The following is a 72,089-nucleotide window of genomic DNA, read 5'->3' as shown; positions in this document are numbered from 1 at the left end:
TCAAACATTCAAACAGTCTATTTATTTCTCTTCACCTGACATGAAAACCACATTAAGACTTCCTGAGTCTCTGCCAGTTTTTTAGTCAGAGAGAAAACACTGGCAAAAAAGAATATTTAGCTGATCATAGGCACTCACTTCCTGGATATGTTCCACAAGATTTATCTGGAAACTGGCTGGAAGCTCAAGAATGATGTCATCTGTGTTTCACGTATCTTAGTCTATTGCACGGGAAGACCTTTATATTTTTGATGCCAAATCTTGCAAATGTTCAGTCACGCATTTCACTTCAGCATGAAGCAACTAAAAACATCAGATGAAAGTGTCTATTCATCAGAACTGAAATATTCACACCTCAATAAGAAGCCAAGATCTGGTATTGGAGCAACATACGAAGGAACTGCACATTATGTCAAATATTCACCAACAGTTTGATCATTTCTTACTGTCTTTTGGCATGTAACTTTGTGAATGGAACAAGAAATATCCATTATGGAACTGTCTCCAGCTAGTTTTAGATTTACCATTCCTAAGCAATTCCATAAACTAGGCCTGGCTGACATGTCCCAGCCACATCTCTGAAAAGTCACAGAGTCACAGAATATTCTGAATTGGAGGGACCCAAAAGGGATCATCAAGTCTATCTCTTAAGTAAACAGCCCAAATGGGGATCAAACACACAACCTTGGCATTATTAGCACAGTGTTCAAGTCATTCTATTAAATCACAACCATGTATGTGGCATCTCTGGAATTTATACATTCTGTGATACTTGCTTTTGGAAATAAACCCTTTTGATCAATATAATCATGATGCAAATACCCAGTGCATGCCTTCTGTTGTATTATTGAATATTTTTGTTAAATATTTTGCATGGAAAACGTGACCATGTTAGAATATTTTTACTTACTCTTATTCCTTCTTTTTATCATGTTCTACTTCATTATTTCTGGATTATTTTTTATATTCTGTATCAGATGAAGATAATACTGCAGGGGTGTAGTCAAGTCTGTGTATGACAGGGATCCTCAGCTGAGCAAATGACACATCTGAAAACTCAGGTCTATGCCACTAAGAAAATTCACTGGGGCTATATATTCAAAATGGATATTGCAGGGAGAAATGAAAATCCGTAAGAAGACACAGATGATTCAAAACAAAAAAATGGCTCTGATATAAAGAGAAACTGAATACACCGAGATTCTTCTAAAAGCCTTGTGAAACGGAGACAAATCTATGCAAGACATTATGAAAGGCAGATAAGGTATCGTGCACTAAGATATAGTGAAAATTAACATAGCTTTTGAACACAAAAAGAAACACAAGAGCTGTGGAAAAGACTATTTTACTTTAAAATGAGCAGAAAGGGTCTGATCTGAGGCAAGGAGACTACGATTACAAAGTTGTTTCAGCAGCGAGAATCCTTTTCATACAAAGTGTCTAGTTTTGTTCTAAGAATCAGTAAGAGCTATCTTCTCCCTGATACACTTCAGTAGCCACTATTGATTTAAAAAAAAAAAAAAGATAAAAAGATGTGCAGAAAAATACTAGCCTTTTCTCAGAAAATAAAAAGTGCAGGACATGGTCCCTACTGGTTTTGCTGGGGCTTTCATTTGTTTGTTTGTTTATTTGTTTTTGTTTTGCTTTTCCTCCTGAAACAGAAAAAAATTACATGTAAAATCAGAAAGCAACAAAATTAAAAACCCAGAAAGACACATATTTTTTTAAATTTCATATTATGTTCTTTTTCGGAAAAAACATCATCAAGATGTATTTTTCCAGTTTTCTGCTTGCTTATATGGGAGGCTTTTATGAGTTTTATGTTCTGTCTATCGCCAAAGATTATGCTATAAAATCCTTATGACAGGTCAGGTCTGTTGAAGAGGAAGCCGACTTGCTAAAGGAAGGGGAATTTTTTTTCCTTTGTGTTTCAGATTTTCTGCTCTTTATCCTTCCATCAAATTCAGCTGCTTTTTGCCAGTTAGCTGTTTCAGATGGATGACAAATTTAGTTTCCCCTTGTAAGCAAATGAAACCTGACAAGCTGGATCCAGGCATCTAGGCAAATTACTACACTGAAAGGCTGACAGGATTTTAATCTAGAGTAAAAACATTCTTCTAACCAAACATAATTTCATAATATGAATGGTTTACCACAAATACTTCTAATTTTTTAACCAAAACAATTCCATGCCCTATCCCTGGATTTACATTTTGTTTTGACTTCTTCCTTCTCTTTTTTTTTTTTTTCCTTGAATTTATTCCAAAGCCCTTTGTGTTAAGGCTCATAATGACAATATTCTTTGACTTTTGAAATCCACAAATACATGTAAATAGATTTTCAGATTCTGTTGCCATGTTCCATTTAAAAGTCAAAAATATTCCTTGGAATACAAGAACAGATATTTCTTGTTTTGGTGCCTTTAATAGAAGCTGTTTAGAAATCATTTAAAAGCTGAAATACCCTAGATGACAGACAGCATTTAAAATATGTCGCGAAACGAAACAGACCATCAATTTAAAGTTCATAGTGTTATTCTTTTAATTCATTAAAATATAGTTTCTGTGGGGCATCCTCTACTACTTATTTATACAGTGATAGCAGAGAAGGGAGAGTGCAGGTCTGCAGCAATATTATAATTTTTTTAAAAAATTAAGAACACTACAAAACTGAAGAATAATTTTTGTATTTTACAACACAAACTATGTAATATAATTAGATAACTGAATTTAAGACCAAATTTGAACTCATGCCCATGCAGCTACTTTGCTGTTGGGTGTGTGTTCTGGAGAAATCAAAAAACAAAAAATCTTAATATATGTTTCCTCTAGCACTGCTTTCTCATAAAGAAATCAAAAGTGCTTAGAATTATGAAGCTGAGGCCCTCATTTATACAGAACTTTTAATCAGTCTCATTTCCTTTCAGAAAATTTAAATAGTTACTGAGTGTTTTTCTTAATCAGTGTTACAGGCCAACTGCATTTAAGGAAGACAAGCCTTTTGTTCTTTGATCAGTTTGTCCTTACATTTCCTAAAATCAGATAAAAGAACAAAATTTGTGCACACAGGTGTTTGAAACATTCTGTGAGGCACCCAGAGCATAGTGGTAAACTACTGGAAATCAAACAGATTTCAGGGAACAAATAGAAAACACAGCCTAAAACAGTTCATTGGCAATAGGAGTCAAAATTTCTTAAGAAAAATTAAGACAGAATTATTTGACATAGTATCAGGTATCATTGGATATCAGATACAATATCAGACATGATATCATATGGAATTTTTTATATATGTGAATTTTTTTTGCATTTCAATTTTAAACATTTTACATCACTTAAAGAAGATTTAAAAAAATAGATCAGTTCAGCTGTGTTAATATTTTCCTGCTCCCTAAAAACTTGCTTTGACAAAATTTAAGTTTTCAGTAAAACAAAAAGCATAGAGGTATTTGAGTTCCTAAGTCTATTGTTAAGGAGAAGCACTCAGTATGTCCTCTTAGATCTATTGATTGGGAAGCTCATACAATTTTATGTCATGAAGGAGCCGGAGGTTTGTGCCAGGGGTATAGGCAAACATTCTAGTTAGGGAAAAGGAAGGGACATCTCTCCTAACTGCTGCTCTTCAAGGAAATTCAGAAATGTGCATTCCATTCCCTGAACATATTTCTAATTTCTTTTCATTGAGTTCAAGACAGCAAGTCTCCACTCAGCCTTTTAAAAATGGTACTACAAATATTATATATGTCAGGACAACATGCATTCAGTAAACTGGTTACATATGTTCCAGATTATGCCAATAAGAAGTGAAGATTTGAGTCCTTTTTCCCCTTGGAATAAAAAAATGTGCCTTAATTACATGCACTAATTTAAAATCCAGCCTTCAATCCAATATTGAACTGTCTTTTTTCTCACTTGAGACTTACCATCTCAAGTCATATATTACAGGACAATTTAAATGCATATTATGTGAGATTTTTCTTTTGGTTTGATATCTCCATATTTTCTCTTGGAAAAGAAAGATTTTTATATGTGTTTGAATGCTATTAAGGCCGGTATATAATGCAATCATCTGACATGTTTCTAGTGCATTAACTTACTCCACTTCTCTAATTTCTATCATATAAAAGAAATGATAGTCCAGACAAAATGTGAAGTTGATCATTGTTCTGTAGAAATGTATTCCCACAAATGAAAAATAAATGGAATATAAATATAATTAACACATTGCTTTCATTGTTTTCAAAGTAAATTAAAACAGAAAAAAAAAGAATACTTGAACTGGCAAATATTCCATCAATCAGGCACCACTGGTCCCATATGCTTTTCATAAATAACATCATTACTGAAGTATGTATAGTCAGTGTCATTAATTATACCAGGCAATCATTAACTTACAAGCAAACACCATGCACTAATATTTTCCTACAATAGATATTATTGTATGTGTATTAATATGTGCATAGATATACATACACATGGTGCTACAATATGGTGCTACAATATGGGATTCATTTTTATTCGCCTTTTGCTAATATTCAGAGGGATATTTCATGTTGTCCTCATTGGGAGGTATGCTGTCCTTCTTTCATGCTAAGATGAGGAATTTTCTGATTTTGATACCTTCTTTTATCATTGCTACTTTCTTAATATATTAAGATTAGAGTAGATTACAGTTTAGTAAAGCATAGAAAAAATTGAATGATTGTTATTAATTTATTTTGGAAGATTTTCTGGCCTGTATCTGGTATTTAATGAGCTGTAACTTTTATGGAGATTTATTACGAAGAAAAAAATTAGAGAGAAACCCATGCTGTATTTATATTTTGTTAAAGCAAACTAGTTCCAAGACAGACCAGCATATTAGGAAAACAAATTTCTCCCCCAGAAGATCTCAGTTACTCATCTGTCTATATGATGTTCAATATACTTCCAAAACTAGTGGATGCATTATTGTGACCCCTGATATTCAAAAACTGGGCTCATAAAATATATCATCCATTGAAATAGAAATGGCACTAGGAAGACCAGGGGCAGATCGTCCACATCTGTGTATGATAGATGGATATCAACACATTTTTGTTAGATCTTCCAACACAGACATTCATGTGGGGAAAATAATTTAGGTTATATTGCAAGCAGCAAGCCTGTGTGCCACTCCTGGTGTTTTCATGCTCATTTAAAAAAAAAAAAAAAGTATATATGTACTTCAAGCTGTATAAAAATTTCATTTTCATTTTTACATGCTAATGAATGCTCAGTTTTGAAAGCAAACAGCTTGATAATGAAAATCAGAATAGTGTTCTTTTTGGGAATTTAATAAGCTACTGGAAAGATAATTCCCTATGTGATTATTTTTGCAGACTTTCTACAAAATAATATTCATCATACTAAAACACTGACAGAATGGTTTAAAATGAAGAAAAATTAGATGAGTTTGAAGAATCTTTTGTAAGTTTAAGCCTCAGTATAATCCTGAAGCAGAGGCTACAACTTTTAATTTCCTTATTGTACCTGCTGCAAAAGCAAAAAAGTAAAATTAACTTCCCTTCTTTGCAGTGTAAAATGCAAAATCACCATTATTTGTCATGAAGGAAATATGATTTCTCAGGCTTAATATTTAGCAGATTTGACAGTATTAGATTAATCGTTAATATTTTGAAAAATTAGATAAATAAAACACTCTTGAAGAATTGCAATCTGTATGGGCTTTGATTTGGTAAAGACAATGAAATTACAGTTTTTATGAGGTATGTTTCTATTTTTTTTCAGTATAGGTGCCATGTCATTGCCAAAACTTGAGATGCATGTTTCCAGCACATTGTAAGTTACATTGTAATCACTCTTATTTTATCTCAGAAGACTATTACTGTTCTTTGTATTTTAGTGAAATTTTGCAAAATGGTTGATGATATTAAAGGATAACATGAATTCAAAGATCAATTTTTTACAAGAGATTCTGGACACATTTAAACATATATAAACCACCCATATGGTAGCTATAAAAATCATCTTTATGGTTACTGACTGACTAATTATACACTGTTCTACTACACAGTCATGTCAATGGTCATCAAAATGTTTCAGTAGATAAATTTGCCAACTGTCACTTGTATTATTGAAGAGACAATCATGATTAAAAAAAAAGATGTTGATGGGTGACTTCAACAGAATGACAGAGTTTATCTTGCCACCAAAGCAGAAAGGCTGCATTAATGGAAAAGTACAGTTTTGATAAAATCCATTAGTGTCAAAGCCTCCAGAAAGAAGGTAAAGCGTGCCTGTGTTGATAAAAAGACCTTTCATGCCAGTCAGTTTCAGTAAGTCTTCCTGGGTGGATTCACATTCATACTAAATGGTGCATAGCTTTTTGGCTTAGCTTAAACATAGGTGACATCAGCCTCTTTATCCCAGATCAAGAATGTTCATAAGAGGAATAATAGTTTAAATTCACATGTCACCAGAATAATTTAACTGACGTAATTCAAGTCTATATAACTTTCCTATATATTTGAAACCTTAAGCAATTTTCCAGGTTTTCAGATTTTAAAAGCTTCAATATGCTTGACAAAAAACCTGTGATAGCACCAAGACAGAAAAAAAATTGCATAAAATAAATAATGAATAATAGTCTATCTGTTATGAACCCCAAATGCAAAGATACTTGGTAGTTCAACTTAGGTTATATTAGTAATATGTCAAATTGACAAGATGTGATCACCTCTGTTAATTATTTATAATGTCTTTGGTTTTCATCATATACTAACCTTTATCTTCCATGCCACAAATCAAAATATCTTGTACTTTCCAAGTCTGATAAAGAATAGTTAAATTTTCATTTTACAGGGTACACAGGACAGTGAGCAAGAGTCTGTCTAACCTATTGTCTTTTCCAGTATGGATGAAACTATTGTTGACCATAGATTTACGGAAAAAGTGTCACACGGATAAAGTGGCATTTTAAATGAAAGGTGAATATGATTGATTTGATTAGGTAACCCCATAGCAATGCATTAGACTGATATTTCAGAAAATAGTAAACTGGTCATGATAGCCTTGACCTAAATCTTCAATAAAGGAAAATTAAGAATAATTTAGGTGCCATTTTAAATATAGCTCTAAAATCTGGTGTGCTGACACCTGGGAGAAAGTGCAAACGAAGCAAGCAGATGCCTTTTTAAACAAGCAGAAACTTAAAAAGGCAACATCAGCTGATTCCTGACAGCAGGGAGGTAAAGATTTGGCAGCTTTTACAACCTCCAGTTGCTGTTTTCATTCTTATCATGTGGAAGGCCAAGTCATTCTCTCACCACAGGCTGGTATGAGACAAGGTTCTATACCAGTTGTTCATATTTCATGTATCATCAGGTCACTAGATAGGTGAAAGGGAATTATACGTATTGCTGAGTGATTATAAGGTATAGAAGACTGATTGATGTATGTGCTTGAATTTGGTGACCCCTGAAGCTGTTGCTCTGGTTGCCTTTATTTAGTATAAAGTTTTGCTGATACAAAGGCAGGAGGTATGGGTTCAGTAGGTACAAAGAGCATGGTTCTCAACCTGGAGCCAAGGCTGAAAGAACCATTCAAAAGAATGAAAGAAAGAACCTAGCTGAAAGAACCTAGCTCTTGCCTTTTGCAGAGATATCTGCTCTGTGTAAAAGTAGCAGCATCTTCTTGAACATGCATTCTCTCCCTGAAACTTTCTGGTATTTTCCTTCCACCCATTCTGCTGATTACTGACTGCTCTGTGTTTACTGCTGTGTTTGGTTGTTCTGTAGTTTGTCCAGAACTGCACAGGTGATGAATGCTGAAACACAGAGTACAGAACCTGCCTTCAGTCATAAAGATGACAGAGGAAGATTATGCTGATTGGATAAAAAATTATATAACTATAGTCTTGAGTTTCTTGTTTTCCATGGGAAGAAGATCACACCTGCTACTGAAAAGCAATATAAAAACATGATAATTTAGAAATGAAATTTGTCAGAGGCTACTATTCTAAGTTCTTTGGTGGACTAGAAGGAGGAATAGATAAGCATTTTTCTCTCAGTTTTTTCAATTTAACAGACTTTATAGGTCCATTAGGGATGTTCTGCTTTGTTGCATGTGAACTGAACCATCTCCTACAAGCCCAAACCTGAAGAAAATTAAGCTAGGCACCTGTCTCCTTAAATAAGTTAGCCAGAGATGAAGAAAAGGCCAGCAAGTCTCCTACCCTGCTACTCTGAACATTTCTTTTATTATTTTCCTGTTTATGACTATTGTTGCTTACCCAGTCAATGAATCAGATATTTTACTTTTATTTCAGCCTTTAAATTAAGTTTTTCCAGTCACAGAAGGTTCCAAATTTACTTAAAACACTCAAGAAACAACAAAAGATTATGAAGCCACATCATTGTTTCATTGATTTGCATTGAGATCCACCACAAAAATAAAGTTTCATTTCCCTTTTATTTTGGTTTATATAAACTTAATCGCTTTGTGGGTTCAGTTTTTTGCTTTTGTTTCCAGGATAATTTCTCTGAAATTGTATTTCAAATCTCTCTTTTGGTTTAATATACATTTTACAGTGTGCATAACTACCTTGTTCTCCTTTCTCCTGCATTTATTTTTCCAGCAGATTTTGTTTCTGTTGTTTTCTTTTTCAGTTGATTTTTTTTAATAAGCAGACTGATATTGTCACTGAAAGAGATGTATTATAACATGACAGTATTAATAGAGAAATACAAATAATTTATTTGAAAGTCTCAAGGCCAGACAATCAAAGTGGACAAGTAAAATATAAATTATTTGCATGATTTGGACTATTAAACCTCAAAGCTCTTTGGGCTTTTCTAATGACAATTGCAGGTTTATTAGCAGTGATTTTTTTGCCATCAAGACACAGGGAAGCTATGTTATTCCACAAATTTGTTCTCATAGTTTCCAGATTAGTATTCAATTTCCTATAAATTAAGTCTTAAAATAAATTTATATTGTTTACAGATACTTCACTCAGTTTACTGGTTAAAGTAAATATGAATATAAAGTTAATGTTAATATGCATCAAAAAATATACCCCCATTTTAATAGCAAAATAAACAATTCTTCTCCAGGAAAGACTCCCTGTCTTTGGGAGGGATGAATTTGCCCAGCTTCTTCCCATTTCCATGTTAAATGACACGCCTCAGCACTTTAAACCCTGCTGTTGCAGATGCTTTGTCTGTTAACTGGCTTTGATTTTTTGTACATTGATCTTTTGTTGTAACTGTGATGGTGCTTGCTGAGTTTTGACACTCTTCATACGACTGCTCCAGATCCTCTTCTCACCTCCTGCCTTTTGAATAGAGGAATTATATGGGATTTCTTGGGGACTAGTTCTTCAGCTGCTCCTATGTGGTGACTTAAATCTTACTGTGTTTTGATTTACTAGATTTTATACTATGACATCATGGCATATTAGATGGCTGTAGCGTGTATCTCCAGAGACGTGTTCAGCATAGCCACACTAACAGGAAACAGGTTCCATCTAAAAAACGTCTATGTATTTTACTGATCTGTCCAGTTTCTCTTAACAGCATAACTATGGAAGCAGTGGTAAAACAGGGTGAACAGGGAATTAATAGGGTTGCATTAGGAGTTACGGTGTGATTGTGTTATGAAATCTGAATCATTGTTCACATCTGAGAACAGCTTTTGTATATAATCAACCCCTTGGGTAATCTAAATACTCCCCACCCTCTTGTGCAGAAGGACCAGTCTGAGCAATCTGAAGCTACCATAAATATTGATTTGTGCTGGCAACGAAGGCCAAGTCACCAAGTCCTTAATATATAATAATTCCTAATTTAGATGGGAATTTTTCCTGAATTAAAACAAGTGGGCTACATAGAACTAAGAAATACATAAGGTGTTTTGTGTTTGACTGACAGTAATGAGATGGTGGCCTAACTTGTGCTGCTCAAAATAAAAATACGTTCTCCAAGCTGTCAAACTTCCCCCGAGCAAAACAACTTGTACAAAAGAAACATGAGTATGTATACAACAAAAATGGGGTGCCTTTCCATCTGTTAACATCTTTCTGTTTTCCCTTTTCTAAGCTGTTTTTTATTGTGTCACTAATAAATGGCCTTTTTGTTTTGACAAACCGTAATATCCATGAAATAGTATGGTTTAAAGTACTAACCTGAAACCGCTATTAGTACAAAAGTTCATTTTTTTATTGTTCTCAGAGCTCATAAATTTAGGGAGAATTCTGAATAAAAAAAAGTTTCTGAAAAATAGCCCCTTATTAAAACCCAAAACAAAAGAATTTGATTGCAGAAGCAATTTACAGATATATGTCACAGGGCAATCAAAATGCTTTTCTTCAGTTTCAGCCTTTTGGTTTGCTATTGCAGCGAAATGCAATGCAAAATTAAAAAACAAATCAGGGAAAACAAATTTTGGTTCCAGAAAGGTTCAAATGAAAAGCTTTGTTTGGTGTGATAACAGAAATTAAAAAAAAATAAAATCGTGAATGCAGTTCCTTATGTTAATGTCATACAGCTTTGTCAATTATAGGTAGGCTTGTGATTCTCCTGAATGAGCGTATCTGTTTCTAACAGCTGTTAGTAGAAATCCTTCTCCAAATATTTCTCTGAATAAACACTGGAAAATTTCTGTAAATGAGCTGGATTCAAAAAACCATGTGTGGAGCTGTGATAGATAGCACTCATTCTTATTTAAGAAAACCTCCTGTAATTGTAATTGAAATAGCAGTTATAATCTCTTTAAAATTCGCATATAATAAGTTTCTGGCAACTTTGTTATCAATGGATCACTTTTCCAGTGAAAAAAACCACTACATAGTGTTAACATCACAGCTATAGTACCTTCATGCATGCTGATATTATGATTCCCATATTAAAAAATTGACCTGAAAAAAGAGCATGTCTAATATCATCTCCTCTTTGTATTCAGTCAGCCCCAGTTTCACTACAATTTACTTAAACTTGCAGGACTTCTATTGGGGTGAACTTACTCACATGAATATTTTGAAATTACAATTACCAGCAGGCATTTAAATCTATGTTTTCTAAAGAAAAAGATTTTAAAAAGCAAGAAATTCAAATTGTAACCCAGTATTGGCAATTCCATCAGCTTAATTTATTCCAGTGGAAAACAACAGAGTTATGTGAAGATATTTCCATCTGTAATGGGCTTTTCATTATATCACTTACCGGGATCCATCTTCCATTGTCAGTGAGATTCTCTGCTCTCAAAATCTGAAACAATTAAGTAGCTCAGGAGATGGCCTTTCCCTGGGACTGAAAACACTCAGCTTGCACCATAAACAAACTGACAACCCTTCCTCTAACAAAGGAGAGGTGTTACATTTAATCGTTGCATGGTGATTGCAGATAAGCTCAGGACAAAAAGAAATATTGACTATTTGACTATTTGGCATGACTTTGAAATGCTACCCCTTTGGTTTTGAAAGTGTCTCGAGGTATATGTGGGGAGATCAAAATGTCTTCTGAACTCATTAGCCCTAAAGGGCATAGTTTGAAGGATGTGTGAGAGTGACATTTCAAAGGCAGGACTGTTCTCACTTGTCTTCTTTTCTAAAACAACTACATATGTAAAACCATGCAGGAAGTCTTTAGACTTATCTCTTTTAATGTACTTATTTTAGCTCTTACTTCTTTTTTTTTTTTTTTCCTATGAGAATTAATTATATTCATAGATCTACAAGAGGTACTTTCCATTATAATTTTGGACAACAATAAAACATCTCTGTCTAAACAAGGGGAAGTCTTTTGGCAGGCTGCCAGTCAAACTCCCAGTACTACATTTTTTCCATATTTTTCTGATATTTATTCAATCACCATAGTTACATGCATTAAATTTTTCACACCTGCAAATGACAAAAAGCCAACTTTCTAAGTTTTTGGCATCCATATCTTCAGGAAAAGCCTAGGCCAAAATCTGCCATTGACCCCATCTCTACATTGTTTAAGTCAAGAGACCATATGTTTATGTGTCTGCTTAAATCCTGCTTTAAGGTTTTTGAAGTTTCTTGATTAAGAATACACAAGTTAAATAAAACAAATATGTTTTAATATTTATATGCATGTATTAGCAAGAAAATAATTTTATTTCATAGTATGTCAAGGCATATAACTTTTTAATACTGCTAAATATTTTGAAACTGTTTACAGAAGTCTTAAATGGCTAGCTAGACAAGATATTTATAATCTCACTTCAGATGTTAAGGGCAGCAATATATAAATGATGATAACTTACAATGTAGGAGTTCCTTGTAGTTCATGATACACAGACTGAGGTCTAACCATCCTTTTCATAACTCACATGTGAAGATCAAGTTCACCACACAGACTTCACAGAAGAATATTTCAAGACTACTATATAAGTTAGACATTTAATGTATTGAATTATCACATATTTTCTTTGTGATAAACAATTTAAGACAAGTTTGGAAAACAACCAAACAAACTAACCAACCAAAAACCTCCAAACCAAACCAAAACCAAACATATTAAAAATCTTTTCAATCACTTCAGAACTGTTTTTCTAACCTAGAAATAGTCTGGCTTTTTTAAAGGAATGGTTTTCCCAAATTTCCCAGTGTTTAAAACTCTCCTAGACCAAGATTTTGGATTAGAGTTCCCTAGACAATATGAAGCACTAAAAAAGATCTTGCTAGAAAAGCTGTTTGGTTCTAAGGCATCTGTCTAACTAACTGTATAACAGGATGAGGCAAAAATGGAAAAAAATATTTGATTCCCATCAGACTAGATTTTAGAAAGCTAGGTCTGGTATATTTACTTTCTCTGACCACTTGGATGACCTCCTTCAAGCTGCCTAGACAGTATTTTTAGCTGTCTGTAAAAGACATAATGTGGGGAAAGACAGAAAAGAGAACCTCCAGGGTCTCAATCAAACTTGCTAACTGTAACCAAATTTTTTCTGAAGTGAAAAGATTTTCTTACAGTGAACTTAAAGATTCTCTTAGAGGGCTTATAGAATCCTGGAGGAGGAACACGGCATTGAATAAAGCTGCTCTTTCTGAGAGCACTTTCCAGCTAATAATTTGCAGTCTTAGATTTTTCAGAAGATACCTCAGAGAATCTCACTGAAAAAATAGCTTTTTAAAAGGGTGAAAGTTGTATAACAGTACGCAGACTGGCAGTGAGCAATTCATTAATTTAAATGCACCACTAAAATAACACTTATGACTAAATATAATTAAAATTAAAATTACTAGAATCTGGGGGTGATTTGAAAGTGTATGTTTTGCTATGGTTTTGATATTGGTTGAAAAATTTGAAAACCTGGTGGTCTAGCTCCTGATGCTGGTCATTCTCATGTGCTTTACATGTCACAAGAGAGCAGTTCAGAGGTGTGACAAACTTTGTGCGGTGTGGGGAAGGTCATATTGGAGCTCACATCAGAAATAACTTAGAAAAAAACTCATGGGGAAAAACACATCCTTATCCATTTCTACTTGTATACAATGCACTCTGTGTTAGCGTCTATTGGCATAAGATGATAGCAGGTTACCTATTTTGGCAAGACAAAGAAAGATTACAGCTGTTCCCTGAAGGACTAAAATATATAACTATATAACAACTATATGGTTTATTTCTTTTGGATTACATTTCCTTCCACTTTAGTCTTCTTTGGTAGCTGTTGATTCTCTGAATTATTTCATATCAACATACCTTTGTGAAATAAATATCATCAGGGAAAGTTTCCTTGTGATCAAAAGAATAAAGATGTTCACAGTAGATATGGGGCAGTAGTCTATGGGCTAAACCCAAGAAGTGAAAATAATACAAATATCAAGCGATTCTCTAATCCCATTTCTCTCCCTTTTTTATTTTTTCCTTTTTTTTTAACAATCTGATTGTCTTTTCTTTCTCATTTTCTTTAGGTTTCAGTTGAGCAAAGTCAGTTTGTATATCTTGACAAAAATCCCAGAAGAAAGGGGATAATAGCTTCACTTAATAACGGAGGCCCAGCTGAAGAGACGTAGATCAGTGGCATTACAGAAGGGAACTGGTAAAAACAACATCAAAAGTCTTTGAAAGAGTATCCTGGAAAAAACAGGAAAACTTCCTTGCTTTCAATGCTCTGTGAAAACAAAAATACTGATCTGAAAAATCAGAGCAAACCGTCGGCATTTTGACACAATCAGTATAAGTTCCCTGTACTTGTGCATTGCATGGGCGAAAACACTCCTTTTGTAGCAGGGTCATTCCACTGATGTCAGGTTGTTTTGATTACAGCAAATAAACTGTATTTTTCTGTGCAGAACTTAACACATGCTGGATCTTTGTGATTATTCTCTACTCCTTGCAGAAAGAAATAATTGATATGAGTAAATGTAACATCAACATTATTTAAGAAAAGATACTGAGTCTTTTCATAGTGTTTTTTATTCTTGAGCATGTCTCCAAAAAGAAAAGATTGTTCTCCTCCCATGTTTTTACATTTCTTCTTCCACATGGAAAAGAAAACAATCTTGAAATTCTAGTTGGGGGGGTTAAATTTTTTTCTTGTTTTGTCTTGTTGTATTTACAATTGGATGAGAGTAAAATTCTCTTTATATTTAGAAGGTTCTAGATTTTATAAGCTAGTGAGTTTTATAGATATTATTTCAAATGTTTCCTTTCTCAGCATTTAAAGACACAACCCAATGGAAATCCCTCCTATGCAATTAGATTCTCTGACTGCACTGATGCAGTTTATTATCTGTTTATTTTATATCATATTTTCTAAGGAGCAAATTTTGCCCTTGGATGTACAAATGTGGCTTCCATTAATGTAATGAAAATTGCATGTGTGCATCCAAGGGTCAAATCTTTCCTTAAAAGTGAGATTTATCTTCAAATTAGCTGTTCTAAGAGCCCTGGCTAGGACTTCAACTACATGAATCAATTTTATTAAGAAAAGATGAACTGTACTGGAATTCTTTTTAAACCCTACTTGTTAAAATGTGCAGAGATGAGATTTAGACACCAGCAGAAGTCTAACTCTATAAACATTTTCTCTGTTGTACATCTGGATAATTTCCAATGATTCTTTCTGATGCTTTGGCTCTAATGACCTTTAGGTTGACTGTCCTAGAAAACAATTATCTTGTGTCTTTGCAAAATCCTTTTGAAGTTAATGAGAATCCATGTGTATAAAATTCCCTGTGCAAGATTAGATCCTGAATAACCAAGGAATTTGGATGGGTATCAAGGACAGTAAAGAAAAGGGGATTTAAAATTCTTCTCTATACATTTCAGTTTCCTTTATATTTCTTGAAGGAGACATATAGTTCTTCATTTGTGAGATATGGCATGTGACTACTTGGTGGGTTTGGGTGGATACGTAACTGCATCTAAATAAATGTTACATATATTTATAATTGTCAATTCTGCCTATTGAGCTGGTTAACACCACTGAATTACAGTTCTTTTACTTAAAAGAGTAATGATTACTTTAGGAATGGAGCTTATTTTGCAAATTATGTACAGCAAGATCTGCTATTATCAATAATGATAAGAACAGTTAATTCTGAGCTATGCTAAAATAAAAATTACTTCCAAATTGTCAGAGTAACCAGATGGTTCACATTTAAAAGTACTTTCATAAGCATTACTGTGTCTTTTAAATGAAGACTTTCTTAAAATCTTTTTCTCTTATGCAGACAGCTTAAGCTATTTTTTATTCTTTCCTGGAATAATAACACATCATTATGTAGAAGCATACAGAAATTACAAGGAGTTGAGAGGTGGGTCACTTTTTATAAGTATCTTATTCAGAAAATTAAATAGTTGTCTTCTGTTTCTGTCCTTCAGTACGTCATTTACGTAGCTTGTTCAAAACAACTTGTACACTAATATTTATTTTTTACTTCATAAAAATATAACTGACAGCTAAATTTTACAGAGTGCATATAATTCCCCTTTTCATCATAAGTTTACTTCCTTTCCCAGGGTTTCAGTGTGTTAAATATTTGGCCTATAGGGAACTCCAGATCTGGTGGTCAGAATACAAGTTTACTTACTGCTGAGTGCTCAACAGAGACAGGCAGATGCAGGCTCCATCCCACCTTGGATCCTGAGCTGCCTCTGAAGACATGCAAATAGGAACACTGGATATAGTAATGACAAAAGCATCGTTGAATTAAGAAGGAAAATTAAAGACTTCCTCTTCTTACAAATTTGACCATTATTAGATCCTCATTATTCTATTAAATGATGAACTGTAAATGAAATGCCTGCACATGTGAACAAAGTAAGCAAGTAAAAAATAAAGATATTTTGTTTCATCTTAAATATTATATATAGTGGAGGTTTTATTCCTTTATTCAACATATGCTAGGTTCTGCAAAAGAAATTGAAATCTCTATCCTTAAAGCCCAATTTTTAATCATGTAATTTCAGTGGATATAAACACATTTGCATAGTTACTGAAGCATACAGCTAATATTCTTGGGCTCATAATCCTTTAGCAGAAAGGTTCAACTCCCACAGCCTTCAGAATAACAGAATACTGATTACTAGGGTTAATGATTATGCAGCAGAAATGCAATTTTCAGAAAAATAAAAATTTTTAAGTAGGATAAGACAGCTTCCATATTGGTTTTTGTTAGATTTTTTCCCCCTTCTATCTTTAGTTTTAAATTGAGTGAACCTTAAATAAAAACGTTTTTGAGAATTCTGTGGCTCCAAAAACATTGGTTTAAAACCTAATCTCATTTCCCTCCTCCATCTGTTACTACATAGTAATCATAGACCGAACTCTTCTTTTCTCTTGAAGGACTCCCTGGTTAGCCTATCTATTGTGTGACAAAGAAGTCCATTTTTTTTCTGACAGAATGACCTATGGTATTTTGGAGATAACATGGCTGTAGGTATAGGAGGGAAATAACAAGGAAATCAGATTTATAAATGATGAAGAAAGCACTTAGTAAAAAAACCTGCAATTTCCATGAAGAAATCTACCCTATCAAAGAGACTGAGTTTGATGGGAGTGATTTAACACCCAGTACAATATTTACAGTGTAGTATAATATTCTTTCTACATTTTTTATATTCTGTCATTGGAATAATTTACATTGGAAAATAAAAACAATGAAAAATATTGCTGCAGTATGAATTTTCATTCTTTTTCAGGACTATTTCAGTACATGATGATGTACTCAATGTCCCACAAACCTGCAAATTCACACTTTCTGGTTATCTCTGACAGCTGAGAAGACAATCAAAAATAATCTGCTCTTTTACACACTTGTTACAGGGCTATTATATTTGAGGGAAGATTATATATGTCAGATGGTGGGGTGTCAGTGAATCAGAAATAATGACAGCTAAATGTGGATGTCTGCACAGATGTATCTGTGACTGAGCAGGTCCTTAAGCTCTCACTGTTCAGTGATCTCAGGGATGTTCAATGTCATTTCAGAGGCTCACAGGGTGAATTAATTCTCCACATGGGATTATATGTGGCATAGGACCCACATGAGATCAGAGTAGGCTGGAGCCGCAGAAGAAAATGTGGCATTTTAGGGCATCTTAAGTGGCCCGAGAGCCTGAATAGTGGCATCAGGATTGCACTATTTAGTGGAGTGACTCTTACACCTCCTGACTTCCACAGGGTAAATTCAAGGGCAATATGTCCAACTGAGGATAGCAACAGATTAGGCAGGGATGCGCTCTCTAAAACCTGTAATACTAAACTAGAGAATTACAGGGGCATAGGAGAGAGATGGACCTCAAACAAAAAGCAGCCATACTTCTATGCTACAGAATGTGTCACACTCCCCTGTTAGCCTGCATTAGTACTCCACCAAGGCCAGGGCACTGGCATAAGTGGATCATTGGTGTAAACCTGCAGAAAGTTTCTCTTATTAGTGGAGTTATTCTGCAGGGTCTGTCAACTTCACTAACTAAATCTTTCTTGAATAGATGAGAAAGATACTTTGTTCACATATAGCTCATGAGAACATGAGAACAAATGGGTCTAGATGTCTTAATCTGAAAGTGAATGCCACAGTCCATGGCAGTCAGTGGCTTGGAAGAATAGAAATAGAACATCCTCCTGCTTTTCTTAAATGGGATTTATCCATTTGCAGAAAATTTGAAAGATTTTTAGAGACATTTCTTGGACAGTGTGTAGTAGCATCGTTCCTATGGGACAGACTCTAACTGAAAAATAATCTATGAGATGCTTCAGCAGAGGCAGACATGCCCTTTGAGGTTACTGTGTGTTAGAATGGATTTACTTTTTTCCCCTCCATCTCTCTCTCTTTATAATAACCAAATAATCCCATGCTGTCTTCTATTCACAAATGTTATTGCCTAATCATGTTAGGGTTTTTTAATGCTACTATAATAATACAAACAGAAATTGGTTTTGCCCTTTCAGAGGTGAATTTTAGGAAATGAAACCTGACATATCTTTTTTCTACAACTATGTGATTCTAACCCTTAATTCCCAGTGATAATGCTTACAGAAGATTTCCTGGCACGTTTGTGATTCCTTTGTCTCGGAACTCATTTTTATTTAATTTTGACCTGTATTTTTTATTCCATGAAGTCATGTAGTCAAAGACATTCATTCGGCTTTCTCTTTTGAATCCCCTCTGGTACTTTAATAATTTTTAGCCTCATTATGATGGAATTCACATGTATATTTTATTGGACAGGGACTTGAAAGTTAGATTCCTATGCTAATTTTCTCTTTAAGGAAAAATTAGATGATAGCTATTTACTTAAAAAAAAAACTACTGTGTAGAAAGACTGGTAATATATAGCCAATATGCAGGATACATAAATATTTGAAAAGTGAAAACGAAAATTAAACAGAGAGACTATTAAAAAGTTCCAAAAGGGCTCAGTTCTGGGTCTGAATGAGTATAAATCATTGCTCTGGATTTTGAGGTTTCTATATAATATAGAACTGCAAAAAAATTAGACTTCTATCATTAGCTACAGAATGTGTGATATGATAACATCAGGATTGCTAAAAATCTAATACAGCAAATATCTCCAGGCCAAATTCAACAAATCTCCATCTGATTTCTGCATTGTGGAAGCTCATGTTAAATTCAGTGTGTTGATGGGCTTTGGAGGTGGAGTGAGTTTGTTCAACCTTGTGCAAGCTTCCACAATTCAAGAGTCTGAGCTTTACTTAATCTGTCTAGTAGCTATCACGAATCAGAATAAATGGACAAGCACAGAATCCATCTATCATCTTTTCTCCATGCTTTAATTATTTAAAGTCTGATTATATTTTAAATAACAAAATGAAACTGTCTATTCTATAAATGTGTTGAAAACCAGTGGCTTGATCTCTTCTCTTTATCTACAATTTTGTTATTTTCACCAAGTTTTTTTGTCCTAAATTAACTGATTTTTCCTTTTTCACATACTTTGTATAATTCCTTAAGTAGATTGCATTAGTGACATATATGACATATATGATATGATTAATGACCTTAATAACTGGGAGAGGGTAGAAGTGAAGGAGTATGTTAATTATTGTTCAAATTTAAAATAGAGCTTACTGGTGCTCATATGAATAATTTTTTACAAATGCAGAAAACTAAGGAGTGAGATCTATTGTTTTCATGCAACTGCAGGAAATAAAAGTATTTGACTTTGCTCAGAGTTTAAATGTTACAAGACATGTCCATTGGCAGAAAAGAAATATCATCAACAAATACTTTTTTTCTCTTCCTTTTTCTCTGAAAGACAATATTTATTTTGTATTTGTATCTTTTTCTCTAAAACAAACATATAGATTTTAGTTGGGAGATTATTTCTTGAGGGCCACTTTTTTCATTAGCACAAGAAAATTATTGTGAAATAATTTTTAGCTTTAAGGAAAAAGCTAGATGTGGGTTGAAGATCAGGCAGAAAAAATGGTCACATCTAAACAAGTCCTGAATCTGCAAATATTCACAGAATTTTCTTTTTTTTGCACTTAAAAACAACTTTCCAAACAACTTCTAAACAACTTTCTAAACTTTTTAAAAAGGAAGACTGAAAGCTGCAACTTCACTCCCAATTTATTGTTCTAACCACAACACTGATTCTGATCTTCAGAACTGACTTTGCTTGCTGCTGTCTTCTCAGACCTGTATTCTTCCTTGCTTACTGCACACCCATATTTATCTAATCTAAGATACTGGGTAATTGATATTATGCTCTAAACAGCTTTCAAAGTAGATTTGGGAAGCCTCTAGGAATCCAATCATTGCAAATAAAAATGGACATCTTAAAGATATTCTATGAGTTGTTGTAAAGATATTCTATCAGTTGTAAAATATTTTTCTCTCTTAAATTTTTCAACTTTACAAACTCAGAATAACACTCAAAATCTATAAGTCTAGAGAAGACATGGAATTGACATGTTTGACAAAATCTTTGTCTAATTTTATATACCTTGCATTGACACTCAGAATTGCACATTAAACATCCATTTCATTGCTACAATTCCTTCTGTAAAGAGCTATAAAAAATTAGTGCAGTCTAATTTTTGTCTATGACTTACTGGGAAAAGGATATATTCCTCAAAAAAAAGAACATAAGGAAAGATATTAAATTTTGTATTGATTTATTTTTCACTCATTTCAGAAGCGTTCAGCATTTCATTTTCCTGTGGATGAATTTTCAGATTGCTGTTCCCTGTCATTATTTATTGGCAGCCAAGGTAAGGGATTCATAAATATCTGTCTATATTCTTGTAAGGTCACCATTCACTCCAGTGTCACAATGAAAAATAAGCACAGAAACCACGTTTCATTCTTCTGATTTAAATTGATGCATTTCTATTTCTACTACAGCAGGTTTCTAAAGCAGATATCCACTGAGAAAATGTCACTCTGGTATCCTTCAGTACCTGGAATCTCAACACAGCAGTCTGGGTCCAGTGATCATCCCAAAAATGTAGATCACCAGTGTAAGTTCTTAATCAAGATCCAGAAGAGAATCACATGTATTGACTATTTTTGATACATTTAGATAAAAATGGGAGTTTATGTGCATCACATATGGAGATGGACTTTTCAGGGGAACATAGTCCCATGACATGTGAGTTAAAATTTCTCTACCTAGTGAGTGGGCACTAGTCTTTTGAATTTGTCACCATCATTGACACCTGAGTTGAATAGCCTTAAAAAAATCAATACATTTTACAACTGTCTTTTGATTTGCAGAGAGATTAGGCGTTTGTCTGTCTCTTGTCACTGACATGACTCATGTATCTAAAATACGAGACAACTTCTCGGCTGTATGGAGTTACCTCAGAGCATCTGCATGGAGCAAATCTGGTTTTCCCTCTCCTGATTCTTGGGTCAGCCTGGGATTTTTCTATGAAGCAATAGAACAGCATCAGAACTGTTCTAAGCTACCCCTTGCTGTAACCAGCTGCCAGGGAGAGTGTAGAAGTAGTGAACTAAATCTGTTTTTCTCTAGCTCATGTTTTTCATCAATGAGCAAAAAAAAGACCTATCCTACTAAACCTACTCACCACTTGAGTCTCATTATATGAAAAGAAGTCAAAAAGCATAGAGTTTTTCTACAAATATTGTGAAAAAACTTTACTGATGATTTGAGGTATTTTTCTGGCATGATATACTAACAGAATGCTTCAACCTCACTGCTCCTGAGGTTTGGCATACTGATGGAAGTTTGTGTCATGCTAAAAGCTCCACTTTGAGTAGCTATATTTTAGAAAATGGCTTTTTTTTTGTATAAGGTTATGAATATTTGAATAAATATTCATATATCAAGTGTGATTTGAATTTCTCAGGTGAAATTTTTAATTAAAGGGCTTGAATTTTTGGTAGATACCCACAGAAATATAATATTAATATCAATAAAATTAAAAGTACATTTTGTTCCATAATTAAAGATAAAAATATAAAATTAATCTAATGACTTAAAGTGACAAAAATCTAAATAGATGAAGTAAAAATACATGTGTTACCAAGTAAATTAATGTGTAAACTAGCCTTTACTCAATATTCAAGGAGAGGATTCTCAGCAATTTCTGAAGTCCAAAGGGACTATGAAAACAAATAGATGTATTTGCATAACGTGCACCACTACGGCACATCATTGTGGCTGGGAGTAATTGATAAAGAAAAAGAAGGACAATGACTGCTTTTTCCTCTAAAGTGAAAGCTTCTAACCTAGTTGAAATATCGCAAATTTAACAAGGATTTAGGTGAAAATATTGTAAGAAATACTCTATGGTCAGGTTGACAATTCTCAAAATGAAAGGGGACAAGCTTGACAACTGTTTTGAAACATTTCAGTAGTAGTAATATATTTTTCAGAAAATACATATTATAGAGCTATAAATGAATACAAAGCAGCAATTTAAAGTTCTGAAACTAGTTATCTTACAGTTGCTAAATGCACTAGTCTCAACGTCTCACTAAATTCTACTACAATTCTACTACAATTCTACTTTGTTATGACTATGACTAAGACTGCCAACTTAGGGAAAACTATTATCCTATTCTGAAGGAATTGCTTTACTGCAGTGCAATTTAGAGTCAGAAAAAACACACTTGTTTTGTGGTTCAGAAGCTAGTGAGCTGTTTCAGTTGAAATAAGGACAATTCTGCTGTATTTATTCCATTCCTCAAATGAGACAAAGTTTATGCTTTCATTAATTCTGAGTGATTCATATGCCATTTTGTCCTTCTTCCAGATTGCCTGTATCAAAATAAAACACTGAAAAGTCTTTATTTCCCTCTAAGAGACAGAAAACATACCTAGGATAGTCTGATTCTAAGGTCATCTGATTCAACTCTGATCTGAATCTATGACATTACATTTGCTGCCTCTCAATTTAAAGAAAGAAAAACAATGCCAAAATTAAACTTTGAGCTTCTATTTCTATTAATAAATAGAAATTAATAAATTATTAATATAAATAGGAAGATCAATAATCTGCCATTATATTTTAATTACTGTTATAAATTCTTTTGCCTGTTAGATCTTGCTTAGATCCTATCTGGTGCCTCACTGTCCCTTTAGAGACAGTTTGACTCAGAGCAACTATCCCTTACTGAGTTTACACCTGAAATACACTATGATCCAACCATGTCCTTAAACACAGTGGATATCTCACAACACTTGTAGAGGTTTTCTGTTTTGTTCCAGGAATGAAAGTAATTTCTTGAAGGCCTGGTTTTTCCCCATTTCTGTTACACCACCAGTCCTTGTCAAGTATAGAGCTCCAAAAAGGAATAAATCTTGAGACATCTGTGAGAATAGCTTTCAGAATTCTCAGGCATCAGCAAATCTGCAATTATATGTCTGCTGTGGGCTGTTTAACAGTCACTCCTCATTCATGCATACTTGCAGGTGCTTCTGAATGTCGCCCCTCACTCCAGAAAGAGGACGCTGCTTTTTCCAAAATACTCTGGGTATAGAGTCTTCTGAGTAAATGAGAATATGGAAGAAAATGTAGGCTGCTGAACACTCTAAGTCCTTCAAAATTTATTTAGATTTTTAATCATATTTTTCACTTCTAGTGTCAACAATTAAAAATAAAACTGAGAGAAAAGTACTTACATTTTAATTTCTCCTGTGAATAAGCATTATTTCTTCATAGTGCTATAATTACTTGTATATATTATTTAGTCAAGGTCTCAAGCATGTGATGGGATAGCAACTGGCTCACAGGTCTGGCACAAAGAGTTATAGTGAAAGGGGTGACATCAAAAGGGGTCGTCCTATCATTAGTGGGATTCCTCAGCGCTCCATTCTTGACCTTGTGTTCTTCAACATCTTCAGAAATTACTTGAAATGCAGGACTGGAAGGGATACTAAGTGTGTTTGCAGATGATACAAAAGTGGGAGGAACTGTTGAGATCCTGGAAGGCAAGGTCTGTTCGACCTGGAAAAAAGGAATCTGAGAAGAGCCCTCAATGCAGTCTACAACTTCCCTGTGAAGGGAAGTGGAAGGGAGTCACTGATGTTTTCTCTGTGGTGACCAGTGACAGAACCCAAGGGAATGAATGGCCTGAAGTCGTGTCAGGGGTGGGTTAGGTTGGATATTAGGAAAAGATTTTTCACCCAGAGGGTGATTGGGTACTGGAACAGGCTCCCCAGGAAAGTGGTCACAGCATCAAACCTTCCAGAATTCCACTAGGGTTTGGACTGTGCTCTCAGGTACATGGTGTGACTCTTAGGGATGGTGCTGTGCATGGGAGTTGGACTTGATGATCTTTGTAGGTCACTTCCAACTCTGCATATTCTGTGATTCTGTACAGATGGAGTGGGGGAAATGTAGTCTCCTATAGATTTTTCTGAATATAGATCCCAGTAACAATGTCTTAAAAGTACCTGCAGCAGGTTCCAACAAGGAGTGAAGAAAAATGATGTGGAGAATCTGCAGTGCTGACTCTGGTGCATTTTGATCCAAAGCCTGTTGGCACTGACAGAAAGAAATTAATCTTGATGCTAATGGTTTGGCATAGGACTCACATTATCATACGCCTCAAGCCAGACATGGACAAAACTTCTGCGAAGCATAGTTCTGAAACTGTAACAATAAAAATTTTCTACCTGTCCTTCCTTTCTGATTCTCAAATACCAAGATCAAGCTTTCCTGTTCAAAGCAAGAACTTGCCTGTATTTGTCTTTTCTTTACCCTTTAAGAAGGACTTTCAGGATTACATCTTCAGAGAAGATGACATTCCTGGTATCTATTTCATATTTGAACACGGTTTGAAATTAGAGACTGATGAAATATCTCTAATATTGGTTACCTGTCAAAAATATAGTAGTACAACTCTAGTCTTCATTAATGTGATTTATGATCCCTGAATTTTATGCCATTTGAAGTAAAAATATGAGCCAAACAAGTATGTGTTTGCAGATACGTACATTTCTATGTCTACATATATTATAAAAAAAATGGATTAGATTGTTAATAGCAAATGGTGTAAATATGAAGAATTATCTTCTAAAAAACATACATGCTAATGTATGATTTGTATTAGCTGATTGTATTATCCTATCTGATTAATAAAAATTTCCTTATGGCCAGGGTAATTTCAAATTTGTAGTCATTCCAACATCTTTTTTTCTGTTTAATTTTCAGAGGCTGCTGAGGTTAGACAGATTTCCTCCTCACCTCTTTTAGGAAAAAAGCAGGAGGGAGGATGAGGCTAATTATTTGATATCTTCTTAAACAAAGACAGAAACCTCTAAGGAATGTAGCACATAAAAAAAAAGTCTATTTTTGTCTTCAATGTATTAAACTAGTTGTCATAAATTTAACAAAATTTAAACTGCAAACTGCAGTTGAATAATCTTAGGGCAAGTAACAAGATGAGTTATTTATTTCTGTTGGGCTTATTATCACCACTTGACCTAATTATTTTGACACTCCTACAGAAACACTTAGGAGTAAAAATAAATTGACAGAAGATGTAATTTTTTTTTTCTCCTCTGGGATAAAAATAGGAGGTAACAATTTTCTAAAATGGAACCAAAATAAGCTATCTTTAAAAACTGCAATGTAAATACTTTAAGTTTATTATCACAGATTGAGTGAAGATCTTTTCTGAAAGATGAGAAGGAAAATGTAGGGCCTTCTGACCAAAAAAGGAGATTAAACCTAAACTCTACACTTTGATTATTTTTATGTCACTTGATGTTATATAGATCAAATGAGCTGAGACTATAAAACAAAATGGAGAATATGGATTCAGAAAATGATCATAAAAATATTGTTACTAGGAAAAAAAAGCCACGGGTATCTTCCTTCTTTATTAAGATTATAGACAGACATGTACAAGTAGAGGCTGAGTGACAGGAAGGGCCTTTATTTTACCAGCAACATGCTGTCAATTTTTCAACAGATGACAGAGGTTTGGAGCACTCCAACTCCAATCTTCAAACCAGTTTACAGACATGAACTACTGGGCTGCTGTGATGAAGCCTAGGACATTAGTAGGCAGTCATCATCTTTGGTTTAAGAACAAACATGCATTTACATACACATATAGACATACAGACACCTAATTATTTTGGTTTTGCAAGGAAAAAATGCATTTTTGAAAATGTTCTGCTTATTTTGTTGGGAAGGAAGAAAATTAGCTACTGAAAACACAGTGCTTCCAGGAAAATTTAAAGAAAATTGGGTTTTTAAAACTATAAACATTTTCTTTAAAGTTATAGGCATTCTTTCTTCAGGAAAAGACACATTTAGGAATAGTTTCCTGTTCAGAAAATGAAATGAAATGAAAGTACCTTTTTTTGAAATATGTATTTAATATGTGTAATTCTGATATCATTCTACTACTATCCATTTTTTCAAGATATAAGTTTTGAAGACTGTTCTCAATCTCCTAAATTTATCCCTTTCATGTAGCATAGGATTCCCATCACACATCACCCGGACCAAAAGTTAAGGCCAAATTGAAATTCCTCAATTTAAAGAAAACACAAAACAAATCAAAAGGAGGAAAATAATGTTGGTCCTTATATGAACATTGCACTTATGGATCTGCAATGATGAGAGGTCAGAAATAACATAATTTGTGACCTGTCCTTGCCTCTAGCTAACTAGTGTAAGGAACAGCTTGAACAGTAGCAGCAGACCAAAACCACTAAAACTGGCAAACCCACAAAGATAAAGGCTGGCACTGAGTTTTATACCCTTTTGACTCCACTGGATCACTTCCAGAAGCACATACAAAGTCTTTCAGATGCTTTCATCCAAATATATCCATCTCTGAGGACACTGTCACTTTCTTTTCTTCTTGCTTTGTTGAATGAAAGGGCAGCACCATGAGGAAATGGCCTTGCCAAAAAAAACAGTGTGCAAAGTCCTGCCAAAACCTCTAATCTAAGCTTTTAGGATCTCGGTGATTTACCTGTTCTCAAACCAGCAGGTCAGAACCCCAGACCTTTAACAGTCTCTGTTTCCTCCATGGCTGGCGGGGACCACACTTTCTCTTCCTGTGTGACTGCTCTCCATTCATGGCTGAAACCTTTAAAAAACAGGCAGTGAATTAGATCACTGCTAGCAAGGTCAGAATCTCCTGACAGTCAGATAAACTAAGTAATGCAACTGATTAACTTCAAAAAGAAATATTCACATCTTGTTCACAGGCAGAGTGTGATGATCCTTTGTCACAAATTTATTTTCTGTAAAAAGAATATTATATATTCAGGGCTTAAGATACTCATTCATTTTGACAAGCTCAAGTTTCTCTCCTGCAGTTTTTTCAAGGCAGTGATAAAAAAAAATCTGCTTAATTCAATCCTGAAAAGTTCTTTAAAAAGGATTTTATTTTTACTTGCTTGATATAAAGTCATCAAAATTCTTTTTAGTGCAAAATATTAGGCAAATGTTTTATGAAAGTTTCTACAAATTAAATTAAAGTTTTCAAATTATGTCACTGTTTTGAGAGTCAGCTCATACTCTGCTTTTTCCAGTTTAGCCCAACTGCTTCTGTCAATATCTAGTAATGTGGCATTCACATAGTAACATATAGAAAAGTGAGAATTTTGAGTACAACTACTCAATTAGAGCAGTGTGGTGGTGTGATTCCCCTCCCCTCCTCCCTAAGATCTTGCATGCCATGACTACCCCTTGAATAGAGATGTCTCTCAAGGTTATTCCTTGAGGTTGAGAAATTCCTTGCTGCAGCAGATTGTCAGCTTAAAGTAAAAAACAGATAATTTTTTCTATAGAATTATTACAGTGATGAACTATTCTATGTTCATCTTTTTACAGGTTAAATATGAAGGACTGATCCTTTTCCAAAATTAATCTTTCATCAGGGAAGATTTTATTTCTTTATTTAATTCCATCATCCTCACACCCCCAGCCACCCAGCATAAGTCTGAACGTGTTTCTTATTCAGCAGTAACGAAAATGACTATTCTGTTTCCACGTAAAAATGATATGCAAAATATTTCTTTGGACCTAATATGTATTAAAAGACTGAACCAGTCCTGGCAGTTTCTATACACATGAATCTAAGATTTGAGCTTGGGGATTTCATACGTTGAATGATATTAAGGTTCGCATCCTTATAGTAGAATCTCTCCCATCATGTCCTCCAGTTCATACACTGTTTCCCTAGGATGATCAGCATCTGCCGAAGGTGGTTCATTATACAGCAATCCCTCAACTGCCTTCCCATGTTTCGGCATGCTATTGATAATTTTCTCATTTCTCTTATTTGCTGCAGCAAAAGCCAAGGAAGAAAGATTATTTTATTAACATCAAATCCAGCAAAACTTCTAAGCACCGTCACACTAAACAAGATGCAAGCTGCATACATAGGCATGGTGTAATTTGTGCTTTTTGGAAATTTCTTTCTTTCTTGTTTTTCTTTGAATTTCAACATTCCATAAATGTATAATCTGTATCAGTACCTGTGTACGCAGTAAATGACACTGTTATTATGCTAATTTCTACCTACTTTTTAGAACAATTCACCCACTCAGATATGGAGGGTTATTTTAAACAAAAGTCCAGATGAAAGCTGCAGGGATTAGGTGCACAATGATGGCACAACATTTTAATTTTCTATAGAAGTTCCAAAGAATTTTTTGTATTCATTTGCACAATTTTTCTGTGGGCAAGGCTTTTTAAAATTGGATCTCATTTCTGAAACAAAAATAAACCCTGACAAATATACTTAAAGAAAACAACAACATCAACAACAATAAAAATACATTAAAAGATGTGAACTTCAGCCAGATAACTATTTTGAAAAAAGTTCAGAGGGAACTCTTACAGATTTTTCATTGGAAATCAATATAGATGCATTATTGCATTTTCCTGCAGATATTTTTTAAGTGTCAACAGCTGCCAAGTCTCTAACTTACTATGAACATAGAAATCAACACAAGAGACAGAAAAAAGAGTTCTGGTAGAACAGGTGGTTTGTTATTTCATCATTGATCTGCAAATGCAGGATTTTAGAGAAGCCATTTTTAATTTGCACTGGTAATTCAATAAACCTAATATAAATTCACATTTTTAATCCCATAAACTACTGAAGATATAATAGAAAAGTTCTTGTTGTATTCATTAAACCTTTACTGCCTTGGATTCAACATTTGCATTGTGTATTATATCAAAATTAGTCCAATGTATATTTCAAATAAGTTTTGTAGTATGTTGTGCTTTTTAAGCTCTTCTCATTGCTAAACATTCAAGAAATTATTCTTTACTAAAATATCATGTTCATCAAAAAAGGAGGCACAAAGTATTATACGATATCCTTTAGAAATTCTGAAGCAGTCTTGCATGTCTGATGGACTGAATGCTGAGCACAGAATTTGCATAAGACCTGTCAAATTGGACAGGAAAAGCACTCTTTTTTCTCTTTAATTACAAGAAGCTAGGCAGTGAAGCACCAGCACTACTCAGATCTTGCATTCCTTCCCCATTGCTATCATACTGAAAGAGCATAACAGAAAAATATATGTGTATCTAAACAGTTAAAGACTAAATGTCAACAGATTACATCAGATAAGGTGTTATCACATTATTTCTTCTGCTCTACAGAGGGAGGAAAAAAGAAAGCTGCAACTTTACATATTAGCAAAGCTGCTGAATTCTATTTGTATTTCTGTAAAGCACATTGGAAGGATAAAATATTTTAATATAGCTACTGATGATATCTCTGCTACTACAGTAAAAAGGGCACTTTCTAGTGACAAGGGATGTAGAGAAGATTCTTCACTTTTTTTTCCAAATAGAGCTCTCTAATTCCATCATATCTGCAAAATTCTGCAAAGTATTTTTGACCTAAAGGAAGCATTTGCTAAAAGTTATATAAAAGCAAGACAGCACAGTGAGATATTAACATATGGTAGTATTTATTGCCTAATGTGGACTGCCATCAACTTTCCACTAACCTGAATAATATGGAGCTGGGCTAAGGACTAAACCTAGAAAATATCTATACTAGCATCTATAGCAGTACATTAAGAAGCAATGGGTACCATTGCCATGCACTGGACTTACATCACTGAATTAAACTGTTCAAATGGCTCCTGGCATGCCTTTGTTCCCCAAATTGCAGTGTGCCAAGCAATCCCTGGAAGAGCTGGCCAGTAATTGTGGGGCAGAGACCATTAGCAGTAGAAAACTTTATGTGGCTACTGGAAAGAGCTATATGGAGAACTCCTGCTCTCTGTGTGTATGCAAAATACAGTTTTGGTGAGGCAGGATTGTTAACTTTATGTCAGCAACAGTCATGCCAGACTTAGTTTGGCTCCTATAGATGCACTTGGGTTTCTGCTTTACTTACCCACATTTGGAAGAAGTAACTCATTAAAGCAAGACTCTGGCCTTGCCAGCATGGGGTTTCAGCTGATACATAACACTGCAGCAGAATGCCATCTGGAAAGTGCCATTACACTCTTTCTGCCCAAATGGGCACAAAAGATCAGTGTGAAAGACTGATTCCCTGGGAGCTGGCCTGGCTATACAACTCAGAGAATCCAACTGGGATGAGCCTGTTGGAACACTCTGCCACAGCAGGCTTAGATCCAGGACCTCAAGGTATAAAATGGACAGTCTTTAAGTGATGCCAGTTTATTCCTTACTGCACTTTCCTGGTGAAGATCCATGTGTCCCAAAACCCTTGGAAGCAGTACAGCTGCCCACACACAGCTCTGAACCTCCATTAAACTGGGGGGGGTCTGGGCTCTTTCTGGGCAACCAACTGCATCATTAAACCATTGAATATGTTTCCCAATTGAATGTTTCAGGTTTATGAATACATGGGGAAGAAAAAAAAAACACCTTGTCCTTTGCTCCCCTGCTTCCTGAGCTTAAGGAAGTTTTGACCAACATGATGAAAATGTGACAATATTTTCATTATCGCGTGGTTGCTTGATCAAAGACACCACGAGCAGTGCTGAGTGGTGTCTTTTCTTTTCACCTGAGGAGTTCAAAGCAGATTCAGAAGCAGAGGGAGAAATAATGAGTAATATTATAATACATAGTATTTGCAATTTCTATGGGATAAACTATCAGGAAAACATTAATGAAATATTTTATAGGTTTATCAGATAATGTCATGGCATAAAGTGTCTTAGAGTGCCATTGGTGCAACAAATTAAATTTCTTTCTTCAGTGTTGAGAAGAAATCAAATTAATAGAAGTTATAACCTCATTCAGATCACCAGCAAATAGATACTGAAATGTCTGAAAGAGTATACCTTTTCTAGCTAGACAATTACAGTGCATAAAATCTGTTAGAATTTAAGAGATTGATGTAGTTAATGGAGAAATCTATAAGCCCTGTGTATGTACTCAGAGGTCCTAAATATAGTGCCTGCCTTTTTTTATGTTGATTTGCTCACAGAAATGCAAAGGAAAAGAAACGACTATATGAATGTGTGAACTAAATGAAGAATTGTCCATTGCCAGCAAATAAATAATTCCAGACCAGGAATTCCCTAACATTAATCAATTTTGGTAGGTACTGTCTGCACCTGTTCCTAGTTATTTGCTACTAAAGTAGTCAGCCATAATTTGCAATTGTTTATAAATCTGGTCTGGCAACTTGTACAAGTTGTTCCTCCTCTCAAAATCATAATAATATTGGACCTAGCAGGAGGTCTGTCTGATCTGCATGGAGATTTTCAACAAAGGAAGCCAAAGGATTCATCTTTAGGTAGTGATTTTTTTTTCATTCCCTGTCATTAATAAAACATTTTCCTAGGAAAGAAAAAGAGGTTTTACCATAAAAAAATACTTTACTAGCCTCTACATATGCAGAGCAAGATATTTTTGCATATTTATTCATTTTGTAATTTAAAATTAGGCTCACTATAGTTGCCTTACAGGCTACATGAAACTGGGATGCTGGCAAACTGCAGTAGAGTATTCAAATGATCTCTGTTACCCTTTTCTCTGCCCTCAAAAAGGATTTATGGAGGACAGTTTCCAAACCAGTGATGTAGAACTGTGAATATTTGATGTATCTCTTTGCTGGATTTAGGACAGTGCACATGAAGTTTCCAGCTGTAGAAGGTGGAAGAAAACACATAGAGTAACAAAGAAATATTAGCAATCATTGGAGGAAGGAAGAAAGCATATACATGCTCATCAATCTTATCCACACAGTTGTTTTGCCAATATTTCCACTGTACACAGAAGAGCTCTGAGTTGTGCACTCCTTCTGGATTAAGGACTATTGTTTGGTCTTTTTTGTTACTGAGAATCTTTAATTTGAAAAAGAGAGAAAAATAAATTCTAAAAAATTATTAGTGATTGAAGAAAAAAAATCTTTTCCAGGATTATTAAATGCATAGAGCCAATATTATAAATCCTTTCAATGTTACAATTACTTTCATGTCTTTACCAGAGGTTTCCTGAACTTCTTGTCTATATTATTGAGTGTCTAAGTGAAAGGAAATATTTTCGGTCTTCAATCTGTACGGCCATAAGAGGTATGTTTGAAAGACTTTGCCAAACTTAGTTCATGAGGTTATTTCATTTAAAAATTCAAGGACATTTTGGTGGATTCTTTTTGTGGAGGTTATTTACATTTCAGATTAAAATATATAAATGTAAATCAGTTATCTCACAATGGTTTTATTTTGGAAAAACAAAAAAGGTTGACACAACACAGAAATGCAGTTTTCAGTGGCATATTGTGTAGTTTACGGATTGTGAAAGAGCTGGCCAAACTAGGGGGTCCTTAAAAGTTGCTTATATCTCTCCTCAGTGATTTTGTTCAAGATCCTTTATACTGTAATAAGGCTTTACATGTGGAAGAGATCATGAGAAATTTGAACAGGATTTTTTTCTTAAGTATATAAACTTGATCAAATTCTTGACAGTACAGACCTATCAAAAGACTATGGCCTCCAGCTGGGCAGCATATCCCAGCCAGCCCCACAGCAGACTGATCCTTAGGCAAGTTCCTTGGATGCCAATACAAGCAATGTTAGAGCCAGTTCTTTCCATGGTGCAGCCAGCCAAGCATCCAGATGCTTTTGCTAGAAAAATGTATATCACAGCAGAGCACCTGGATTTTGCAGCTGTAATGTTCAATGTTTAGTTTGCAGTTAAACCTTCTCAAAGTATCTGGGATGGATACTGGGAATAGGAAAGACAAAAGAGGTTAATTTGGAACAGCCGCAGAAAGCAAATATAGGATGAGTGCAAAGTATTTTCCATGTGGCAGAACCTTTATATTCTTATCTTTGTGTCCTCATCTCCCATTATCTCCCATTCCTTAACATATTCCATCAACCCACGAATTCACCACTTTTTTTTTTCCCTACTGTCAAGTCATTCCTAAGTGAGGGGAATTACTTTCTTAGAGTACCTATCAACAGAATAGAAACCTCAAAGTACCCAGCTATAATGATGAAGGTACATTTTCCGGATGAGATCTGATTTTGTAATGAGCACAGAGTTCAGTGTTGCAGTTCAAAAAGCACAAGGTTTATTTGTGCCAGCTGGAAAATTGAACTGATATTCTTTAGCATAGCAACATAACTTGTTAGAAGTACAGCTCTGGGAAAACGTATATCCACGATGGTACAATATTTGAAAAAAAGAACTAGCTCTTTTATGACCTTCTGCAACTGAAAATTCTTTTTGTTTCTCTATAAAATACTGTGTGTTTTCTACAAATATAACTCCTTGTCATAAGATTTCAGTGCAAAAGTTTTTCTATGGATTTAGGTCCTCTTAAAATAATTTTTAAATTGTCTCATAAATCCAAGCATGAAGCTACTAGAAGATGCCACCTTTCCTCTCATCTTTCCAGTCTTAGAAATAGAAATATTGTGAAAGTAAAGAGGAATTACATAATATGTCATAGAACTTTCTCAGCAGCAGTTCTTAGAAAAATTACATCAGTTTAATGTAAGCTGGAAGAAGATGAATTAGTGAATGTTCTCTGAGTTATATCCTGTTACATTCTAACATTTTCCCTTACTTTCATGAAGTCCCAGGATATTGAGCAGTTATTAGAGACAGCAGATGTGCTGCAATGTGACTGAATTCATACACTGAAGATGTCAGTCGCATAAAAATACTCGGATTTCCCGATAAGTCACTACTCAGAACTGCTGCCTTTTGCTATAGAGGTATAAATTGGTTTCTCCTGTTAAATCAAAGCTCTTCAATGACATACGCATGTATAGTGCTCTAGCAGGATGTTCAGAAATACCTACATCTATTTGCCCACTTTCCCAATGGGTTTTTGTATAACAGAAACCGAAAATTTAAAATATCCCTCTAAAATAATAGAAATCTTTGTCATTCAAGTTCAGGATAAAAACTAAAAATATAACTTTTATTAGCAAGGGGATTCCCAGGAAAACCTGGGTTGGTAATAACATAAAGAGAAATATTTTGGCTTGATTTGTGACCAAAATTCCTGCCAGTTTTACTGGTGGCAAGTGAAATTGCTGAAAGCCTCACTGGCAGAAAAAAAAGTACTCCTGGTCCCTATTAGCTCACTAGCTCTTTGCAATTAACTTTTACTTTCATGACCAAAGAAAAAGAGCATATGCTTCAAAATTACAGACTTAAAACATCAATTTATTGACATTTCCCGTTGAAAATTATTCCAACAGAAATTTTCCAAGTAGTTTTAGTCCTGGCATAATAAATATCGGTCAAACACTTTTGATTTAGCATTAATTTAACCAGCATAATATACATCATAGCATCTAAATTGCACTCCTTCACATATCAAACTTTGTTTTATAAATAAATATGTAAAAGGCGAAGGAATACAATGAATAATACCGTGTCTGGTATACAAGAATTTAAAGATTCTCGACAAAGATGGTTAGGCTTAACTTCATAACTTTCTAGACAAACATAATTTCCTTTTTACAAATGGAGAGATAAATTCATGTGGGTTGCTAAATTCAGCAAGATCACACACAAATTCTGCACAAGATGATCTTTTAACCTAAACTTTCCTTATTTTCTGTCTCTTGTGTTATCTAGTACATAGTTCATCTTCTTTGTTTTGGCATGGTTTAGATTGCTTATTATGAGCTTCTTGTAGGACAAGTAATACAAGAGTGCATCTGACAGCAAACTGAGAGAGTCCCTAGTGCCATCCTATAACAACTATACAACATATAAATGGATGCTATGACCAACTGTCTTTTCTATGCAATTTTACATCTATTTCTATTAGGCTTGGATGCATTTATTGCTAATAAGTTGATCTACAGTATCTAATGCTCCTGCTCAAGCAATTATTATGTATGTCTCTGTAGATTTATTTCTTCCAATAATTTAGTTTCTAGATATGATTTATCCTTTTGGAAAACTGCTTGTTTGTTATAGACAGATGGAATTGACTAGAGAACACTGGCAGCTGTGAATGCTAAAACTAACATTGGCTCAGAATATTTAATTTCTTTCAATTTCATCCTGATCACAAAATTCATCAGTTTCTTGATTTGATTTATTTCATATTAACTTAGTACCTTATAGAACTCTGTTTCCAAGGCAAAGCAAAAGGAAATTTACAGAACTGCAGATATTTTCTTAACTGCAAGAGCTAGGAAAGACAGCGCTTCAAAAGAGCAGGCGGGGGTTTAGAAGCTGAAAAGTTAATCAAAAAGCTGACCGAAAATGTGGCTTTCAAATTGCTTCCTCCTTCTCAGAACACTAGCCTTTTGTTTGGCTTAGATGGAAAATAAGACAATAATTAACTGCTACATTGGGTACAATAATTACCTGCTACAAAACCTGATGTGCCTTGTTTCTTTTTGACATTTTTTGCTCGCACTGGCTGGTTAGTGCTCTGGATTACCATTGCAGATGACCTGCAGACAGCAGAAGAATTGAGCAGAAATCGACAAGCGTAAAAGAACAACTTTTTCTTTTATTTTTTCATTTTTCTGAAGTGAAAAGTGTCAGTTGTTCAGCTTTGAAGGCATTTCAGTAATGTTTTTCCACAGCAGCAGAGCAGAAAGTGCAAAGGGAAAAAAGTTGCAAAATTAGAGCAGAGAAGCATCTTGTCTGGTGATATCAGTGTGTATCTGTGTTGGATTTGGGCAATGTTGACAGTTTTGGTTTTTTTGCTTAGAGTTTTTACAGCTTACACTAGACTGTATGTATTATGCCCGAGGCAGGGTTTTTTAGCTGCTGCAGTGATTCGAAAAGTCATAGGAGAGTGAGTTTCATTCATATTTTTCAAAAATCCTTTACAATTGATGGACTTCTTTCTCAAGGTAGATATCTTTCATCTATGTTTTGAGCATAAAAAAATTGGGTCCTGTATGCTGCTGGAAGCTCAGCAAGGATGCTTACCTCTGTGAGTGATGCTGCTCGCTTCACAGATTCAACAGTTTAAACACAGCAGGCATACTGGATAAGGATTTCATTTTGAAGCTGCACCATCAACCACCATTACAACTTTGTCATTTCAATTTTTACACTCCTGGTTTAGAACAAAGCACAGCTAGGGTTTCAACATAAATTTTTAAACTTTCAGGAAATCCCAGGAATATTACCACAGCGGCTAGTATTTGTTCTGCTTCTACAAGTTTTGCAAATGCTACAGCATCAACAGAGAACAGTTAAAGATGATAGTTTTGAAAACCCATTACTGATAGCATTTAGGCATTTTTCTAGCAAGACACAATCACTGAATGAATAGTCTTGCACCTGCCAGTTATAGGATCTTCAGGATCTTCCAGTGTTTGAAGCAAATTTATTCATGCTTATAATATACTACCATTGCTTGTCCTTTATCCATCAACAATCTTGTGTCTAGCCTAAACCCAGCTGGGTGGGTGAAAGCCACTCTAGTTTAGGACAATTTGAGTGAATTTAGGACAATTTACTGAAGGCTAACAGTGGAATCCAATGAATGATGCTTTCATGTGGGATCATTGAAAATATCAGAGTATACCGTCCTGTTCTTCTGGGGAGGAAAAACCTACGTTTACGCCTAGATTTAGCCAGCACATTTGAAGCTTTGTCTTCCCTATTCAGGTATGTTGTGATGCTTTAAGGCTGACAGCAAGTAGCTAAAATGGCAAGGGTTCATCTTTTAATCAGCTAAAAGGGCAAATGAGTTCTGCTGTCAGGCCAAATTCAGATTGTTTACAAGAAAAATCATACACAAAAGATGTTAAATCCTTGGAAGCAGTATGAATAAGCTCTGTAACAGCAACACAGAAATACTGCTAAGAGACTCTATCTTGCTTTCTGGACAACTTTTCCTCCCTGAAACAGGATATTCCTTTGTTTTTTCTTTTTTTCCTTTTTTTTTTTTTTTTTCTGTAACTCAGCTTTCCATAAGCCTAGAAGACACTGTTTTGCACATCTGCACAGGGCAAACAAAACCTTCCTATATGCTCCACCACATAATAAAAGTAGAAGCAAGAAGACAAAGTCAGAGAAGCAATACTCCAGAAATCTGTTAAGATATTTTCTAGAAGATATTATCATCTTTTTCGTCTTTGCCTCTGACAAACATAATGATTATTTAATACAGGTATCACACATGAAATTTTAAATAAAATTTAATTTACATCTTCCTTTGAGATAACCCAGAGGTTCTCCGATTTTATGAACACTGTTGCCTGCTAATTCCAAAAATCCAGAATAATATTTTAAATGTCTATCAAATGGAAGAGGATGAATGTTCACAACAGGGATGAAAATATCCATATTTAAAATGTGCGCATTAAAAGGTGCTTTTTTCAATCGACTTCATAGGTTGAGAAGTACAAAATAAAAATTTGTACAATTGGAGCTCAGGTTTTTAGAGCTTTCCCTGGAGAAATTTCCAGCTAAATGAAAGCTACTCTCAGTAAGTACCTGCAGTGCAAATAATGTTTAACAGGATTAAGGAATAGGAGTTGAAAACTGTGTATAAAATGCCTAATCACAGAAATCCATGTGTGCCCAGATTGCTCTTTCTCCTCCTTTTCAAGCTTTTCAGAACAGAAATGAGAACAAATTATGAAAATGTCAGACCTTTTCTTCTTAGATTCCTTACTTGAACGAGGCTTCTTCATACATTCTGTATAAAGAAATGTCTCCCAGGAGGCGTCCAGGAACGTTTGTAAAAAACAGAATGGTTTTGCTGTATTGAGACACTTCTTGATGATTATGAAAATGAAATGAGTCTGGAGAAACACACATCCTTCAAAAAATGCCTAAGGTCCACAGAAACATTATTATTCAATTTTGCTGGAGATGTTGCTCACAAATGCACTTTACAGCAGTCAGTCCCTTCTGGCAATTTGAAATCACTATGTGAATAAGAGACTAATCTTGCCCTCACAGATTGAGCTATTGTGCTATTGCTGCTTTATTCCTTATCACAGAAAGCTGTTTTTCAAAACCTATGAGAATTTTGGTAAGGTGGATACAGCAATTCTGACAAAAATCTCAGGTTTTGTGCAAATAAAAGTAGCTATATTTAATACTGACACAAAATAAACTTCTGAATTGCCCCTTGTTATATCTAGAAATTTCATGTAACCCATATTTAGTAGCCAGTGTTATTCTGTGAGATCCTCAAGCCTACTGCCATAAAAAATTGCAAATTAACTCCAAATAATATTGCTGGGGGAAAATAAGTGACTTTTATTATATAGCTAAAAGGTGGAATTTTTTTTCCTTCATATCAATGGTTACACTTGGTAATTGAGTCCTGGATCTACCTAGGGTTAACCTAAACACTAAAACCTTAACCTAAAACCATTTTTCATAGTAATAAGTCAACTCTTATTAACTAAAAGTGGCTTGCTTCAGGCCTCATGTAAATAAAATATAACTAATTTGAGATCTGAGAAAAAATTAAAGTCACACAACATTTTCCAGTTCTTTTAATTTGATATGACATAAACCCATATACAGTATAGCAGCAGGGAATTGCAAGCAAAAGCATAAGAAAATACAGAAATTATATAAATTGGAGTATTTTGTATAAGACAATTATTCATTAATAAATTTGAGATTAAAATGCCAATAGAAATCAATTGGCAAAACTACTTTTTATTATGTTATTGTTGTAATGTTGTTGCAAAGTGAGACAATATATCATATAATGCTACTCACAGTCTCGATTAGGGTTGTTGAAGACTTGCAACAATAGATATCAAATTTTGTTTTCTCCTACACTACACATATCTTTGAACTTGCAGCAGATTCTTTCTATACATTCATACACTCTGAGAATTCTGACTATACAATTACATGCTTTAAATTTAAGCTTAAAAAAAGTGGGCAGATATTCATAACCTAATATGTAATTATTAATGAGATCCCTCAAAGCTGGTCAAGAGTTATAAAAAGAGATTGGAAATAGATTGATGAAATGTAAGTTAAATTGTCTGAAGAATGCACCTAAGAAAGAGTTTCACAGGGCATCTTTTTCTTGATAATGTGACATACTTTTGCAATTTCAGCCTAGGAGGAAAACTACTATTGAACAGATTCTTTCTGACTAAAATATGCAGCTTTCCAAGTAACTAGTATTTAGTATTACAAACTGGATCATAAATCATACCTTTTAAACAAAGGCTAGTTAATATTTTAACCTGTTAATTATCAGTTTTTACCCTTGCAGATAAAATGGAAGTATGCAAACATTCGACATAATTCAGGAGTGGAAATCTTCAATATGGAAAAAATACCTAAACAGCTATACGGAGTAATGGCACAGGAATACCTAAAACAACAACTGAAAAGTGAGATAATGTCACCTGAGGTAATGTCACCTAAGAAAATTATATTGATGAATTCTTTGTTATGCAACATTTTCTTTATTTTTGCTGAACCACTGGCTTTTTATAAAGCACATGCAGAAACAGGAAAAAAAACAAAACCAAAGAAAACCAAAACAAACAAAACCAAGACCAGAATTTTCCGTGCAAAATTTCTGAACACTTGTAACTTCTGTGGACTGGTAGCAACCTCTGGATATGCTCAGCTTCTTACATAATCTGTCAAAAGGGCTGGATTATAGCATGCAGTAGAACACTGTGTTAATTCTGAACCCTGATGAGCATCTTTGGAGTTATAAATAGGTTTACTGCATCAGACTACATAAATATGTTTATTACATTAGTAGCCAAGATGAGTGCCTCTGGTGCTGACATGATCAGCAGCAGAGCATTCTAGCATGGTGCACACACGGGGGGGGGGGGGGGGTTTCCTGAGGTGGGAGAACCTCAGGAGGAGCCATGGGAGCTGTCAGGGGCCACACGCTAACATAGGAGCCCTGGATGAGACCTGGCTGGAGCCAACAGTAGCAGCAGCCAAGCCCCCCACATGCATAGAAGGCCTTAGGGATTTAGATACCAGGAGCGCCACCCACAGGGTGAGCAAACAGGGCATGGCATGGCACTGTGCACAGCTGGGCAGGAGCTGTGCCCTGCCAGCCCCACCAGTGAGCAATGCTATCCACACAAGGGAAATCCAGGGCACCTCAGAGCTCTGCAGCCACCACCACAGGCACAGTGCAGGGTGTGCCTGGCTGCGCTGCCAGGACCTGCTGGCAGCAGTCAGCACAGCGTGGGGGGGAGCCCATGTAAAGGAACTCTGCCCCAGGAGGACGTAAGTGAGAATATTTGGGACAGTGAGAGATAGACCCTATCCTCCAGGGTCCAGAACTGGCCTACGTTCTGTTTAACATCTTCCTGTGATACAGATTAGGAATTGAATGCACTTGCAGTCAGTTCACAGATTACACTAAATTGGGTGGAAGTGCTGATCTGCTGGAGGGTAGGAAGGCACTACACAGTGATATGGACAGGCTGGATCAACGGGCCAAAGCCCATTGATGTTATAAATATGGCTATGTGTAAATACTACATTCAGGTTTGACCCCTTATGTCACTGAGGTGCTGGAGCATATCCAGAAAAGGGCAATGAAGGTGGCAAGGATTCTGGAGCACAAATCTCATGAAGAGCATCTGAGGGAGCTGAGGTTGTTCAGCCTCAAGGGAGACCTTAATGTTCTCTACAACCACCTGAAAAGAGGTCACAGGCAGGTAAGGGTCAGTCTCTTCTCCTAAGTAACAAGTGATAGGGCAAGAGGAAAGTGCCTCAAGTCAAGCCAAGGAAGGTTTTGATTGGATATTAGGAAAAATTTCTTCACCCGTAAAGTGGTCAGTTAGTGGCTGTTTGTCAAGTCTAGTTCAATGCAGTAAACAAAATTAATATATACTTTTACCATACTGAAATCGTTTGAGGGATCTCAGAATTTGTGGAGGGGTTTTGGTTTTTGTAACCTATCCACTGAAGAGTTAATGTTTCAACCATTGTTTAGAAATCCAAAATCATCAAAGACAAAATAGTCTCACTCTTCTTTAGATACCATAGAAAATATAGATCTTTCCTCTTAACAGTGAATGGAAATAAAGTAATTTATAGTAAATAGGCAAATAAGTTCCAGAGGGTTTCTTTTCCAGTATGTGATTATTAAAGATAAAGCACTTTAGTAACAGATTTAAATAGTGTAATATTTTTCATAGTTTGAAATGTGGAGACTGCCTAGTTCAGATGACCCAGTAGCAGCAATACAAAATATTTTACAAGACAAAGGCCAACCATTCTATTTTACGATGTTTTATTATTCTGTCATGTGTCTTATTTTTCAACATGGGCTTAGTTTCTAAAATTGTTTCCTGAAAATTTAAATAAACTTTGTGAGAGTTGCTGTTGAAACTGCAGTGTTGCAGCCAATTTTTTTCTGTTAAGAATGCTAAATGAGAAAAGCTGGATTAAGCCCGGCAGATACATCCTACAATGTTTGTTGAACAGTTTAGATTTAATATGTGAGTTAGCAATAGATACATCACAGCACACTGGGGACACTTTTAAGAATTGTTATTATTCCTGTTTATTGGTGTGGTTTTTCTGCAGTTTAATGTAGTGCACAGTAGAGTAATTGCTTTCAAGAAAACAGTAAGTATTAACCCCCAGTGAGAGTGTTCTGTGGAAAAATATGTTGTCTAAAATTAACAGGCAATGATATATTTTTCCTCTAGGTTCACTTAGCTATTTAGTTTTATTGCATTTTATCCTTTTTATGCTTGAAGAAATCTTTTGTATTAACTTTGCTACTTGAACAGGGCCAAGCCATAAACTCAGGTAGATTTATTGCTTCCTTCACCACTATATTTATCTGGCTTTTGTTATGGGGAACAGCAAATGCACACAAATATCTTATTACCATACTTCCAAGAGGTGCAAGAACATAAAATGGAATTCTTATCATAGAATGAAATAAATATGGTGCAATTTAAAAAGCATTTCATTTTTTCAGCAGAAAAACTAGTTTAAGATGGAGTGCTTCTATCCAAATGCCATGGCATTGGCTCATGGAAAACGTAAGCGGTACTTGTTCCTCAAAACCAATACTATACAGGGATATAGGATGACTTGCATCATAATCTGCTGATTTTAACTTCCCAACACAAATTACCAGCTGGATCATTTGTAAAGGCTGAAGTCATCTAGAGAAGTTCCTCTTCAACTGCTTTGTTAAGGCAACCTCAAAGTATTAGTGCCTAAAACTACCTATTAATCAATTTTGCATCGCTACTTGAAAAAGTAAAAAGCTTATAATGAAATGAAATGAAATGAAATGAAATGAAATGAAATGAAATAATAAAAAATAATAATAAAGACCTTTTTAACTGTACAAAATTGCATCAACTGGCATTATCAACAGCATTATTTGACCAAAGGCTGTTTAGGTATTTTCTTTCTCCATGAGTTTGACATTTCTGAAAAAGATGATATGCCGAAGAGTTTTGAATGCTCTTTAATTCTATAATAAAATGCTTACTATTATTATGGAACTCATGGACTTCACCTCATAGAAATTTAAATAGTATTGCTCACATAATAGTCTTTCACCACTATAAATTCAGCTCCTAAATTCCTTTTTATCTGTCAGATGATGCTTCCCACATAAAGACTCAGCAAACTCTGGGATAGTTTAAATTTTGATTTGTTAGAAGGCCAGATTAGGTTATTCACAGAGTATATTTACTTTGAAGACTGGATATCTGGCAACTAAGTTGTAAAAAATGAACCAAATAAGTGAAAAAAAGCCAAAAACTTTAATAAGCCTCTGCTTATCTAGTGAAAAAAAACTACCTGTCAGCAAAATCCTTACATGAGGTCACTTGAAGAGTGATTGTTAAAGAAATTTTATATTAAAAATATAAAAACACATTCAGAGACTAAAAAATAATATATCTAAATATAGAACATTTGACAATTTAATCTATCTTAGAATTCAGGTACCAATTTGTTCTTACTATCCAATATCTTAACTTATTACTTAGAAAGAGTTTCTCCTAAAATGTAAGAGGTTTTAGTTGTATATATTCCTATTTTTATTTTGAAATCAAAGACATCCAAATTTAAAAGAAAATAAATATTAAATTGTGGAAGAACAATCTGTTTTGGGCAGGAAACAAAGCAGAATCTTTATATTTTCATTTCAAAGTGGAACTGTTAATTTTAAAACCTATTTAGCTTTTCAGTTCTCTTCAGTTAAACTAATATTTGTATTAAAAAAGAAAAATTTTACTAACTGCCATAATCTCTGCCTATTTTATAACATTCCTGGTTTTAGTTTTCCTGCTGCTGCTGCTGCTGCTCTGTGAAGGAAAACATGGCCTTTCACATAGTGAGGGCATCTTTGGAAATTGTCTGGAAGCAACAGAAACAGATTTTTTTCCTTCCCTGACAGCTACCTGAAGAGGGTGGTGCTCACCATCACCCTATTCACAACCACACTAATACTTCATCTACTCAAGTATATGCTTCAGTGATCATAGCTCTAATTTATTATCTGCAAGAATCCCCCCAGGGAACAGTTTAAAGGTTTACCAGTAACTTCAGTTTGTTAGTTTGCTTTACAAAAAATCAAGTTGATATGCCTAAATACAAACATAATAATAAAACAACAGTTCAGGATGCATAAAAGAATTTATTAGATCAGTAGTTGGGGTTTTTTTTAAGTATTGTGGTTAAGATATCAGTTTAGAAGCAGAACTACAAAGCAGTGAATTAGGCCCAGACACTTCCATTTTTTTAAAATTACTTTTATGGGGTCAACCAAATCTTTTTTTTCCCTCATGCAAGTAAAAGTTCTTGTGGTGAACAGTTCAGGACTGTTATGTTACATCTATTTAATGAAAGGAGGTTCTTTCAAAGTGTCTTAAAGAATCAGGAATTTAGGAGTTACTTTTTTGTGTTTAGCTTTAGCCATTTCCCCAGTTCCTTTAAGTCAAAATCAGTATAAGTGTCTTCAGCTATTCTTTAGGATTTAAGTAGAATTTTCATTTTTAATTCAGTTGCTAAATCTCACCAAAAGGAAAAGGATAACTGTATTGAAGCAAATCACTACCTTCAGTTACTTTAGGAAAACAGAAATACAGAATTATTTCATTGTACCACACATAGGCTGAAAAATGGATCACTATTTCAGAATACATTTTGATTTTGTATGCTCAATATTCGTAATGTGAATGTATCTCAATAATTATTTCCATTAGATAAAATACAAATATGTCTTATTTGTCCATGACTAGAACAATGAAGACGCCTCTCAAGAAACAGAACTGCTGCCTCTAAGACCAGAGATCCCTAAACCCAGAAACTCAAATGGTTAAGCAGAAATATTTCCCAGAATGCTACAGATAGCTATGACTGCTGCTTCATAACAAAATAAATACACCTTGCTCTAGTAGTGCATGTCATCTGGGGCAAAATAATCTGCTTGGACAGTATCAGGGCACAAAGAAACACATAATAAATATCCAAATGTATTCCCTCAGACTGAAACATTGTATAAAACTTTCATAGACAAAGTAGAATCCAAATGATCAGGCAAGTTCATGGCTTGAACATCTGCCAAAAGCAGATATTTAAAATTATTCAGAGACTATTCAGATCTCAGGATAATTTAATACACAATATTAGCCACCCCACAATCTGCCATCCTGTTGTCACTTGTTTTTGAAAGGTTCTTTACTTAAATTGTTTTCATTCACTAAAATTTCTAGCTGGGCTGCAAATATTGCTTTCACTATTTGCTATCTTCCTGCTATTCAAACTGTGAAGTTCCTCAGCTGCACAGCAGATGAACAGGGAAGGCATTGTGGACGAAACAACATGTAATGAAATAAATAATATAGGAAAAAAAATTAAATATATAATTCTGTCACATAATAAAGATATGTGTTGTACTGTGCAGCAGGAACATATTCATTGTGAAGTACGGTGACTAAAGAAGGCAAGGTGAGGTGACTTGAGGCTAACTAAGTGTGATGACACCTTTCAGTCACTTTTACCTAATAAGAAATGAGGAAGGATGAAAATGATAAGTTTGTATGTTTGGGTTACCAAGTGATTCTATAGAAATAAGTTTATGAAAAATTTGGACCAGAAAATTTTTGAGGTACACAAAAAAAAATATGACAGAAACTTGAAAATACAAAATGCAGAAAATTTTAAGGCAACAGTAAATGGAATAATATTCATCGAAATATCATCTTTTAAAAATAATACTAAATTCCCCTCATGCTGTGTATGAGTTGAGAGTCCTCAATGAAAGCAGTTAGCATGGACAGATCATAAACAAGGCAAAAAGTTGGAAAGAGAATCCAGATTAATCACACAAATTATCTATATTCTTTGTGTGAAGAGGAAAAAATCCTACATTCTTTTAAAAATGGCCCACTAATGAAATGGAAGTAAGTTCATTACAGATGCAGAATCTATAAAAACATTACTTTATTAAAATCTCCTGTGATTATCTACCCTAGAGGAATTAGAAAGATTTGGCAAGTGGAAGAAAATCAAGAATAGTACTGAAAAGAGGTAAAAGGGTCACTGCTTGAAAAATTAAAATAGCTCAAATTTCTTACTCAGTTCTGTGAGTGTGTGAACAACAATGGAAGCAGCACAGCCAGAGTGTGTAATTCTCCAAGGGCTAGACTGAGCTTGTGTTCTACAGCAATCTTGCTTTGTATCTATTCTGTCTGGATATAAATTGATGCTAGGAACAGCTTAAAGGAGGGAGATCTCTTCAGTTTAAAGCTGATACTTCCCTGGATAATGATCTTTTGTTAGAGTACCTTATCAGTATGGAATGAATGGCTGCACTAGAAATATCTTCTACTTTCATTCTCATTCACGCATACAGCACCAATATGGAAACCAGAAACTTCCTGCAGCTTTGCAGCGATTGAAACATGATGTTATAAGACTGTTTTAATGAATACAGTGGTTCACAGATAGTTCCCTATTCAGCTCATCAGATTAATGATGACAGGGTCTGCTTTTCTCAAAGTATATGACTAAAATGAGCTAATGAACTGATAAAGACCCTACAATAATGCTGACTGCATCAAAACAAATAAAATACCATACTACACTTTTATGGCACTGATATGAGCTCAAGGACACTGTCAAATTTGTACATATTCTAAATTGTTTCTTTCTATTATGCTTTCTTGTGTGGATTACCAGAATTTTATTAGTCACTTCTCAACTCTCCTGTTTATTTTCACTGAATATATTTACCTGAATATATAAGGTACAGTAAGCTAAATGAATACACATTATATAAATTCTTTTGACTTGAATTTTGGAATTTTTTTCCCATTTTGAAGACACTTTCTTTATGCTTTGCCAATACATGTTTATGCAATCTCTTTCTAGAACTCTTCCAGAGTGCTTAGAAATTTCCACTTCATAACACTTACCTGAACCTCCTCCAGTGTTTCATTATCTTACTTTTGGAAAGATTTTACCAATAGCTTGAATTTCTTCTTCATTGAAACCTGTAGCTTTTTGTGTCAGCCATAGCAAATTATTGTTTCTTGTTGTAGCATCAGCAATGCTGGAATGCATTCCTCGTGTGATTTAAGTCAAATCATTGATGAAAAGCAATTAACCAGCAATCTCTGAATTATACATACAGAATCAATTTGGGAAATCACAAAATGTTTGTAAACATCTACAAATTTCATTAGCCTTGTATAAGTAATCCCCAAAAATCCTCACCCTCACCTGCTCCCTCACTTGTCAAATATTCTTGGCTATGTGCCCTTCCCCGCTGCTGTCTTGCGGGAGACATGGGTTACAAATGCTACCCACCACTCCCAGGAGTACCTTCCCTTACTTACCTACACTTTTTTTAGAGATGGAAGGGTGGCTTCTAACTTTGTGTGCAGCTATGCTGGTCCCCACAACCCATTAATCCACACACCAATGAGGAAAAGCACGCTGAGAGGTCATATACACAAACCTGATTTGTGAGCCCCAACTTGTTCCCCTCCTTAGTGTCAAAAGCCCATTTAGATTTAAACTCCTCATGGCATTCAAAGGGAAATATGTTCATGCAGACCTAGGAAAATGCTCACATGGAGCCCAGCAAGATTACTGTGTTCTTGTGCAATATCCACTGTCACAAATTTCTGTGCTTCTTTTACACTTCTTTTCAAACTGAATAATTTTCTCAGAAGTCTCAACCTACAAAGCCTACTTTCCCTTCATAGATTGGAATTAAATTTCTTTGACCTAGATATTTTTTTGAAAGACTCAACATGACTCTTCCTCATCTATTTTTTCCATTTGGTTACAGACAGCTACTTGATTATGTCCTTCTTTAAAGCATATTTGAACTTTCCATTACTTGTAGATGTTATAGTCAAAGTCTTCTTATGGGTAAAAGAAAATACTTGGCACTAAGAATCATTATTTGGCCAATTATGGCCTAATAAACATATCAAATTATGTGATATAATATGTAGGAGTCTTATACAACTGTAAAAGTTGTATAAAACCTTCCAGTTTTGTATCCCCTTTCTCTGGTGTCAAAGTCACTCTCCCAAAAATTGTCTGGTCCTAATTCTGTCATTTCAGTTTTGTTCAAAAAGAAGGAAGAGGAAGTCACTAAAAGCAATTAGTATGCTAAGATATTTGCTGTTACCTCATGGTCATGACTTCTCCCTCCTCTCTCTGGGAGGAGTGTGATATAGAAGTTCCTTTCATATCACTTGTTCTCTGCCTGGGTTTCCCTCTTTCACTGTTTTTCCTGAGGGAAAAGGTACTCAAGAGCATGCTTCTTAGATTTACTGCTCTAACTTACGTGTGATCCATGTACATGCTAGCCATCTGAACCCTACTTGCTTCTCGGATTTATACATCTAAACTTTATGGGACAGTGTAAAGTTGCAGCAATTTAAAAATATTTAGCCCCTGTGTTAGGCTGTGTAGAAAATAGGGTGGCATCAAAAAGGGGTGATATTTTTCTAGGTCACAGTCAGTAATAAAGAGGAAAGTCTGTACTTCATGAAGGGTAGTTTTATGTGGCATGAAGAGCTATATGTGTGCGCGCTATACAGTATTGTGTTCACTAGGCCATGCTGTAGGGTTTCTCGCTACTTGAGAAAAATTCTGCAAAGTAATTGGTTTATTTTAGGTCAACGTGAAGGAACCTTAAACCAGTCTCTTCCCTACAAAAAATTCACACCCTGGAGAAATCAGTAGTGTTAGTGAAAAGAACTGTACAGGATACTGAAGAATCACAGAAATCTTCTATTGAGCAATGACAAATAAAATGTACTCTCCAAAGCATAAGTCTAACCAGTGTATCAGCTGTGTATATGACTCCTACATGCTCCATTTCTTACTAATATTTAACCACCAAGACACTTGAAGCAATATTTAGAATTAGGAAACATATTTTAACTAATAACAAGGTAAATAATTAAGTTGAATGGTGGAACACATTTACAGGCAGTGAGATTTACTTGCGTGTAGACTCCCTCGATGAACATTGCAGGACCCCCAATGTCTTTGGAAACATAAAACAGGAGAGGACAAAGCATTTCAAACTGTACTTAGGGAATAATTTTTCATTAGTAGTAAGATGAGCTGCATTATACTTGATGGAATTCTTCCATCTATGATTCAAATAATACTAAAAACACTCCCTGCAGGTATCAAGTATGTATTAAATATCACTAAGTGTTGAAGAGCATTTGTATATACCACGCAGAATCTTAGATTCTCTTGGTTTACATTTTATTCTATTTTATGTAAACAGAATTTTTATTTTACAGTCTATCTGTGAAGACAAAACTGCAGTTTTTAATTAAATTCAATCTAATAAATTCTTCTTTCCTTGTCAGAATATAAATTTTTATTTTGAACTCTCTGTTAAACTTTCTTGTTACTTAGAGAATAGAATGACTAAGTTAAGTTTATAATTTGAGATACAAGACCCACTTTTCTAGTAGAGTATATTATTAATGTTTTTATTAGCTTTTCCAAGTGTCTGGCAACAGACCAGGAAGCATTTCTATATAAATTATAATTTCTAGCATTCAGACAGTTTTTCCTATTGTCTTTTGAGCAATGATTATAAGCAGAGTGCAAGATGAGAACAAATCTGTTTAGCTGCTAGAAATAACTACCAACTCATATTTGTAAATTAGGGATTATATTTTTTGTTCTGAAGTAAACCAGTGAGCCATGGAATAACAGAATATTTTAAACTGATTTATTAATCTGAAATGCAGATTTAATTGACTCTTAATCTATCTGTAAAGCACTCTACAAATACCTTTTCACTCAAGAATCTTAAAGTAGCATTACCAGTAGCAGAGATGGCAGCAATCTACACAAAACGTCAAGATAATAAACTAGTTTGACTTTATCAGAGGAAAAAAGTATTGCTTTAGCACTGGTCACTGAAACATGGACTCCTATATGCTATGACATAATTGCATTTATGCAGCTGAACAGATTTTCTTATCATTAGCCCTTGTTAACAATTGTAATATATTTTCCCTCTCAGCCAAATCTTGCAGCACATGGAAGAACTAGAGGTATTGCCTATGACCTGACTGGAAAAAATAGTTACCCTAGAGCAACAGAAATCTTACTAATTAGAATAAATTATTTTTAAAGGGGATACCTTTTTAGGAACTTAATGGGATATCCTGTTATTCAGAGGTAACTTATTGTAGTAAATGAAAAAAATTCTAACCTTTCTAATTAGATAGGGATTTCTGAAATTCTGAAAACCACTTTTTCAAATAAAGGATTTTGAACCATGTATGCTACCTTTCAGAGAGAAAAAAATATTCTACAAAAAAACACGGCATAGTGCAGAGTGAAGGGAGAACCTTTTTGGTTGCTATACCAGCTCTCCCTGCATTGCACGGAACCTAAAGATGTTCTCTCTTTATAGATAAAGAGGGATCTCTCTCTGTCCTTAACCAAGGAGCCTTCTCTTGCATCTTCTGTCCTCTGTCCAGCTGAGAAGGGGAGGGATAGGGCAGCTTTGGTGGGCATTTGGATCCCATCTGGGGCAAACCCACCGCAGGCCTCTCAGTAGCCCCAATTCCTTGAACTCATAGTCATGTACTATGTCTCTGCAGCTTCTAGTATTAGCTGTAAACCAGATTACACTTTTTCAGCAGAGTATTTATATTCCATAAGGCTACAATTTTTTTTTTTCCACAGCTAAACAGCTAAGTATTCTCTTTGTAGTTCTTTCCAGAATATGTTTCATATTGGACATTCAGTCTGGGACAATAGGTTCTTCAGTTTGTTTTTATTTGTTCTGTCCTCTCCTCAGCTTCTGACATTTTTAGCTTCTAAGTTTATGTATTAGTAACAAAACCAAGATGTCAAAAATACAGTCAAGAATAGGCACAACTAGAAACATTTCCATTGTTATGGGTTTTTTTTTTCAAATGGAAAGAATAAATATTTTCAAGCTGGGAATAAAAAACCCACAACAAACCACTTTTTTGCTACTTTAATGTCATTAATTTCTACTTTTAAAGAATTTGCAATAAAATCAAAGCAATCATAGAATCACAGAGTGTCTTGGGTTGACAGGGACCTTAAAGATCAACCACCCTGCTGCGGGCAGAGACATCTTTCATTAGATCAGGTTAATCAGAGCTCTACCCAACGTGGCTTCGAACACCTCTGAAGATGGGACACCCACAGCCCTGAGCAGAAGTGGTGGGCTGTAATTTTTTCCCTCATATAAGAAGAAAGTGATGTTCTACTGTTTTCACACAAGTTTTGTATTTAAGAGAAGTGGAAAAAGAATTTCTTCTGCATTTGGGCATATACTAGAGCGCATTAGTCACCTATATCCCTAGTTTGTTGTATGAATATTGCAGGGACACATGATAGCTTTTTAAAAGATTTTTGAGAGCTCTGGAAATGGGGAAGTCTTGGCTGAAAATTTTGTTTACTGAAAGAAAATGAACTGATTCCCTTATTTCAGGTAAGTTCCCTGTACATTATGTTACTCCCAAAATTCTTACCTAGTTTGAAGAAAAATATTTTTTTCTTCTACTCCTTCTCCACTGTACTACTCTTTCTGTCTGTTTGTATTCTGTACTTATTTTTCTACCTTTCAGATTTTTTTTCTCCATAGGACAATTAGTACCCCTAGTAATATATGAACTGGAAAACAGTGTCTCAGTTTTGGAGTCAGTATGCATAGTTTGCTGTGTTCTTTAGTGATAAGTCTGTGTACATGTTCTGTCACAGAAATTATTGTGAAGTGATTGTTTCCAGTGGACCTTGCTAATCTTCAGAACATCTGTTTCCTTCATAATTCTCATGTAAAATTCTGTCACAAATAAAGGAAATCTATATGATATCTAAGTTATGCAAGAATACTATTAATCTTAGTGTGTTTCTGTGCTTCTTTGTTTTGGGTAGAAACAGACAACCACAGCAGCAGACATTCAGTGTCCTTGCAGTCTCATTCCATCCAAGATCACACTTGCATGATCCATTCAGATGTGTGAAGGCAAGCTCTCAGGAAAAACTTTCAAGTTCTTTCTTGTCACTCTTTTGTGCTTCCCTCAGGAGAGCAAAAATTTAAGCAACCTTACACAAAATCATTCTCTATTGCCTCATCTTTATCCCTCTGATCAGTCCTGCATATACTTACTCTGTGTCTCTCAACATAAAAATCTTATCACTGCTCAAAAAAACAAAAAAACCCGTGTTTGATGCACTATAAGATATCCAATTTGCATTTTTTCCAGACACAGTGCATTGGTAGCTCATGGTCAACTAATAAGCTGAGGTTTTTGTCTTCCTCTCTTTCCAAATTGTAAGATCTCAGTTTCTAGTAGAAACTGTTCTTAGTCCCCAAGTGTATGACCCCGGCCCTTGTGCTATTGAATTATATTCTAACTCTACTTCTTATATCCTCATTTATATCAATAGGAACGTACTGAAAATATGTCCCTATGGAGACTGGGTTTCCTTTTGTGTTATTTACTTTACCAAAACCAAGGAAATAATTAAGAAATTTGCTTTGCTTTACATATCAAAATTAATTTGATACCACATTTGTTAATTTCCTCTATGCATTATTCCAAATTTTGCAAGGATCATATAGGCGTAATAAGTTTTTGGATTCATTTAATTATCTAGACTCACAAAACCCCCATATCCTCTCCATCTCCCTCCAAAAGCCCAGTACTTGCATAAAACACTTACCTAAGGAGTTTTAAGCTACAAAAAAAGCCCATTCACATCTGATGTGCGAATTTATGTACTGTATTTGGCTTGTTCTGTTCATCTGTTCACCAAAAAGCAGGAACACAGGCAGCTTCATTTGATTCCTTAATAACCTCATTTAGGACCAGCCAGTAAAGATTTTCCCATCCAAATGCATGCTGATATGAAATTAATTTTCATTCATTGTTATTTAATGAATGAAAGAAATTCATTAGAGGGAAACAGACAAAAACCAGAAAGAGACTTGTGTTTATATTTACATTATTATATGCCTGACTAATTGTTGAACAACAAATTAATTTTTCATTCAGGTGATATAACCCAGTAGCCCAAAGCAGAGATGAGTACTACTAAACAGTCAGCAAGAACTGTTCCTGTAGTCTCTGGAATGATTATCCAGGTGCTTTAGCATGTTCTTTAGGACAGTAGCAGCAGGCACTGTGAGTGGGTCTAAGGGTGCTGCTCAACAGCAGCTGACCATGAGCCAGCGTGTGCCCAGGTGGCCAAGAAGGCCAGCGGCACCCCTGCCTGTGTCAGCAATAGTGTGGCCAGCAGGACCTGGGAAGGGATTGTCTCCCTGTACTCATCACTGGTAAGGCTGCACCTTGAGTGATGGGTCCAGCTCTGGGCTACTCACCTCAAGAAGAACATTCAGGAGTCCAGAGAAGGACCTAGGGAAAGGTGTGGAGCGCAAGTCTTATGAGAAGCAGCTTGATGGGATGTTTATCCTGGAGAAAAGGAGGCTTAGGGGAGACCCAATCACTCTCTACAACTCCTTGAGAGGAGACTGTAGCCAGGTGGGTATAGGCTCTTCTCCCATGTAACAAGTAACAGTATGAGAGAACATAGTCCTAAGTCATGCCAGGGAAAGATGAAGTTGGACATTAGGAGGAATTTCTTCAGAGAAGGGATGATGAGACATTGGAATGGGCTGCCCAGGGAGGTGGTGGAGTCACTGTCGCGGGAGGTGTTTAAGAAAAGATGGGATGTGGCACTCGGTACCATGATCTAGTTGACAAGATGGTGTAATGTCACAGATGGGACTCGATGTCAAATTTTTTTTCCTAGTTGATCACCTAGTTGATCTTGTAATTCTAAGTGGTCAGCTGCCTATATGAGTTCATCTGAACAGATTTGCAGGGAGTTTCATCCCACCCAAGCTGAGAAACATTTGTGAGTGCCCTTCAACACATGAACTGTGACACACTGCCCATTCAAAGATTCAGCTCTGTGAAGAAGCTTCACCTTTACGCAAAGAAATCCATTAAATTGGAATGCTTGGGATTGGGTTTTCTTTACTGATCTCCTGGAGTGTCTGTGTAGTAAGGCTGGTACACTTAGCTAGTATCTCCTAGCCAGTTTTGAAAACACCTTTCCTCAGGTAGGGTAACCAGAGAGTCAAATAGGTATAAATACAAATAGTTAATGCAGATTTGGAATGAAACAGAGAAGACAGTACTCCTGTGTTCTGAATTCAGTCTGGCCCACTTTTACCTGGATATCTTAGGCTGATATGACTATATCGAACTGGTTTTGTTTGGGGTTTTTTTGTTTGGGGTTTTATTTTTTGTTTTTATTTTTTTAATCTGGATAAAATTAGTGTGATTAAACAAGGAATCTGGCAATATACACAGGCAAATATATATATGCAAATACGTAAACCATGGATAAATTATCAGCAAATGCCACATTCTGGAATTTAGAGCTTAACTGAAATAAGATTTTTTTTTTCCTAGGACTAGTTTCAGAAATATGTGTTTGGGAGGTTAGCTTAATCTACATCATATTGAGGATGGTGTCAGCAGCTGTTTGGAGTGGTCCAGTGTAAATAAAGCTGAGTTGCAGATTATAGAACAACTGTGCTAGAAATCTAAAATTAAAGACTTTAATTTTTACACAATGATTTATAAATAGTGATTCATAATAACTCCCTATAACCTGGAAATGTTTTGTTGGCTTTTAGAACAGAAGTCAAAATCAAGTAGGTCCTTCACCTACTCTAAATTGATAATAATTTGTAACTGCTTTTTCAGGGAGGCAGATAATTTGCTAGTGTTATCCATACAGTGAAATGATACATTTCATTCCCCTTAAGTTCCAAAGCTATAATAGCTTCCATTAAAAATAGTAGTTTAATATATTTCTTATTTACAACTAGAAAATATACATAGAGGGAAAACTCTGCATCAGGGAGCAGACTGTATATAGGATTTACAGCCAGCCATACTTGGGAAAGTCAGACCATTTTAATTTCTAGTAGCAATTAAAACAATCCTTAAACTTTGTCTGACCCATGACTTCACACAGTTTTAAAAAAGGAAAAAAAAGTTAAAAGGCTGCTACACTAACTTGCTAACACAGTAATCTTTCACTACTACATAACTTTGGGAGATAACTCTATGATGGCCCAAACGTACTGCCAAAATAATGTTTCTGAACAACAGCTTGATAACTGTTGATTTTATTTTATTAATATTTTCAGTGGAAAACTTTGTCAATAATGTCAGTAATAAATATAAATATATCCACCATAAGACATATTTAAGGATATATTTGTTGTTTAGCCACATACCTGACATTCTATGCAGCATTTCAAGTTACATTACTGCTTGTTAATAATACCAAAAAATAATGCCAAATGTTCTGGAAGCAAGTCACACAAAGTACAGTTCTCTAAACTGTGCTCTTCTTTCTCTGTTTCTTATATCAATTATTCTTTGTGTCAGCTCAGCGTAATTTTAGAATGAGTAACTATATGCAAGAAAAAAAAATCTTAGTCTCATTGCTCCTCTTTAGGTTGGAACAGCTTGCAGTTAATTTTGTCATAGTTTGTTTTCAGTTTTCAGTCATGATCAGTAATGTTGTCAGTACCGAAATATTAACCACATGTAATCCATAGAGTTCAGCTATATCCTTTTCTGTTTGAAATAATATTTTTTAATTCTTAGGTCCTAAATAGAGAAATGCTTGCAGGATTTAGGGGGGAGTTTGTTTGATTTGGTTAGTTGAGGTTTTTGTTGATATATGGTCAAGTATTTACAACTGAGCAAACCCTTTAGCAGATGCCAATTCAGTTATCTTAATCTTGCTGTGTTGTAAAAGGTGTCAGAGCTCAACCTAGAAAGGAAACATAAACATGCTTTCCACTCAAGCTATAATTTAAGCAGCTGTGTGGTCAATATTTTGTTTGTAGATATGTTTTTGTGGATTTTCTCCAAGTCCATTTAAAACTGCAAAGAAAGAGAAATTTATCTGCTATAGTCTTATGTTATTTGCTGATAACATTGATTAAGTTCTTGTATCATAGTGGGAGGAAAAAAAAACCTAAAAAAACAAACCAAATATCAAGGAATTGTTTATCTGTAAAATGTTCGATAAACTGGATACTATCTAAACAGTGGAATTTGTATAGGGCCTTAATTGCCCATATAAAACCACGTAAAGATTCCTCAGATAACAATATTACCTGAAAGATAAAGTCATTCAGGATGATATAAGGATGTGTCACCAGCCTCACATCCACCTGTACTCAAGATGGTCCCAGAAGCAGTTCAATGTTCAATAGTGCAGCAAACTCATCAGCCAGTTTCTAAATAAGCCAAGCAAAAAGTCCTGTTCCTCAAAAATATAAAAGGCTTACAGGATTCTACACTTTGGAAAGCCTGTTTTTTAGAATAATTAGCAGCACGTCACAGTGTAAAGTTTGATTTCTTCTGGGAACTTGAGCCATTTCAGATGTTGAAAGACTGAATAACTTTTGGGGTGTAGGAAAAGGCACTGGAATGAAATGGCAGTCAAGTGGGCCGTGAGCAGTGGAGATACTCACAACACTTGAGGAAAATTTTATAAAGGTGCACATAGAGCCAACACCAACAGAAGACTTCCCCAAAGAGAGATTGAAGACTAATGAATGAACACTGTATAATTTTTGGAAAGATCTTTCAAAAAACAAAAAAAAAAAAAAGTAAAGCAATAACAAATCTAGAATTACAGAAACAAGGAACCTCTGTAAGAATAACAGAATCAGGTCCAGCTAGTGACTATGGATATTGTTGGAGAGTAAAATTCAGAAGAGGCTGTGTTTTCAGTTTTGTTTTGTTTTGTATTGTTGGCCGGGGAAGAGGATGGGAGGAAGGGAGGGATAGAGGGGTGTGTTTATTCACATGATCCCTTCTGTAAAAAATAAAAAAAAAGACCAAACCATTCTCTGCCCTGTTGTCCCCAAGAATGACAATGTTATCACATGAGGGAAAATAAAGTATAACAACTAAATGTATAGCAGGGTCATCAGTAAGATAATAAAAAAAGGAAAGAAATCACCAGATAGAATTTATTAAAAGATAAAAGACCACATTTGGGGGCCTGTCAACATCATACAATTTTCAACAGAGATTCTAAGCAGCAGGTATCCAGAAGCCATGGACATATCCTTAAATATGTATGTTTGTGTCACTCAAGAAAATAAAACCCTTACTTCATTTTTATTACTTATCTTACTAATAGATAAATAATTTATTTTCTAAATAATTTATTTTATTTGCTTCTTGTTTTTATAATGTCAGTCTAAAAAGTAAGCTAATTACCAGAGTAAGATTTATTTCTTTTAAAGGATAATAATGAACTGAATATTTGGGAATGTAGTAATGGATCAAGGCTTGTAGGGTCAACCAGCACTTTCACAGTAATGAGTTTATTCTTATTAAGACCATGATTTTCAATATATTGTAAAATTACATTATTTTTACCCAGAAAGAATAAGGGAAAATGCTTAAATTTTGAGTTTTGTTCTTAATTGAGTATAAATAAATATCTTTGCTAAACATCAGATACATATTTCATTACTTATGTCTTGATTTATGTATTTTTATTACAAATTTGTAAAATAAGACCTCATAGATTGTGGCTTAAATTAATAAAGCACATGAACCATTCTGTAACTCTTTTTGATGTGGGAAAAAAAATTCTCATTCAAACACATAGATTTTCAGAATTGGAAACGCAGACCAAACACAGTGACACTGCTCATTATGGAATGGGGAATCAAGGTCAGACTCTCATCATTATATCAACATGAACACAACAGCTACCCTGTGTATCACTCACTCCTACAAAGCTGCTATTAAATCCGAATGAACTCCTCAGAACCCCTTAGCAGCTGAGATCTGTTTGGGTGTTCCTTTTATTTTTTTCATCATTTATTCCAGATTGCTGTATGTTAGCAGCAGAACAGAAATGAGAATGGTAAGCTTGTCAATTATTCTTCTGTACAAGAAAAGTGTTCTTATCTGAGTACAGGAAGTGTTATATCAGTAAAGGTGATGAGGTTGAGGTACACAATAGAGCTTTTTCTTAATTCAGCAAACAAAAAGACAAGGCATGTTCTACTGTCTGCCAGATAATTCCTCTGTGGCATTCTCTGTGAAACAAAAAATGTTTACAACAGAAATTGCAACTTATTGCAAATTATTTTAGACTGTAATGCTGCAAATCCAAGAATGCAGGCAAAATTTTATTTTAAGAATGAAAGAATTGTAGGGATAGAAGCCAACCCTCTACATGTCAAAAGATAACTACATATGTCACTGAGGACATTAATTTCTCCCCCTTTCAAGAACTTTCTGGTTCACAATTTCTGGACAAGTGTGCCTTGCTTTAGAAGATCCACTGGGATTCCATGAAGATTTTGCCAAGTCAAGGTCTGCATTAAGAAGCCCTGCTTACACTATGATTAAAATCATTTTAATACAGCTTCCCTACCCTTCCCTTCCCAAACAGAAAAGTGAATAAAACATCCCACAGAATTGATAGTTTACCGAGCTTATTTAAAATACTATTCTGAATCTATTCAGTCCATCCCCATTTGGCCTTTATTTGTCTATTTTGGGGCAGATAGAATGAAATTTGAGACCTGGATTCACAATTATTAATTACCAATGGCATTTATCTTGTGTAGAAACTCTACATTATGGTAGCCTATATTTCTAAAACTGTGTTTTCATTTTATTATTTAATCAGGCATTACTTTGAAATTTAAGTGAAACAAAATCTTCATTTTTTAAATGAAATACAACTGAATTGTTCTAGTCACGTATTTTATGTACAGATATGCTGATAAATCCTTTTCACCATCAATAATCTCCCTATATAACTAGGCACCATGCACAGGCAGAAGTTCATTGTAAACTGCCCAGACTGAGTATAACATGAATAAATACTATTTTGCAAAAGTCTATACCAATCAAGTCTCTCATCCCTCACCCCAGCAGGACTGCACACAAATTTAACACAAAATATGATCTGCACTCATCTTCTTTAAATCATGTACGATTGGCCAGAGTTTCCACAAAGGAAGTAATCTGTTTCATAAACCCATGAGCATATGGAATGGTGTTTTTAGTTTCATTGAACTCAAAAGTTGTATATAATATTAAATGTAAAAAATGCTGAGTAATAATCTGACAGATAAAGAATCAGAGAAATTGTCTTCATCAATACAGGCAAGTATCCTAGTACCTGGAATAGTCTAAATACTGGACACAGGTTGCATAAACATAGTTTCCTTACTAACAGCCTTTTCAGCAATCTTTTGTTACAGTGCAGCCCAAGTGAAGCTGATAATTTCATAATTCTGAAATATATTACACAGTTTACCTATTTTTGAAGAATATCTATTACTTTCACAGAGGCTGTCGTTGTCTTTACAGTTGTGTACAATGGCATTTTTTTGTAGGCAAAGCCTGAGACAGACACTACTTAGCAGATTCCATATTAACATCTGAGTAGACATTATTGTTTATATATTACATGCTTGAACAATGTTATCAATTTATTGTAATGAGAATGCTATTGCTTTGTGAGGGCACTTTCTAATTTTTTTAGGAATAACTCCAAACATTTATCAAGTGGTTTATGATCTAAAGTAAATCCAAGATAACAGACAAAATACTTTATTTTAAAATTACTTTTTATAGACAACAGACTACAATTTCAAAATCACCAAACCCATGCTTCAAAGAATGGATTTTTAAAATTTAATACTGATCATTAAGTAAATCAGTTGAAAATCATAAAAAGAATGCAAGCCAGGGAATCAAATTTTACTGTGAATTGTTCTATTTGGGATTACAGTTATTTATTACTATGTCTTTCTGAAGAATTACAAGTGGTCTGTGATCACTACTTTTTCAAATATTGGGAGCTTTTAAACTTGTGAACTATTGCACATAAGCAAATGGAAAATAGACAACTTATGGCAGACAGGAGAATTCAGGAATACTTTATTCATTCACTTATCTTTATTGTATTTCAGACTTGTGTCTTCATGGCCTTCTCCTCCCCTTTTTCCATCCCTAGTTTTTTTTTATGAATGTCCTAAAAGCCCAGATAAAGAAAAGTGTTTGAGCCAAGCTTCTTTTAAAGATCAGAAAATTGTTAAAGCTGACCCAACTTCACCTCAGTTTCCTAAATTTAACACCATGTATTTAAAAATCTAAACAGCCAGTGACTAAATAGGAAACAAAGTAAACCAACCATAAACATGTTATTACAGTCAATGCCCTAAATACTGAAAATATACAATATGCAGAGAAGTTGTTCCACTTCTACTCTTAATTTGATTCATCTCCAGAGATCTGCCTCCTCAGAAGTATCTGGAGGACTGGGAGAAATACAGGTTTTAAGCCTATAGAAAAATTATTTTTTAAACTTCCAGTGAGTTAAGGAAGAATATTAATGAGTTTTGAAGCTAATATAGGATTGCAATTCTTATATCCTTTCAACAGATGGAAGTACAGAGTAATCAGTGGGAAAGAAAAGCTGATGAGATGGCTGTACAAGAGATTTGTTCTGTATTACACAGTAAGTGGAAGAAACTCTATGATTGCAGAAGGCACAGAAAACCTGATCAGATAAAGTCTAGCAGTTAAAAGTTACGTCTCTTTGTTGCTTCTTAGTCCTGATCAAATCAGTCTTTCTGCAGATCACTTCCTCCTCCTGTAAAGCTACACAATGTAGAAATACTGCAAAGGTATCCAGGACACATTTGATTCTCTTTGAGCCACAGCCTGGAAGAATTTAATTACTGAGAGTTACACATTGATCAAAACAGTACAATTAGTCTTTAAAAATGGCAAAATGGCTGCTCTCACTTACGTTGTCATTGGTGTCTAACAAGATGATTGAAGACTCTCCTTCATCATATAGTTACGGCAAAAATCAAGGGTTTTTTTACCTCACCATATTTGTGCAGTTTTAAATGGGTCAGAACACACATCTTTCATATTTTTATTTAGTAGTACAAGTGCAAATTATCCTACACCACCTCTGTTAACAAAGTAGCTGACAGAAATGGATTTTTTTTGAAAATGGGCTTTACTTACAGCTTAAAATGTAACAGGTCAAATAGTGTATGTTGACATAAGATCTAAACAACTACCTATGGTTTGTTAGTACAGTCTCTTTACAGTGCTTATCTACAGTTTATGCAACAATCTGCTGCCAGTAAGATTTACCTCAAAGCTCCTTAAGAAATCTAAGAAAACAGTATCAACCATAAAATTTGAAACCCTATTAATACAAGATGGATTAGGATCCTTAGGGAGATATTTCAAAGAGTTGGATATTTCACCCTAATTAGTGTCACTAGCAAAAAAATGCCAAAAGGGCCTTATCATCTATGTAAAGATGCAAACTTATTGCACATGTCATGTAAATGAAAGAAAAAAATTTACTTACTTTTCTTACTTACCTATTTAGAGACCAGAGGAAAAATGGAGTCTGGAAAGGGGTTTGATTTTGATTTTTTAACCTTTTTTTTAGTTTGGGGGAGCTATAAAAACATCAAGAAAAAGATAGGTATAAGGAAAGTGCTCACATAGGGAAGGAGTGCATCTCAAAAACAAACAAGTGTCCATACCAGACAAAACCAGAAAGATTAAAAGCTTCAAGAGACTTTACAATGAATGACGGTCATTTTGCACTATTATTTAAAACAATTATCAGCAGTGCTTCTTTCATACAGAATTGAGCACAGATCTGTGGGATCACAGAATTCTGGAATGCTAGGGCTTGGAAGGGACCTTAAAGATCATGTAGTTCCAAACCCCTGCCATGGGCAATGACATCTCTCACTAGACCAGGCCTTATCCAAGCTGGCTTTGATCACTGCCAGGGCTGAGGCATCCACAGCTTTCCTGGGCAACCAGTGTCTCACCACTCTCACAGTAAAATATTTTTTCAGAATATCTATATTAAATTTCCCCTCTTTCTATTTGTACCCATTACTTCTCATCCTATGACTACATTTCCTGACAAGGAATCCCTCTCTCTGTTCCCTGTAAGCCTCTTCAGGTACTGGAATGAGGTATCCATGCAACCTTCTCCTGTCTGGGCTGAACAGCCCCAAGTTCCTCAGCCTGTCTTCATGGAGAAGGTGCTTCAGCCCTCTTTTCAACTTTGTGGGCCTTCTCTGGATTTGTTCCAACAGTTCCATATCCTTCTGATGTTAGGGGCACCAGAATTGTACACAGTACTCCAGGTGGGAGCTCACAACATCACATGGGCATTACTATCCTCTTCTTTTTTGAGTAATGTTTCTGCATGAGCCTAGTTCCCTTAATTAACATAATTATTGGAGGTGTTTTAGTGTAATCTCAGCACAGATTTATTTCTTTATCTCAAATGTCTCAGCTTTTTCACTTCATTTTAGTGAAAATAAACATTTGATATAATGACTGGTACGTTATATCTTTAAAAGAAATTCACTCTCCTAAACTGTCCCACCGCTGAGACTTTGGTGGCATGAGCTACTTTACACTAGTAATATTTCCTTTAAAAGGAAATATTTGTGTTCCTTAATCCCAGGACGTTTAATTAGCTCTTTAATTCACTTTTAGCTATAAAATATAGTTTATAAGTTTTTCTTAAAATCACTCTTTTGGCCATGTCTGTACTGCACAAATTCAGCATTATGTTAAAGATTACCTGCTCAACCAGCATATTTACCCAGGGAAGTCAAGGATACAGGTACAACTGTGGGCCACAGTAAAACTGGATTAGCCTGGTAGTTAGTGGCCAGGTTGATTGACTCCATCTCAAGGCAGCACTAATGATCTGATTCCCAGCAATATGCTGAACTATATTGCTCTCTTTCAATTACTCCAGTTCCTGAGCAACTTCAGTTGGATGCAACTCAAGCACTTTGTTCTGCAGTGTACACACATCCTGAGGCAAAATGTACAGAGCTGTGTGACCTCCAGAGCTACTCCATAACCAGGCATTTCCACTGTCAAACAACCAGCAATTTCAACATATAGCAAATAACCAGATAAATATAGAGCTGCCTTCAGGCAGGGTTCCTTTCCTAACCATGGGTGGCTCAGCACTGCCAATTTTCAAAATATCCTCCTAGATTTGTGTAAAAATTAATGAATTATATTTCACTTAAGGATTAAAGACAATGTAATTCTCACCAGTGGAACCATTTTCTCTCTATGCTTTCCTTAGTCATATTAAACAAATATGTTGATATTCATCCACATGAGGGCTTTTTATGGGATCAGAGATCAAACTCTTTTTGTATTCTTGAGTGGTATTTTTTGCTGTAACTTTTTTTTTTATTTAGAGTTAGTGACTCTTGATATTGTGACATACTGCTCACTAATGTCTGTTACCTGAAAATTAAAAAAAAAAAATTGGCAAAAACCAGTCTGTGTCGCAGACTTATTTGAGATCAGAGCCATTTTACTAAGCCTGAGAAGGTTCCCGTATTCTGTATACTTCAATCAGATTAATATTAATTTAGATGTTTTAAATCACCTTTTATACAAGCGATATGCAATCTGACATAACTAATGGGACTGCACTCCAAAAATAGAGATATAACAATTTTCTAAAGTGCTTCCCATATTGTATTAATAAGCTGATAGACTGAGCCTGTTATCTGGCTTTACAAATGTTTTCAAAGCTTTCTAAATCCAGATCAAAAGTCCAATGAAAATATATGTCCACCCCTCAACACCGAGTAAGTAGGTCTAATATAAGTAAGTAGGTCTAATAAAAAAACAGATTCATTTATTCCACTGAGGGGTCACTTTTGGCTGGATCTGTAGATGCAATTAAATTATCGGAATGAAAATCCAGGTTTTCATTGTATTGCACTACTGCCTCTCCCAGTGGAGAGTATTTTCTTTGCATAAAACAATTAAACTTTCCAAAGTAAAAGTTAATGTCAGGGTTACACCAAACAAGCCAGTCAAAACTGGAAGCTCAGCAAAATATGGTAGGTCAGAAAGGATAGGAAAAAAATTAATGGATTTTGATGGGTTTATAATTTTAACAAAATAATGTCACTATAACTTTTGATAAAATATCTTGTAAAGATAGTGTAAAAGACAAGTGGATTTAACAGAATTAAATGAAACTTGCAGGCTGCATATATTAAAGTCTGTTATTATGAGAGACTGTTTCGTTAAAATGCTTTCTGCACATTCCATGGTTTTACAAGTATTTAAAAAAGCTTTCCTTGAATAATTATTTCATGAATTCTGTATTTAAAACAAATAATAAAAAGGACAAATTTACTAAAAGTTTAATTTAAAGTAGTTGCCCAATTCTTTCAATTAGAAGACATATTTCAGACTGATATTTTTGTGAGAGACAGATTGTGAGATAAAAAAAAGCCTGAAGACAGGTAGGCATTCCAGTTATTAGTCACTCTAGTCGCCTGATTAGGGAAACTTCAGTATTAGAATTCTGATGTAGAAAATTTTATGCAGAAGTCAACTACATCTTTTACTTCAATAGCACTTCAGGAAGCATAATGTCATTTCTGTTGGTTAATAAAGGATTTTGAGCTGTAATCAATATCTAGTATTTCTATATGCTCCTAGACTTTTATCAAGATGTTTTCAATGTTGACAATCTAATTATTTTGGTCAAAAAGGACAAATACAATCTAAGAACAAATATATGTTCTGCTTTTGTGATCTTCATAGGTACAATTACAGTAAAATTTTGAAAAATAGCCTCCAAACACTGTTAAAATCAGTAGAGACAAAAAGGCATATAAAATCTTATGTATTATGGATGTCTTTTGAGAAGTAATAGCTGTATTTATACATAGATGCAATTCTCATTTTCTGACAATTTTCTCAACATGACAGTCTGATTGATTCTGAGCAGGGTTGCTTAAAAATGCTCTAGTGAAACTCAGGAAAATGCATTCATTTTGGGGCCTTTGTTTAAAACATGTAGTTTAAAAAATGGTTTCTTTGGAGGGTCATTTGGTTTTGACAGCATGTGCAGGGAAGAAGTTTTCCTGGCATTTAAAGAATCTCAAGCACTTGGGTTTTTAAAAGGTTTACTCAAAGAACAAAAACTGACTGTGTATCTGCCTCTCTCTCCCACAGAAGAAAATTCTCTACACTAAAAAAGATATTCTTGGAGTTTCATTGTTGCTAACGTGGCCAGGAGGATGTATTTCAACAAAGAACTGTGCGTTCAAGATTGCCAGAAGCTCCAAATTTTGATCCAACCTAATTTCAGGAGGAGGGGGGAGGGAAAGCTAAATCTGAAAACATGGACGTTTAAAACTTTCAAAAATTATTTCTTTGATCCAATTTCTTCAAAAAGCAATATTCCGCCCCCCAATTTTTAGCATTTTATGGATTAAGATGATAGGAACCTGTTCCAAATCTGTCATCAATGGTGGGACTCTAACTGACATCCCTAAATTTTGTAGTAGTGTCCCAAACTGCTCCTCTGAAAATATTCCCTTGAAATCTGTGTGTTCCAAAGAAAAGCTACTCAGTTTTCATATACTTGTTTCAAATAACTTGTCATTGGTTCAGTACATACACTACAAACTTACTGGCAAAAAAAGTAGGATTCTTCCTGCCTATGGGCAGTGTAATTATATGGAAAAAAAATGGGATTTTTTTTCCTTATGTGCACTGTTTACTGTGCTCTAGTTCACTGCCACAAGAAGTATATATACATTTACTCTCTTTCAATCTGAACTTATTTGGTCTTGGATACAGGTAAGCACCCCAGTGATGGAAATTGGTGTAGATACCATGGCTGTTACCACTCTGGAGGTTTGTGGATCATCAGCCTGCTCTAAAAATGCTTCTAATTCATTCATAGAGGAACATGGCAAGGAGACTTTACCACAAATTCTCACATACAGAAGAAGTGCAAAATGCCATTTTACTTACAACAGATGGCTAAAGGTAACAGCACATTGGATATACATGACATTAGAAATCTTTCTGCCTCTTTTTTTTTTTTTTTTTTTGAAGAAAATTAAAACAAAATAGCATGTCTGATTCTTTCCTAAAATGCTATCTGGCTTAGTATATTGCAAGTATGGTGAGGCAAAATGCCCAAAAGTTAAATTCTCTGCTTGTTTTCTTTGTAACCATATAGTTTTCTTTATAACCATATTGTTTTTCCATGAAATCAACAATTCTGCTTAAGTAGTTTTCAACAATTTCACTTCTATGTGTATTCCTGCTGTGCCTAGAGTTCAGGGACTCAAGGTATCCCTGAAACTAGCACTCAAGCAGAAACCATCTCTCACACTAATTTACTCTGTACATGTCACTTCCCGCTGTCCTCTTTCTTTCTTTGGCTTGAGAAACCCAGGACATATTATCTTTGGCAATTGCTCAGGAGCCATAAGCAAAGCATCTATTCCAGCCTGTCCCTTGGTGCTTGAAATTTGCATGTTATTCCCAATCTTTCCATTACTGCTCAGAACACTTGCCAAAATAGGAGTAATGTATAAATCATCAAAAATCAAAGATGGACCCAAAGCACCATCAAACATTTTTATTTTTTCCTGAGTATTAAGGTTGAAAAATCTTAAGGTAACAGATTGGGTCCTCAGAACTAAGCACCTCTCCAAAAACAGCTATGACTAGGGGTCTCACATTAGGTATAGAACTTACTAGGGTAGAGGAGTCTTGATCTTGTATGTTTAAGAGGCTGTTTGGATGCAAACCCTGTGGAATATACTACTCTCCTTGACAGTTTCATTTAAATTAAAATTTAGAAATAGGGTATAAACCAAGACATTGATTGTGGAGAGTGGATGGTCAGAATGAGATGACTAGATGATAATGTCGCCTTTAACTGTAAGTGTTCAATAATTTACTATTGATCTGTATAGGACTTACCAGTGGATGTTTTTAAGTGCTGTTTCTAACCCTATTAATTTTATGCCACAGGAGTGGGTCACAAAGATAAGTGGAGATATACACAAAATAAAGATATGTACAACAACTTTTTTCCTATTATGTCAAGAGGAAAATGGAGAGCAACTCCCAGCTGGTTGTAGGTCTTTATGAATTTCTAAATACCTCCCACTGGTCACACTATTGTACGTTTGAACTTTATTCTCATCAAAAAGGCATAAGCAAATCATCCACATTTTTAAAGAGTCCATTATACTATGTTACAGTTACAAAAATCTGGATATGACTGAAATATGTGAAGCAGATCTCATGATCAAGATAAAAGATAATAGGTTTCCAACAACCAATGTTAAATTGTTCATGTATATTTTTATCTGCAGAAATTATGCTTTCATCACTAACTTTTGATATTCTAGCATTACTTTGCATTAATTAAATGACTATACATGTGACCGCAACCTGTTGTTAATTAAAAGCTCAGTGAAAGACCTTATGCAAGTAAGTTTTCATCAGGCCTAAGAGAAACTTATGAGTTACATTGGCTCATTTAAGTGCAGTAATTGTCCCAGTTTCCTGCTTTGACTGAAAATCTGTTGAGTTAATTGTGTGTCTCTACTTCTGACTGACACAACAGAATTGCTTTTCTTTGAAACTTAGGGTCATGATTCTGTGCATAAACTGGAATGGCTGACATCTGCACATCGTGCTTCAGCTGGTGTGATAGGCTTGTACATTTAAGGTTCTGGTCCTACTACTCTGTACAGTCACCCCCCTGCCTTTTATACAGGTTATAATGACATCCTTGGGAATCACAGCAGACAAGGGACAAAGATGTGTGAGGGTTTTTCAAAGATCTTGTGACACCTTTGATTTTGCTGCATATACATAATTACCAGCAAAATGTTGCATCAGCCAAACATAAGAAAAAAGTGTTGGCAATAAAGGACAGTTTAGGATGATCAGACTATTTATACAGTGTTCTCCTAATCCTTGTGTGCACGGGTGCACGGGCTGTGCCGCTGCTATCAGACTGGGGCCCCACAGGGCCTGAGCGTTGCCAGCAGAGCTGGGGGCTGGCAGTGGTGTTTAATGACTGCTCCAGAAAGGGTGAAGGGATAAATAAAGCCCATCATTCCTCCAGGGTCCAAACTGGGAGCCCAGTGAGCAGGAGCTGGAGACAGGATTTTGGCTGATGCAGTGTAGATCACCTCTGGGCTGAAGACAGCAGCTCCTCTGCTCAGAGCTGAGCTGAAGTGGGGCTCCTGGGACCATGAGCAGGGCTGGGAGCGCTCAGAGAAATTAAGGACTCTCTGTTCACTCAAGGCCCTGACAAATATTTGCCGCTGTTTCTTGTGGCTAGAAAAGTTTTATATTCTGCACATCTGTATTCTTTTATATTTAGTTAAGCAGAAAATACAGAGGACTATTCTTAGCTTCTCTTAGAGTTTATATATAAACCCACAGGAAAAGTTTTTACACCCAAGCTATAGCTGTAAGCATTACTACAGGGTCCCCAGGTAATTTTTTGGCAAGTTTTATTCTAAATTATCTTGCTAGGTTGCTGAAATGCTGTCTTTCTCCTCTGTATGTGCTGTTTCAGCAATAGTGGCTCAGGAGGCTGATAAAGCTTCCTGTGTCCTGTTTACCTTGATTCAGTCTAAGATGAAAAAAGTAGAGTTTTGCATAAAGAAAAGGGGTATTAACCCCTTCAAACTTCAAGTAGACTGTAGTTTATAGATTTATTCTCACCTGAAGAGTGAGACCTGAAGACTTCATTTTTTTATTAAAAATCAATTTTATGTGTTCTTTTGTTGTTAAACTAACAATTTAATAATTATATTAAATGTCAAGAAGTGTGTCTGCCATTGAGTTATAGTAGTATTCTAAATTTGCTTTGAATACTTCACCTAATTAGTTTATAGAAAATTATATACAGACGTTACCTTTGATTCAGACACATTAACAATGGAAGTATTTTTACTTTAAAAAACGTGGGAATAATTTTTCACATTCCTTGTTAAAAAGGTTTTGCTAGCCAAAGAGATTTCCCAAAAACTGTGAATTTCTCTCATTTTGAACCATTATATTTCAATTATAATGTGGGTTCTGATAATCATATGGTAATGAGTTTGGGGAGGCTTGGGCTTTTGTTTCGATTTTTTCCTTGCTTGATTGTTTATTCTTGTATTTGGTTGGTTTGGGGGGTTTTTGTGTCCCACTTTTACAAATGCATAAAATGTAATGAATTTTTCATAGCACCCATAATGAATCTTTCATAGATAGACTCAAAATATAGCATCCCCATTAGATATACACTGCAATACCCTGCAGGAGTTCTAGAATGGTCACTAAAACTGCATCTCTTCAGAATTATCTATAGGACATAAGACCTCAATCTGCTAAAGGACATCAATAAAAAGATTCAGTGTACACACCTGCATCAAGAGTAGTAGCCCAGGGACCTTTTAAAACACATGGAAGTAAATTCATATTTTCAGACACAACTATATTTGACTTATTGTGTGTATCTGGCCTGAATACAAATGACAATGCACCTACTTAAAAGTAGTTTTCTAGAACCAGTTTGGGCTCCTGAAGAGTCTCTGAGTTTCCTGCACTAGGGTGCATTACATAAAATGTCTTTTTGCAACAACAGCAGAAGACCAGATTGGGTGTCATATTGTGTCTAAAATGGCTATTGAAAATTTGCTTAGGTATGTGATATTTGCCTCCTAGATTCCAAGCATGGAAATATTTAGGACCTCAAGCTTGTCTGATCTTTTCCAGTGATTTATATTTTAATAAGTAGTAGCTTTATTTTCAAGAGGTGAATCAAAAAAGAGGAAGAAATAGGCATCTTGACATTTAAAGTGTAACATGCTAAAATGTAACATCTTTTTGTTTTTCAAAGTGAAAATTTATGCTGGCTGTGATGGAATCCATTATGTAATTAATTTTTTAAAGGAGAATACAAATGAGATGTTAATACTGCCATTTCAAGTTAATGGCTTTCTAGAATTAATGCATCTTAGTTCTTTTCAGAAGTATTTTTTTGACCTTGTATATTAGATGTTTTTCATCAATGGCAGCAATCAATCTCAGATTCTGATTCTCTTGTAAATCTTTTAACTTTAATCAGCCTGGCTTCCACTCCACTGAAAAGCAGCTGTTCCTCTCCACCTTTCTAAATCTATTGCCTTCTGGGGAGCTAGTGTCCACTTGACAAAATCACAGTCAGTTATGGTAGGTTTCCACTAGGCCTCAGTGGAATGGTAAATTTTTTAAAACTTCTCTTCCAGAAAAGCAATTTAAATACTGAGGTGCTCTTCCCTCCAAATAGTATTTACCACAGTTGAGAATATTAACTATCAGACCTGTTCTGGAGGGACGGAAAAAGAAGAATTTTAATGCTATTAAATAAGGATTTTAATAAAAATCTTGTTACACAAATGCTTTTAAATCTCTTAATGGTTCCTTCACATTTAGAATGAAAGCATGCTTTAATTTTATTTCTTGAGTTTCAAGTCTCCACTGCTAATTGTGATCTTCCCATATAACTTAAATTGTAATTTAAACTGCATCAAAATATGGGATGATAATAACTTTTATGTCTTCATTCAAAGTTCCAATAAAGCAATTTTAAAGTGTGATAATTTGTTTGTAGCCCCAGTGAATGTTCCTTTGTCATTACTGGCAATAGTCACAGGCTTTCTATGGTCATTTGGGCTCCTGAGTGCAGGTGCTCTTAAGTGGGCTTGACCTTGTTTTACCTGACTTTAACTGCTGTCCTTCTGCCAAATGTCTGTCACCCAGCCTATTTTAGCTAAAAACCTGTGAATACCTTATGGCATAGGTGTGGCAAAGCCCAGACAAGATGACTGAAAAGCCAACAGTATCCTTTTGCCTCCTCTGAGACTGGGGGGAATTATTACAGCCTTTGAGGTAAGAGATGTCTAGGAATCAGCCTTTGTGAAGGACATGTATAAGGCAGACTCAGGCAGAACCCAACACTGCTGTGGAAAAAAGCTTCTACATCACATTCCTCCCAGAGAGGATGCCAAAGCCCTCAACAGGAGCTCCCAGTAAAGACCTGTGTTCACTTTTCCCAAAGCTTGTCTCAAATAATTAGATTTGGAGTGAAAGGTATTGATACTGAAGTAGGACTGTCTTACTAATGCTCATAAATTACCCAAACCATATAAAATTTGGTAATACTGGGGGCTTGGTCTTAATTTTCACCTTTTATTGCTGAACATGGTTCTGTCACTGCAATCATTGTTTACTTTTTCATCAGATTTTTGGTTACATGGCAGTGACTTGAAAATATCTCATTTTTTCCACACAACATATTTATTTGCTGGATTCATATAAAGAGTAATGATAATATCCTTGAAAAAATTATTTTCATAATGTTCACTTTGGACATTAACAGTTTTCAATGCTACTATGTGAACTAAAAAAAAAAAAAAGGTTTAACCAAATTTAGTTTGATTAATTATGATTCCTCAAACATCAGTTTTCCTTTTACTGTCAGCCATGTCTTCAGCCCTTGTTATGGAGAAATCCTCACATTCAAGGTCACAAAGTTAGTTTTCAAAATCCCTTGACATTCTTGTTCCTTTTTTAGTTATATTCTGTTATGTACAAATTACCAAATAATCAAAGACAGATAGTGAAAGTCTCAAATGAATATAAAATTTGGGAATTTTAATTAATTTTGATAGGTACATGAGGATTATTTTTTTTTTCCTCACTTTGTCTTCAAATATCTGTTATGAAGCAATATTCTTTTAATATTTGACCTATATATCTGTTTATATATTTAAAGATCTAGGTATTGCTCTCTCCAAACATCAACCATCAAATGCAATACTTTCTATAAGGGTAAAAATACACCATGTAGAAATCCAGAAATATAATTAAAGAAAAATATGTCAAGGATTATCAGGATAATAAAGGATGTATAAAAGACGTGTGCTCTCTCTCTCTCTCTCTCTGAGTTTCACCCCTCTCATAAATTGCATAATTTTTATGAAATTTATACTAAAATCTTGCCTGCTTTTATTAAGGCATCAGTGATTTGTTTGTAGAAGATAAATAGCTGTTTTCTATGAAACATTATAAATAACAATCTGTAACTGCTGATATCTACATCAAAAGCTGCCAAGATATTAAATTCCAAGCAGCAGTCTACATTGTTTATTAAACTGATAGTTTCATAACAAACATAAAGCCAAAAATATTTAAAATAAAGAGTGGCCTCAGCTCTTTGCAAATTATAAGAGCAAAAACAAAAGCTCTGTGAATAGCACTCTTCCTATAAATACAAAACCTCTCAGTTTGTGGGGTTTTCCCC

This window comes from Motacilla alba, chromosome 1A, assembly GCF_015832195.1.
Source record: "Motacilla alba alba isolate MOTALB_02 chromosome 1A, Motacilla_alba_V1.0_pri, whole genome shotgun sequence".
Classification (NCBI taxonomy): domain Eukaryota; kingdom Metazoa; phylum Chordata; class Aves; order Passeriformes; family Motacillidae; genus Motacilla; species Motacilla alba.
The sequence above is the reverse complement of the archived record's forward strand: the minus strand, read 5'-3'. Positions refer to the sequence as shown.